The 69,986-nt window shown below is 44.0% G+C and overlaps 5 protein-coding genes across 6 annotated transcripts; 2 read left to right on the top strand and 3 right to left on the bottom strand.

Annotated features, from left to right (window-relative positions):
- Positions 1-16,085: 16,085 nt before the first annotated feature.
- Positions 16,086-30,815, top strand: tmod4 (tropomodulin 4 (muscle)). Its single transcript, XM_070965573.1, has 10 exons — positions 16,086-16,291; positions 22,799-22,977; positions 23,643-23,799; positions 24,930-25,049; positions 28,702-28,794; positions 29,321-29,451; positions 29,630-29,737; positions 30,030-30,173; positions 30,327-30,471; positions 30,727-30,815. The coding sequence occupies exons 2-10, from the start codon at positions 22,876-22,878 to the stop codon at positions 30,747-30,749; spliced, it is 1,023 nt and encodes a 340-aa protein (XP_070821674.1). The 5' UTR covers positions 16,086-16,291; positions 22,799-22,875; the 3' UTR covers positions 30,750-30,815.
- A 61-nt stretch (positions 30,816-30,876) lies between these two features.
- On the bottom strand, positions 30,877-35,573 carry scnm1 (sodium channel modifier 1). Its single transcript, XM_070965582.1, has 8 exons — positions 35,417-35,573; positions 35,173-35,243; positions 34,984-35,072; positions 34,473-34,567; positions 33,984-34,084; positions 33,740-33,888; positions 33,545-33,656; positions 30,877-32,971 (listed from the first exon to the last, which is right to left on the bottom strand). The coding sequence occupies exons 1-8, from the start codon at positions 35,465-35,467 to the stop codon at positions 32,869-32,871; spliced, it is 771 nt and encodes a 256-aa protein (XP_070821683.1). The 5' UTR covers positions 35,468-35,573; the 3' UTR covers positions 30,877-32,868.
- A 267-nt stretch (positions 35,574-35,840) lies between these two features.
- lysmd1 (LysM, putative peptidoglycan-binding, domain containing 1) lies at positions 35,841-39,160 on the top strand. Its single transcript, XM_070965586.1, has 3 exons — positions 35,841-36,410; positions 36,813-37,120; positions 37,734-39,160. The coding sequence occupies exons 1-3, from the start codon at positions 36,231-36,233 to the stop codon at positions 37,915-37,917; spliced, it is 672 nt and encodes a 223-aa protein (XP_070821687.1). The 5' UTR covers positions 35,841-36,230; the 3' UTR covers positions 37,918-39,160.
- Positions 39,086-46,362, bottom strand: tnfaip8l2b (tumor necrosis factor, alpha-induced protein 8-like 2b). The gene is made up of 3 exons (XM_070965591.1): positions 45,929-46,362; positions 40,740-41,063; positions 39,086-40,466 (listed from the first exon to the last, which is right to left on the bottom strand). The coding sequence occupies exons 2-3, from the start codon at positions 41,055-41,057 to the stop codon at positions 40,224-40,226; spliced, it is 561 nt and encodes a 186-aa protein (XP_070821692.1). The 5' UTR covers positions 41,058-41,063; positions 45,929-46,362; the 3' UTR covers positions 39,086-40,223.
- Positions 46,363-48,408: 2,046 nt separating this feature from the next.
- LOC139333733 (soluble guanylate cyclase 88E-like) lies at positions 48,409-61,411 on the bottom strand. 2 transcript variants are annotated; one of them, XM_070966358.1, is made up of 17 exons: positions 61,183-61,411; positions 60,444-60,620; positions 59,934-60,066; positions 59,032-59,206; positions 57,681-57,772; positions 56,423-56,680; positions 56,170-56,314; positions 55,447-55,572; positions 55,085-55,205; positions 53,772-53,901; positions 53,208-53,354; positions 52,924-53,070; positions 52,501-52,657; positions 51,408-51,517; positions 50,846-50,935; positions 50,396-50,514; positions 48,409-49,647 (listed from the first exon to the last, which is right to left on the bottom strand). In XM_070966358.1, exons 2-17 carry the CDS (start codon positions 60,569-60,571, stop codon positions 49,284-49,286), a joined length of 2,442 nt encoding a protein of 813 aa, XP_070822459.1. In that variant the 5' UTR covers positions 60,572-60,620; positions 61,183-61,411; the 3' UTR covers positions 48,409-49,283. The 2 variants fall into 2 exon arrangements, with proteins under 2 accessions (XP_070822459.1, XP_070822461.1); XM_070966360.1 differs by lacking the exon at positions 61,183-61,411 and adding an exon at positions 60,852-60,884.
- Positions 61,412-69,986: the final 8,575 nt, after the last annotated feature.

The raw sequence follows: 69,986 nt of genomic DNA, 5'->3' as shown, positions 1-69,986 counted from the left end.
AGATCCTCTGAGGTCCCTGCCGGTCTACCAGGCGCGAGGTGGAGGCTCCGCAGAGGCACTTGAGGAATGCCGTGGTCATCCGTGGAGCGCGTCAGGACTGGGTGAGGACGCTGTGTCTCATCACTGTGTAATTCATGGGAACGCTGTGTCTCGAACAGGACAATGTGTATCTGAGTCTGATTAGATCACAAAAGACAACACCCTGAAAACATTATGCTTCTATTTGAAGACGAAGACATCATCCTTCTTCTTTTGATGATTCACTCTGGTTGTCTGGAGTCGGTACAGGAGACTCTGCCCTTGCTTTATGTGATATCATTGTGTTCCTCTCAGGGTCTTTGATGTAGTTCTGTGAAGTGTGTTTTGATGACCTTCATCTATCTGTGTGCCTTATCTACACACTGTTTTTTTTCCTCCAGAAAACTCATATTTGTGTGTAAGAATCATAACAAGACGTGTTTGGCTTGTGCTTTGGTACAGCCCACAGCTTTGGTCTGAACTTGGATCAAGACCATTTTCCCCCCCAGCCCGTTACACTGGGTTTTGCCAGAAGCTGCGATTTGTTGTCTTTGAACAGTTCGGTCCTTTCGCTTTCACCCTCCCTCTCCGCTCTCGTTCTGAGTCAGTCTGCTGATTCGATCTGGCACGTACCATGTTTTATCCACAGGGAAAAGTCCCTTTCCCTCTATTTGTACTGCAGACAGATGATCGTCATCATTTCAGGCTTTTAAATTCTAAAGCAGTCGGTTTGTCTCGTGTGTTCGTGGCATTTTCAGTTTGTCTTTGCATGTAATTCACAAAAGACAAAGATCATGTGCTCACAGGATGTAATCTGCAGTATAATCACTTAATATACTGTGCAGAACTGTAACACTAAAGAGCATTTTAAAGCAAAAGTCGTCACCCCTCCATCCATTAGCTGTTCTTATCCATGACCCTTACCCTCGAGGGTCCTGGGGGACTGGAGCCAGTCCCAGCAGACACTGGGTGAGAGACCCTAGACAGACCACCTGTCAGTCACAGAGCCAATGAAGCAAAACTGGCTTCAATCACATCCGGCTTTTACACTTTTTGCATATAACTTGACTGTGCTGTGAATAAAATGACTGTTTTTCCTGAACAGCATGCTGAACTGTCTGAAGCCACACCCAACAGTGATGTCACAGCACGCCGACACACCCTGGAGGACATTATGTCATGAAACATCAAACAGCTGTTAGCTGTTAGCGGAGCTGAACCAGGAGATCATCAGGTGTCGACAGTGCGTTCATCAGTGACTGTTTGTGTGTAGTTTCTTCTCAGGTTTGCACAGTAAACACCTGAACACGTCATTTTCATCTGCTGTTTCACTGCCAGGACAGCTGCCTCGTCTTCAGCTCCTCTTCATCTTCACCCTCTATCATCTCTCGGCTGAAAACATCAGTAAAATCTGTCATATGAAGGTGCTTCTGTTGGCTTCACGTCTGTGTGCAGTGGTGGCGTCTTCCTGATCCTCAGCACGTTTATTTCAGACCGCAGCGGAAAGCTCAGCTGCGTTCGAGCGTCAGAAATGTTTGTGTAAACGTAGCTTTAACATGCTATTTGAGAAATGTAGCTACACCTGTAACGCAGGTACTTGTAGCGCCGCTACAGCCTAACACTGCGACCAGCCTAGCTTAGCCTAGACTAGCTTCCCCAGTGCTACAGCTAGCACAGAAGCTAGCATAGCAGTATGTCCAGGCTCACTGTTGTGTTCAACAGCTGGATAAGAGCACATGTGATGTGCAGTGAAAACTAGCACAGAGGTGGTCAGGATCGGACGTGGATGTTCGCATGATTAGCTGCGTCAGCCTGTAAAAAGCACAATGTACAATTAGTGGCAATAAAATAAAGAGAAATTAAAGTAAATATGATCTGAGTCTATGCTCTTTATGCCCCAATTCTATGACACCACCTGATTTGTTTGACTTGTTTGATCCCTCCTGCATGTTTGGAGGTGCTTGAACTGACAATCCCTGAGCCTTTACACTGTATTTACCAGCTTCCATCAGCATGAACGAGTGAAAAGAGAAAAGGACAAAGTCTGCTTCCTGAGTTTTCACTTGAAAAACTAGTATTTTGTCTTGCAGGATGAATCCTGGCAAGTTTCAGTTGAACCTGACGCTTTCCAGAACCACTGCATGTCAAAACGCCCCGACCTTACATTTAATCTGCTGCATATTTTGGCCCTTATCACCTCAAACCATGCGTTAAACTGCGTCCACCACACTGAAACCACCCGCAGGTTGATGGAGGGTCCGTGTTCTCGGCATGGCCTCCTCCCTGCCCCCTCGCTCGTCTCAGGCTGTGTGTGGCATGTGGTTTGGATTGCTGCCCAAGGACTATTCACTGTGGGAGAACAAGGCCTCCCAGTGTGCTCTGTTTTCCACATTCCTCAGCCCTGACATCAGCCCGGCTGCAGGAAGGACGCTGCCTCAATAGCGAAACGGCTGTGTGCGGGAAGAGGCCCCCCTGACCCGGCAGTCTGGCTGGCGGACCCCGGCGGGGTGGGGGCCCCCACCATCTCTGACAGCGCGAGCCCCGACAACAATGCAATCAAAGGGATGCTTTACATACCACATGTTGTTTTGCGGCATAAATTAGATGGCGATGCCCAGCGATCGTTAAGATGGATTATCCCCCCATAGACGGGCCATATGGAAATTTAGGTCACATGCTGAATGTAAATATTTTGCTTTGCAAAATTCCAGCGTGAAGGCGACTGAAGACTGATGGCTTGTTTAGTTCTGGTTTCAGGCCTGTTGCATTGTTGTCCTGCATAAACTTTGTGGTCACAGTGTTGCATATTAATATATGATGATGAAGGCTCAGCAGAACATTAATACTATATGAAGCTGTTTCTATCTTTGGTCTGCTGGTCATCTATAATACACAGGATTCAGTCTGTTGAGAGTTCTGATCAAAAACTCTTCATGAAGCATAATGTTTACCTTCACACGATACGTTGAGCTAAATGCTAACTAGGACAATGCTCACATAACAGCTGATCCATAACAGTTAGCATGCTAAGTTACGCTGTTAGCATAATGGCAGTGACACAGTTTTGCAGGAACTTGGTCTTTAACCATTAAAATTTTGGCCTGGCGATGAGTCAGATCACCAAAGTCTCAGGGTTCATCCTCTGGGAACCACAAACATTCGTACAAAATTTAATGAAAATCTGTCTGCTAGTTGATATTTCAGTCTGGACCATAGATCCAAGCTTTAGACTTTAGGCTTTAGAGATCTGTTTGAGATGTAACACTAAATACAACAACAACAGACATTATATTGATGGCTGAAGGAACCTTCCACACGAGCCCTGACCTAAAAGTCCCTGAAATTTGGACAACTTCATCTATAATGTGGGCACGTATTTAACTCTTTAACATCTAAATGAAGCCAAATGAACTGTTTTTATGTTTTGGTGGGTTTATTTAAATGCTTAGCGCGTCATCTTTTCAAGGATTCAGCTGTGTCGTTGTATCTGGATTTCTTTTAGGCAGGTTGTTCTTTTTGAAAATGACCACAATGGCCGAAAAGACGGTGGTTTAATGTACTGATGTGATAATGTATATGTTCATAGTCAAGTACCAGTATTAGAACCACATAGTGCTTGAATCGCGAGGGCCTTTTTTATGAAGATACTTCCCATGAACTCACAGAATGGCTCTGATGGCTGATCATGTGTGTACATTGGTTGTGTGTGAGCGGAGGCAGTCCGGAGCATCACCGCTAATGAACTAGCAACTAATTATAAGTAGGCAGTTTTACAGTTTCTTTTAATGTTCGTTGACCTTTTGAAACCAGCGATTCCCCTCTCGTTCACCGCGGGTTTGACGTTTGCTCTGAACTTCTTTTCCCTTTTAAGGAAATCTGTGTTTAGGTTTTCAGCCGCAGAGAGAATGACCTTCAGCTCAGCATTGCCAAACTTGGAAAAGGACTGGTTGGGGATTCAAGATTGTTTATTGTCATTCTTCAGTACGCTGAGAACAAAATGTTATTAACTCCAGCAGCACAGTGAATGCAGCAGGAAGCCATGGTCACAATGCACTCTGGGCCTTTTCATGGTGATATTCTGCAGAACTCTTAGTCGTTTGTACATGTTGCTTCCCTTTAAACACTTCTGCTTGAGTTAGAGACATTTTATATTGAGCAGAATGTTTTCAGTTCCCCTTCTGCTTCTTAAAGAAATACGTGTGGATATGAAGCTGAAAGGTCGTCAGTTTTACTTTCTATCTCACTGCCTCTTCATCCTGAATTTTTTCCACATGCAGTCATTCAGAGAGGTATTCACGGCCATGCATTCACCTCCAGATGCAGCCTTGTGTCGGGTTTCCCGCAAGCAGAAGGCAAGAACAAGTGTGTGTGTGCTGCGTGGGAGGGCGAGTGGGGTACGGCGGGGGGGTGAGGGCTGAAGAGAGGAGGCGTGGAAGCGTGGGAGGAGGAGACATCAAAGACGAGGGGAAATCGGATCCCCTCATGCAGACAAAGAAGGCCGTGGGGTTCAGAGACAAAAGAAACGCGATCCACCACATGACCGTGAACGCCACGCATGCCTCCCCCGTCTGGCTCCATTCAGCTTTTCACTCATTCAGCTTTATCAGGCCCAGCGCCACCAAAGCACTTGGACCTCACCGATACTGTCCTCTTTGGTTAAAGAAACGTGTTGCGGTGTGAGTGTTTGTTTTTAGTGTTTGAGAGTTATGATATTTTGTGGTTTTATGTTTTTAGTAGAGAGAGAAAGATCATGCAGCAGAAAAGTCACCTGAAAAAGTCCCATCTGCAGACTCGACAAACAGCAGCATGCACGCTGAAACAATAATCAGTCAGACTTCATGTTGATTCTATAATTCTGATGAACATGTGATCCAGCTCACGTTCCCATCTGAGCAGTTTATGTAATTATTGTCTGTGTGAAAGCTCAGAAAGCTCTCAGAGCTCAGCTGATAACTCAGAGTCATTAAGAAAGAGACATTCAAAGATGATTATTTGCCTCTTTTACAAAGATGGTGATTTCTGCTTCCCAAGAATCTGCAACACTGTTGAATGCTCCCTTTAAATTCACACTTTATGACAGTAGAACGGATACAATGCCTGATAAATTGGGCTTAGAACATTGCACTTTTTCTTGCATTGTGATCACGAAGATTGAAAAGTAAAAGTGTTATGACGAGTCCAACCAGGCGATCTTGACTTCAGTAACACTACAAATACTGCAATGTTAAAGTAATCTGTTACAAGTAAACGATTCAAAACTTTACTACTTAAGAACAAAAGTATTAGCATCAAAACGCCCTTTAAGTATCTAAAGTAAAAGTACTCGCGATGCAGAATGGCTCATTGTATTATCAGTGAGTTATGATTCTGATGCATGAATGTTTACTCCAAGTGGATGTTGCAGCTGATAAAGGTGTAGTTCATTTGAATTACTTAAGTAGTTGCTGCTGCAGATTCATCTGTAATAATACAACTTATTTCACTAGTTGATTATATTTTGTGTCAAAAATCTGAATCTGCAAAGTAACTTAAGCTTTAAAACGAATGCAGTGGAGTAAAAATAAAAGTGCCTCTGAACTGTAGTGGAGCAGCAGAAAATGGAAATATTCAGGTACATAACACAGTACATCAAAATGTACTTCAATTCAATTCAATTCAATTCAATTCAATTCAATTCAATTCAATTCAATTCAATTCAATTCAATTCAATATACCTTTATTAGTCCCACAAGGGGAAATTCCAAATTACAGCAGCATCAGTAAGAAAAAATAGACGAGGTAGACAATCAGTAAGTATATACGAGTATAAATAAAAAAAGTGTGATAGAAATAAGTGTCTCTAAATTATAAATTGTGTTTGCAGACTGTTATATACAGGATGTATTGTACAGATTATTGCCCCAGTAAAATTTTGCTCAGGTTCTTGAACAGATAATTTACAAATAAATACTACTACTAATAATAAATACTGTACTGTACTTCAGTACAGTACTTGAGTAAATGTACTTAGTTACTTCTCATCGCTGCAACCTTGTTTGTCTGAAGGCATCATTTTAACTGCTCTGTAAGGTTCATCACATTGATAAATATTTAACTCTATTGTCAATTGACATTAACAATTATTATTATTGTTGTTATTATTAATAATATTAGTTTTCTGGAAGCGGCTGTCAAGAAACATGTAGCTCTTGTTGGTGAAGTCTGCAGCTGCAGTGCGATGAGCAGTTTTCTCTACACATCTGTTCAAGCTGAAAAGGGATTTCCACCTTTTTTTTTTTTGGCATAAAACATCAGAAACCAGCTGATCTGGTAAACATGTTTGTGCTTGTGCCGGTCAGCCGTTAAAGCCACGTCACATGAGTTCTTATATTGGTAGCACTTCCTGCCTGCGTCCAGCTGGTTCCACCAATCTGCAAATTTGACAAGACAGCTGTGAAGTCCGGTCACATGAGCGTTTGACACAGTGAGATTTTGTGATTGAATCAGTTCATTTCAGTGGAATCGCTGCCATCAGTGGTTTGTTCACAGGGTGCGATCAATCCACGCTAACCTTTGCGTTGAGTTCAACTTTGGTGAACTTTGCCACACAAATCTGAGCTGTTGACCAACAACCTTCAGTCTCAACACTGCTGACCTCTGAAGGGACAGTGAGCCGGAGAGTCCAAAATAGAGGAGGCTATCGTTGTAGCTGCAGCATCTGTTTAAGCCTTCTCTGTCTGAGTACAAACAGGCATGGAGTGCAGACAGTCACACAGAAGCTAATGGTACAAAAATGTCTTTAGAATAAACTGTATGAATTTATTGCAGTGTTAGCACAGCAGCTAATGAAGGTAGCTAGGTCTGACAGCTTTCCCCGTCCTTAATAACTCTTAACTGAATGAAATGCAGAGACAACAGAAAGAGCTCTACAAGCTACAGTGGCTGATTCAGCATTAGCATATCCCGGCTAGTTAACGTGTTAGCTGTTACTTCGCTAGCTGCAGTAGTTCATCAACTAACCCCGTGAGCGGTCACATGACACCAGGCCTTTTGCGCTGCCTTTTCCCCATTTCTGTTAATCATTATCTTCATCCCAGTGCTTCCTTTCGAGGTTTATTTGCGCAGAAGGTGCCATTTGATGGTTGTTTTTTTAGCGGACACGAGAGCGAACTTTGCTTTAATGGAGTTCTTTACTGTAAATATCTTAAAATGGATGAACGTGTCAGCACTCTGCAGCTCTTCTGCCGAACAAAGTCTGTTGCTTATTGTTTCACCATGTGACATCATGCACCACAGCGAGCCTTGACACATCACTCAGGCTCCTCAGTCATGCTGCAGAACACATACAGGCAGCGAGAAAGGTGACAAAGCAGAGCATCATCAAGAGCATTCTTTGTCTCAACATGTCTGAGGTGTCCTTCTCATCAGCTGAGTGTGAAACTCCTTGAAACTCCTCACCTTTTGATATCAGGCCCACGCCCTCTCCGCAGGGTCCACTGTTTACAGGTGCTTGAGTAATGCAAGAATTTCTTCCCCATCACCAAATGTCTGGAAGCGTCTGCGTGGAAACAGTCATTGTTTTCAACTTTCCATCCAAAACAACCTGAAGACAAAAGGGTCGCTTAAATACTAAAGCGTGATTTTAAATATTTCAGGTAACGTAAGTTAAGTAAGTTTAATGACCTTTCCACCACGCCAATTAATTAAGTGAGGAGTGTCAGCCTTCAACAGGACGCCGGCTGTCCTCAGCTTGAATTCATGGCATCCCAAAAATGATGGTAACGAAAGCATCCGAAACAAACCTCTCAAACCAGCCCGGCAGCATAATTTCCCGTCTCCACCAGTATGATCAGAATGTCCCACTTTGACCTGTTTGTCTATTTTTTCTATTCTATATCCTCCTGACCCCTCTGTGCTGCTGTTTCCGGTGGTAAAGCTTTCCAGAGCGTTTTCCTGAAAAAGAGGACTGACCCCAGCTTGTTTTGTATCTTGGATCTCTACAGTTACCGCTTGCTGTGAATCATGTCCTGTATCTCCAGCAATCTCCAGATTCAACCCAAACATGGGCGACTCTGAAGCGATGTGTCAGAGATCGCTCACCGCCACGACCTTCAAAACACCAAACGAGGGAATAACCTCACACGAATGGACAAGCGGGATCAGTGGCAAGGAGCAGTGGACCAACATTTACTGAACATCCTGACTCATATTGGTCAAGGCTGCCACTCCACAGAGAGATGTCACTGCTAGGTGTGATCACAGGTGTAGCGCAAGGATGACACGTAAGTCATGGTGATGCTGGGTGTCATCAGATCAGGCAGTAAACTTCAAACCAGGTCACTGCAACTGTGCTGCTCTATTTTATTTATTTTTTTTTTTTTATTTATTTATTTTATTTATGGCTGCAGATCAGCTTTGCATTCAAGAAGTGTTTCTAACAACAGTGGTGAAAGGTCGGTGAGAACATCCAATCAAGCGCCGTGCTTCAACACAGCTCTGACATACTTGCTCTTTGAGTATTTCTACTCAACAAATGCTGTACTTCCGCCAAGTCCCAAAGAAGGTGTGAAAGGTTTGGTTGACTAAGTTTTATGTCCTTGTACCCTATAGTTCGGTACAGACTTATATAGAATTTCCGGGGTGTAAACTGCAGTTATCGGTCTTATATGGGATAATAGAAGTCAATCACTCACAGTGATTTATTACTCTATTACCTCTGGAGGAGGTAGAGTGATAAACGTCAGATGACCTCGACCCACTGCAATGTAAAAACTGTCGTGTCAAAATCCCTCGTATCAAAAGTCAAAAGGCATAATCCTCCAAAAAAGGGTCAATCTGCATAATGAGTGCTTTAGTTTTTCTTGATGATGCTCCTGTGCTTCTTTTCTGTGTACATTTCCATGCACTGCTTTTATGTTTATACATCCTACTTTCACTTAAAGCTGCAGTCATTGATTTGTCTGACCAGTGGGGGGCAGTGCAGCACGCCGTGAACAAAAAGCTCATTGGTGAACGTGTTAGTGGCCGAAGACGAAGACATTAGCGTTCATTTGGAAAGCGGCAGAAGACGCATTAAGACATTCCCAGCAGATGAGTTTGCTGTGGACAGCGGAAAGCAGCATGGAGGAGGAGGAGGAGCTCTGTCCTTCACACTCAACGCCGACTGACCCAATCAGATCAGGAGGGGCGCTCTTGCCTCGCTGTCTTGTCACTGTTGCATCTTGCATGATATATGCAACAAAATCACTGCTGCATGTCGCGTCACGGTAGGAAAGGGGTGAAAAATGAACCTGTCCATCGTGGTTTCATGTTCCACTGCTGAATGGAGCTGATAAATATGACTGCAGTCATTTTACGTAGGAATGAATGCTGATTGTCATCTTTCCCTCTGAAGACAAAAGCCAGATGTTGGTGGGTTTTTATGTCCTGTGAGCTTATATTCACTCTCCTTTTAGCTCAGTTTTCCTCTCCACCATCATATGTAGCATCTAGCTCTGCAGCTGCTAAATGCTCCTCTGTATTCACGAGCGAGTCGACGTTATAGTTGATGCACACTGTCTTTCACGTCACATATAGCCGTTTGATCCGTTGTAAATAGGAGGCTTTCTTGCACTGCAATCATGATGTAAGCACTAGTTCTGCCTCCCCAAGACCTTTGACCTTTGTCATGAACTGTACATGCCAATACTCATATCTTATCATCACCTAGCCTTAAAGTTTAACCTTTGCTGCATAATTATTTTATAGCCGCCTATCCTAAAGCCTGTGACACAGCAGAAACACGCCGCTCTATGAAAACTTCTTTCACATTGAAATGCACACATTTTTATCAGTCTAATTGCAGGTGAGTAAGCAGCACGCCTCCTCATGCAGGTGACAGAGCAGCAGCGCTGCCTGTTGTACATTCAGACTCTTTGTTTTGTGTTTGCTGCCAGACACAACGAGGGCCAACACCTTGTGAGACTCACCGCAGGGAATACAGCGCTCCGACGGGCAGGTTCAGGCCAGTTTTGAGGTTGAATTAGTCTTAGCGCAGTCTGACACAGTGGAATGTTTCTCATGTGGTTTGTTGGATATGCGCTCAGTGTTTGGTGCCAAGCGGCATGAAAACTTCTCCGCTGGGAACATCACAAAGTCAAAGCCAGCCAAGGACAGGGCTCGTGTTTGCGGTCAACACAAGAAAATGTACTCCTGCTGTGATCACGTAGTACTCGTATCACACACACACACACACACACACACACACACACACACACACACACACACACACACACACACACATACACACACACACACACATACGCACACACAAAGGAGAAGCAGCAGAATGGGCTGTATTGTGGGACAAAGGCCTTTTGTCTGGTTCTCTGGAAAATGTCACTCGAAACATGTCGTCTGCTCCCTCTAGTGGTGGAAAGCACACACAATGAACTGAAGAATTCCAGTAATGTATTTCCCCGTTTCAGTGAATGAGGAAGCAGGTACGTCTCACTTTAACGTCCGGTTTCCAGTCTGTGGGTGTCTGTGAGAGGAAGCAAAGAGGACCAGGAGAAGCAGCGATTCGTGGTCATTTATCAGAGAGAGAGCAAAGTGCTGTTGTTGATTTGGTTTCGTCCCCAGAGACTCCTGCGTTTGAATACGAAGGGGGAGCCCCGCAGACTTCCGGCTGAACTGGGAGAACCCCACCTTGCCGCCTCCTCCTCATTCTGATTTCAATTTGCTTGTTTGTTGTGGCCGTAAAACACAAATACAGTATTTCCAAAGTGGGTTTTTGACATTTAAAATATAACAATGTAGCAAAATGTCTCGCTTTGGTCTTTTATTGTGAAGCACTTTGTGACATCTGCTCTACAAAGGTGCTGCAAATAAAGTTTTCCTTAGTATTTCAACAAGTTGTCAGCACTACACTAATATGCAGTACACACAGTACACAATAAAAAAACACATACAGTGCAGTGAAAACCTATTAATTAAAGTAACAAATGAGATGGTTTAAAGGTATAGTTTGACATTTTGGGAGACAAACTTTCTCACTTTCTTACACACAGATGAGCTGTGTGTTAAATGTAAGGCTACAGCTAGCAGTTAGCATAGCTTAGCATAAAGACTATAGAGAGGGGGGAACAGCTATACTGGCGTTGTCTGAATGTTAAAAACTAAGCCAAACTCCAAAGCTTTTTTTTCTGTCTGCTGTTGTTTCTCCTCTTTGTTTGTTGTGCAGATTAAACAAACAAGTTGTAACATGTTAATTAGTGACATTGTTAACTAGCTAGCTAGCTGTTTCCCCCTGTTTCCAGTCTTTGTGCTAAGCTAAGTTAACTGGCAGCTGCTGGTAGCCTCATATTTATCGTATATATGTGACAAGAAAGAGAAATAGCGTATTTCCAAAATGTTGAGCGAGCTGCTCCTTGAATCTAACAGTGAAAACAAGAGTCTGACGCTGAAAGAGCTCAGTTCACTGTTGTTCCAAGGGTTTTCCCTCAGGCTGTCACATTTCTTCTTCCCAAGTAAACACTGAATTTTGTTTTGGTCTGCGAGCGTGTCTGACTCGTGGTATTTCAGTTTTATTTTTGTCGAAAGCTCGGTCAATATTTCTCTCGACGGGCTGCAGCGCAGCAGGAAGTCGCTCTACATCAGCACAAAGGTTGTTTTCTGGGCTGCCACATGTTGTTTTGGCCGTCATAAAGGCTGCATTGTGGTTCCTCACACTGTATTCAGTTCATGTGTTCATCAGGTTCAGGTCACTCAGATAATCTGCAGTGCTGAGTAACACTGCGGTTTCTCCGAGTTTTAGCCAACGATGCACAATGGCTTCTTTTCTTCTTCTCTTCCTGCAGGCTGGTTGGTCCAGGCTGCGTCAGGCCTGCGCTGACCCTCAGGATCCTCCACATCTGTCCATCGACAGCTCTCCCTCCATCTTACCCAACGTTTGCCTCAGATCACAAAGCCTGTTCATGCTTCCCCCTCCCCATATGGTGAGTCATTAACTGGAAACACCCACGCACAGCATGCACGAAAACCACACACACACACACACACACACACACACACACACACACACACACACACACACACACAGAGTACAAAAATTCCGGTGGTCTGAAAGTGATTTTCTTATGGATGAACTGTGAAGAGGTGAGAAAACATATTAGATCCAGGATTTTTTTAAAACTTGAAAACTGAAGATGAGAGGAAGAGGAAGCTGACCGTGAAGGGGAACCATTTTTCATCACAATATCACTTTTATCACATGGTTGCTATAAAACAATGTGGATTATACTGACTTTATTGACAATAAAGTTCAAAACATTTCAGCTTTTATTGTAGATGTCCTCACAAAATGTGAGACTGTGAAACGTTGTGACTCACTGACGCTTTCGTCCATCTTAAATGCTGCACATTGCTTACATGACTTCTGTGGATTCCACAGCTTGCATGTAAAAGTGATTGACATGTGAATGAATATAAAATGACTTGATGTCGTTTGATGTCACGCTGCAGTCATGACAATGTATCATCTTTGGTTTTAATGTTTCGCTCAGGACAAACATGATTTAGCTAAAATGAGGCGTTGCGTCAAGCTGATGCAGAAATATTGTTGTTACACAGTTTCATAAAAGTAAAGAGGAAATTTAAGGGGGAATTAAGAGTTTAAAAGGTCATTTAACTCAAATGACTCATACAGAAACTTTGTTTACCACCTACGCCCACCGGTGTCAAGAAGTTTCAGCTTCATGTCATGTTTTGAGACATTTTCTGCCTGTGGATCAACACATCTGAGGGGGGCGGAGGGTTATTTGTGTGGCTCAAAGGGAAATTTTAAGAAACTTATCCCAAAAAAGGGACTATTTCTTTAGTAGAAAGTAGTTCCAGCACAAAATGTCCAGCGTGAGGTGAGGGGATTACCACAATAACATTGTTTTGGGACACGTTGCTTTTGATATATTTTTCTTGAAATCCATTTTGTAGTATTATGAGCAGCACAAACTTTATTCCATTCACCTCGATTGTGTTGGTGTTGAGGCAAAGATGATAAGTGAGAATATTGAAGGAGGCCACGGCATCGGATTCACATCCTTTTAAGACCTTTTCTGACCAGGAAGCATCTGCATCTGTCGAGTTTCTCCTCCCAGTTTTTCCACGAACTTACCCTTTAAGAAAGCGCTCGACATCCACATGCAAAGGCTGCAGGTGCAACAGATCTCATCAGGATGTTGGAAAGGAATGTGCAGACTTGCAAAAACAGAGACGCTGAACACATAAAGTAACTGCTTATATGACAAAAAGCAGGTGTGAGAACTCAGGTGTTCTTCCATTCACACTCATATCGGGTTGAGCGGCTCAGAGCTGCCAGATGAAAACGGATGAATGGCGAACACGCCTTTGTTTGTTGTTATCAGTGCTATCTCTATGGCACTGGAGGGTACATGGAGGGAACAGAATGCAGTCTTACAGCATTCATGTGATGCTGCAGCTACGATGTACGTGAGGAAAAGGTGGATGGTATTTAGTGTTCAGGGTTTGAACAGGGTGTAAACAAAGCAGTCTGCAACCAAGAGCACAGTTTATTTCCTGAATACACACCTGTCACTCACACACTTGAACAAGTTCAAAATGGTTTGCTGATTTGTGCCACTTTGGAAATCACCAATACAATAACAATATTAATAAAAGGATTTATTCCCTCGATAATGAGCTCACTGTTGCTCAGTGCACGTCTTGTTTTTCCTCATGCAGCCTTTTGGCTCCTTCATGGCCCAAGTGCCAAACACTGGAGGGCATTGTACAGTGAGAACACAGGGTTGCCTGTTTCAGGGCAATGATTTCATAAGAACTCCAGAGCTGCTGTGTTTACACAGTCGATCTGCTGCCATCTAGTGGTGGTGGAGGAGGCGGAGGAGTGGGTGGTGTAAGCGCAGTGTGGTTCAAAAAGCGTTTATAAAGGGCAGAAAATGATTCAAACATATGTGGTCTGGAAATTTAAAATGGTGTGTTTGGAAGAATTTATTGAAACTTTACGGAATAAAGTCCAAAACAAACTGCTGAAGAAGTTTCTCTCTGTGTGTGCAGTTACTCTGGTTTATTCAGGGATTACAGGGGAATTACAGAGGAGGTTTTTCTGAAGTAATCAATCATTTTGCCTTCATGGGGACTTTATAATGCTGTGCTTCTTCTGAAATGACAAACCTGGGAGTTACTGTAAGTGCTGGTCTGAAAATAAATTCAAAACAATGTGAGGAATAAAAGACTTGATGAGGGGAAAGCAGACGCACATGTACCGATGATAACTGAAGCAGAGGCTTCAATTCAAAACTGAAATAACCAGAAGAGAAATAAGAGAAGTTTTGAAAGCAGGTTGTTGCGTTTAATGTTTCAGCAACGCTGCTGAAATGTTAAATGAGAGGACGTTTCCAAGAAAGACAAAGAGAGCGATGAAAACGAAAAGAGAGATGAAACCTCAGAGAGGGAAGGAGGCGAAAAAGAGCAAAAACAGGTGTAAGAGGATAAAGAAAGAGGAGCGCAGCAGCCCTTTCAGATGACCAGCTGCTCATGAATCCATCACTGAGTGTGTGACTGCTGCAGTTCATGTTTCAAACAAGTGACAAGAGCCAAACATTAATCCTCCATGATGAGTGGACAATATACCATTATGCTAACCAGACAGGCGCCTTTTGTCATTTAGCATTTGTGCAGCTATGTTTACCCGGAGCCATTTAAAATCTTCCTGTTTCCACTTTAAACACATAATAAGCTGAATTTCACTCAAGCATCAGATCGGACGCGTCGGCCATCTTTGTTTTCCTCTTCAATCAAAACAAACATTAGTTTTAGTGATTCTGTGATCTCGGCTGAGTCACACCTGGCAGGTACTGGGTGTAAATATTTAGCAAGAACTGATCTCTCCAGCTAGTTATTTATAGTGCAACTTGTTTTAATCAAGTGTGAATGCAAATCTCCACATGCAGCAGCGTGATAGGCTTGAAGCTGCTGCAGCCAGTTTGTTATCATCAACAGGATTTTAATGCAAGTCGTCTGTCTGCTTCGCACAAATCTACTGAAAACACGGCTGAACTCTTCATCAACGAGAGCAGCCAGTTCTTAGGAAAACATCCTGCAGGCTGTTTGCTCACTGCCTTCAGAAAACAACCTCACAGTAAGACAAAACTTCCAGCGTCACTCAGAGGCTGGGACATGCTGTGGTTTTGAACAGGATCATTGTGTCTCCATAAGCTGAACTCCACAACAAGCTGACCAGCACACGTGGCTCGTGTTAGCAAACAGCTGCTAATTCACACATGGAGCAGACACAGAGCAGCATTCATCTGGAGTCATGTTTGTGTTCGCCTGATCAATGTGCAGCCAGTGTTCAGCCTCTGAGCAGCTCTGCTTTGGTCTCCACTTCTGAGGACTCTGCAGCTGCTCGCTTAACCAGCAAGCTGCTAACTTGTTTACAGAAAACAGCTGCTGGAAAAACAGAGAATTAACAATACTGTAAATGTGCTGTAAAACTAAGAGCTAGAAGATGCCAAAGAGCTGCCAGTTCATTGAATTAATCAACCAAACCCTCTCACATTATATAGATATAGGTAGAGAGAGAGAGTGAGAGGAACTTTCAAATTAAAATTCCTCTTATGCATGCAGTACATGATAACACTACTACTTGCGATACACAGTAAAAGGTTAACGTAAACATTGTGCATTAATGTTTGAAGACCTCTGCAAGCCTTGAATATAATGAAAAATAATGATATAATACTGTAAAAATAATGAGTCTATTAAACTTGGTTTCTGCTGCACAATTCATGTATAAAATGCACCCTGAAGTGCTTTAACATAAAAGACCAAAATAATAATAATAATAATTAAAATAAAGCCACTTTAAGGGAAACGGCCAGTCCTGCAGTTTGAGAAAGAGGTGTTGCATTTCAGAGGTTCAACCACTAGATGTCAGCCTTTCTCCTTCTGTCTGCCTGCGCTACAGTTTTAATTGAATGACTAATGAGCATGAGTTCATGGCCCACTTCTCTCTCTCTCCCCCCTCTCTCCCTATGACTCTCTGTCACCCCCTCCTCTCTCACAGCCAAAATAATAAAATGCTGACTTCTCAAAGTGCCATCCATCAGTATGCCTGTCTCAGCATAGCAGCCCCGACACATTAGAGAGAGGGGGGGTTAGAGAGAGAGAGAGGGAGAGAGAGAGAGAGGAGGGGGAGAAAAAAGAGAAAGTACCCTCTCTGGTTTCTAACTGCAGGCTCTGCCTTGCCGAGGGGCTTCAGCATTGAGCTTCTGTGAAGGTAGGTGTGAGGCTGCTTCCCTCTGTCTCTGTTGCTTCATCTGTGTGTGTTTTCTAGGGGGGGGGTCCTGCAGGCATGTTGGGGTGATCCACACTTTAATCTCTCTCTCTGGGTTGCCTGTTTGGGAAGTCTCCACTTCCTTTGCCCAGAGCTTCATGTGTGAGGCTGTGGATTGTGTCTGGAGTGGGATGAATGGATCAGATGTTTCTGTGCAGAGGTTTGGTGACTTAATGCTCAGCTGGGTTTTCTCCACTTCGTGTCACTCTGTGGGAGGTTTGTGCAGAGGGTCGGCTGAAGCACTGCCGCTCAAATGAAGCTATCAGCGCGGTATGTGGAGGGGTTAAGCCGTCCAATAGCTGTCCATCGCTGTGCAGTTCATTCGTCACAGGGGATTTGGAGATGTTGTCTCAGGGGGGCTGCAGAGTTTGAAACCAGGAGGGAGGGTTAAGTTTGCCCTCCATCTGCATTTCCCCTCCACTTAGATCCATTGGTGTCTGACATTTGTGTGTCTGTCACTGGATTGAATCGTCTTTTGGGGACAGAAGCCTCATTAGCGGTAAAGTCGATATAACCCGACTGCAGATTCACCTTTAGAGACACACCTGCAAACATGAAAAGCAGCTCCACCTGTCGCTGCTTCACATCTGCACCAGCGCTGTGCAGCGATCCCCAACTTTGCATTGCAGCCAAACTGTTCTCCGGGCCTCAAAATGGTGCTCTGATACAGTCTGAAGGAGCAACCCAAGCCGGGGAGGATTCACACGGCTGGAAGTAGCTGACTTGTGAAGCTAAAATTAAGCTGAGGGCAGATTTGGAATGTTACACTTGGGCGGTAAGACGCGGAGGAGTCGACCTGCCGATGGTGACAAATCTTCTGAGCCGCCGGTGGCAGAACGGCAACTTGCGGCCGAGTCGTCTAAAAAAGAAAAACCTTTCCGCTTCTGCTACAGTACCAACACGCGAAAAATAGATCCACCAGCGATAAAACAGAGAGCAATGACTGCAAAGTTTATTTTCTGTCCTGGCACAGGAGCGAGTGTAAATCATTTTGCAGCATTTATGAGTGTATAACCTTTGTCACTGTGAAATATAAACCCCCGTAATGGTCTTTGACTTATAAAACACACAGAAACTCCTCACTTCAGACATGGAGCTCCGTAATGGATGAGGACAATAAGAAACTGTAGGCGCTCACACGCCGTGAATCATGGTTTTACTGCGTGCGTCTTCAAAGTAAGTGCCGTTTTTCCCAGAGTTCATCTCGTCTGAGCCACTAAATGAAGAGGCCGCAGTCAGTGTGTTCTTCAGGGATCATTTATGAAGCCGCAGAGAAGTGCAGGCTGGGAAATCTCTCGATGCTTTAACTGTAGAAACATAACAGACGGTCATGTGTTTCCTGTTTGATCTCCACAGACTGCTCTCACTCTCACAGGAAGTTTACAGTCAGCCGTCAATGTGTTTTTATGACCCACGTGAGAAACGTTCCTTCCTTTTGAAGACTAATGCGACCTTTAATGTGACCTTTAAAGGCCCTGCAAACCTAACCTGCACAGGTGTGGTCGTCTATGACAGGCAAAGCATTCTGGGAGTGTACTTTCTTTACTCCATTGTAGGAGTTTTTAGGGCACTTCTGTACATAGTGTAGACATTTTACACTGATTTTATGAATACAATGGCAGAGAGTGAATTACACACAAGTTTAAGTTGCTTCAGATGATCATCGATAGTCTGCAAATACCTGAGAGCTAATTATTCCTCAGTGAGGGAGTGTGTGCCAGAGCCTTTAATGCATATTTAAGAAGTTAATTTTGTTCATTCATCTCAGTTTTTGATCCATTTCCATGTTGGTAAAATGAGTGAATGAAGTGACTCAAATATCTGATTGTTTATCTATATTATGTGAATATATTAACCATTAATTCCAGCTCTAACATTTAGCACCAGGTCATGCATCAGGTGGATTTGATAGAAATTGTGATTTGGCGACATGCTGCCAAACTGCCAAAGGTCACAGAGAGACTGGAGACCTCCATTTTCCTCATTTCGCCAAACTGTCCCAACATGACCGACAGTGTTCACACGGAGATTCACATAGTCTCTATTTCTGTACATGCAAAACTCCCTCTCACCTCACCGCTGGATGAAACACGAGCCTTCAGCATTAATTTCACCCAACTCGATGTTTTAAACACATTTTCGTCGCAGATTGAGCCCTAAGGCTTCCCATGAAGCGAGGCTCCTCATTAAATCTGACTGCGTGTCTCCAATCAAGGCATTTGTCTCAGGAGAACGCTGAAATCATTTACTTACTGTTGCGCTAATGACGACAAATTCTGCTCAGACTCGTTAATTAGACTCACATGCAGGCAACGCGTCTCTGGATGTTAACATGAGCAGCTTGTTCCAGGTCAGAACTCCACAAGCGTTTTCTGCTGTTGAGCTGTTAGAGCTGTGTCACATAGGCGGGAAAATTCAGACCTGGCGCACTTTCAGATGACGTTTGAGTATTTAAAGATAATGAACAGAAGCCGTCTTTAATCAAACCCCAATAAAACAGAGACATACGTTTACAACCAGGCTCAGCTCGTGTCACCACTCTCTTGGAGGCGGCAGCTCCAGGTGCAGGTCAGGAGACGGCTGAGATCTACACTGGAAAAAGAAACGTCCGGAGCCAGCTGGCAGCAGCAGGTGACGGCCACCACTCCCAATTTGTTTTGGTGCGTATAGAAATCCTGCTGGGACCGCCGGGGACAGATGCACATTCACAAACGTCCAGCCGCTTCACAGTGAGGCTTCCTGGCATGTGGAACGTGCCAAATTAAATGTCAAAACAAATGAAAACACGGCTGTCCGTCCACTTAACTGAGAGACATCTTCTGTCCTCCCATTGTTGAAATAACTTCACTACTTTATGTTTCACTGCTGATGACAAATATTCCCCCAGCATCATGAAACACTGACCCTAATCCAGGCTCAGTCAGGTGTGTTTCTGTGTAGAACTAAGATGTTCTTCACCTCCTTAACTGGCAGGCCGCTAGTACGCAGCTGAGCCCTCACTCTTAGCTCAAGTGTCAGAAAACAGCCGTGCATTTAGCTCAACAATAAGCGAGGCTCAAAGGCTTGACTGCAGGCAAATCACATGAGCCTCGTCTGGATGGAGCCCTGCGCCGCATTGGCCTCGAGTCACACGCTGCTCTCTGCGTTAAATACAGCGAGAAACACCCGAAACGCACAAAACGTCTCAGATCTGAGATGCAATACTGCCTGAAAACTGAGATTTCGCTCTGCAAAGGACAGAGTTAAGACAATAAAATCTCATATCAGGTTTTCAAACTCCACCGTCCTGACAGTGAACGCTACTGATTGGTTGACATCTAGTGATTTACACAACAGCCTGTGGCCATGAAGCCCAAAAAAGGTTGAACGAACCCATTTTAGAAATCATAGCACGGCAAACACCCATAAAAACAAAGTATTTTCATATAAATTAAGTCATTTGATGCTTTACTATAACACAGAACAGACATCAACTGATGTAATTTAATGAATAATAAATAAAATAAAAGAGTAAAATCCTTTTTTGCTGCCTTCCATCATGGGAAGGTCAAAAGTCAAACATAAAACAGCCAACTGATTTCTCCTCACTACTAACTACATCATAAACCCGCTTAAAATACCCATATTACACAGCTAGTGCACCATCAGATGGTATTCTTATACTGATGAAGGCTACAAAAAGAGACTTAGAGTGTTTTAGGCTTGAAGGCTGCTGTCGTAAAACCTGTTATCCCAGATAAAAAGACATTCTGGATAGATTCATCCTCCACCTGGTCCTCTGAGCTGCAGCCTCCTTCCTGTCATCCTCTAAATCTCCTCCATCTTCCGCAGCACTCGGCTGTGTGATCCGCTGTTTGTGTCATTGGCTTTACGCATTAGAGCTGCACAGCGTCACCGAGGAGCTGCCAGCCGTGCAGGAGCTCGTCTCAACAGGTGCTTCCATAGTTTTACTTGTCAAAAGGAGAGTTTGCAGAGCTTGCACGCCCTCGTCGTATCTGTACCGGACTTTGCATTGGTCATGGTTTACAGTGTATAAGGTGTTCTGCTGATTCGAGTTAAGGTGCTTAATTTAGACACTGGTCAAACTTCACTGAATCAGAGTGTTTTCGGTCAATATTCTAATCTAAATTGCTGTTTTCACCTTATTTATGGGGACAAAATGCAGGTCCCCATAAAGTAAATCATTAAATCTTAGGGTAAAGACTTGGTTTAAGGTCAGGGCAAGTCTCCAGGAAATGAATGGAAGTCTATGTAATGTCTCCAGAAGTGATGGAAACATAACTGTGTGAGTGTGAGTGTGTGTGTGTCCTCTCTAATGAAGTGTAATCTGATCAGTGACTCCCACCAAGCAGCCGTTACCTTGAGACGATCAAGGTTACGGTAGTTTGTGCGTCACTGAAGCAAAGTCACGCTGGTCGTTACTCATCCTGGACTTGATGCTCCACTGTGTGAGTCCTGGACTCTGTTACAGTTAAATCAGGTGAATGGATCATTCACCACAACACACAAACAGACGGCGGTAAACTAAAGAAGAAGCAAACAATAAAGCAGCAGCTTCCACCTGAGAACAGAATGAAGGTAACGCAGCAGAAATGCGCACTGTTTCCATCAGTTTGCCGGTTAATCAGCTTGTTAGCTGAAGAGCTGCAGCACTCATCATAAAACATACCTGCAAATGTCAGCAGGGCTTAGTTTAAATGCTAAAGTGGTGGTCCTGTTTCTTTTACCGTCACTGCTAATAAAACACAGCCTGTCCTTCGCTCACAGGCTACAGCTACCAGGCCGGCCTTGTTTACATTGTGCCAGCTAACCTGTCAATCAAACACGTGCACACATTCAGAGGCTTGAAGGAGGATTTCTGATATGCGTAATTCCAAAGACCTTTTCTTTCCTCCTTTCAATAATAAAGACAAGATAATAAATAATTCAAAATCATAATTTCGACTGCAAAACTAATGATGACTGCGTGATATCAGCTGGACTTCAGGACGTCAGTGTAACATTTCATGAGACACCGCAGGGCTTTTTGTCTGCTGGTGGGGGTGAAACACTTGTATGTAGCTGGAGAGGTTGTGCTGATGTAAATCCTACTGAAAAATAAAAAATAATACACTTAATTTAACGAGTCCCTGAGTCTAAATGTGACGCTGTACCTCCTGCCAGCTCAGACCTTAATGCTTCCTGACATACAGGCAGACTACATGAAACCGCATTCTGCGACCTGATTGGTTTTCTGCTCTGGCCAAGTTGGGATGAAATTTGGACTGAAAAAGAAAACATCTGACCTCATGAACCTGATAGCTGCATTACTCATACTTTGACCCAGCTGTGGTATTTCCTCGTTTGAGGGCTCTGCTGTGTGGTTTGAAGTTGCGGCTCGTTGCTGTGTCACACACAGTTCGTCCTTGTGTGTGTGTGTTTTATTCATCGGTGGGTGCAGATATGTTGCGGGTGTGTTCTCCGCTGTATGAACGAGTGTCCGTCACTGATAAATCAGGGATTGCACTTTCCGCCCTCTCCTCTCTGCATTCTGCTATTCTTAGTCGCCGTGTGGTGAGCTCAGGGTTTAGAGTTACAAAGACTTCGCTCGCTCTCTTTCCCGTTCTTCACTTCTCTACCTCGCTCCACCGCTTCAGTGGGTGGTTATCCACCTCTTGTGTGTTTTAAGGTGAAAAGGAAGCTTATGTAAGCGTGTGACCTGGAGGCCCCTGCAGCAGATTTATACAGACTCTGCGGTCCTGAGTATTGCAGATGTATTATTGGAAATGCGTCTATTATTATCATCATGGCGTTATTGAAGCGCTCTGGATGGAGCAGCTGATAAGCTCAATGAAGATCATGAAACATCATGTTTGGCAAGGACAGTGGTTCCCAAAATGCAGAGCAGGAGACCCCCTGTGGTCCTTGACAGGGCTCCAGGGGGTTCCCAGGTAAAATAAGGACAGAGTGATTTAGATTTTCAACACATAGTTCAAACACCTTTGGGTGCCCTGATGTTCTACAGACGACAACGAGCTGAAATGTTCCCTTTTTAGTTTTTTCTCCTAAATGTTGCCTGTTCAATAAAAGAATAAAATGCCCAAAATAAGATTATTCTGAATCTGATGCAGCAACACATTTCAAACAAGTTGGGACAGGAGCAACAAAAGACTGTTGGAATGCTCCAAAACACCTGTGTGGATCATTCCACAGGTAAACAGGCTCATTGGTAACAGGTGAGAGGATCATGGTTGTGTATAAAAGCAAGCATGGAGTGAGGTTCACCACTTTGTGAAACACTCTACTGTACTGCAATAAATACAAACAGTGTGATCATGAAGAGTGCTTTGCATGGATGAGGGCTTGGGTGCAGCTTCAGTTCAGTCCTCCAGCTGTTAATGAGCGCAGATGTTTTCCACATCACACCAAGGATTCCCCCTCATGTCTCTCCTCTCTCTTCCCTCCTCTCAGAGTGCCCTCTCGCCCAGGGGTGTGCAGCGGCGTGTATGAGTGAGTGTGTGTGTGCGTGAGCCGGAGCCTCAGGAGCCATGTCGGACCCCAGGGACATCGACGAGGACGCCATCCTCAAGGGCCTCAGCGCCGAGGAGCTGGACCAGCTCGAGTATGAGCTGCAGGAGATGGACCCCGAGGTACTGGGAAGCTGGATTTGTCTAAACCCACCAAGTGATTGGCTTCTGATCACTTTCTCCAAAGCCACGAGGCCTCGGTGGTCAGTTCTGGTGCCTGAGATTCACAAGTCCTGCAGGTTTTTGTTCCTCCAGGTGGTCTATCTGACACCAGAGGTAGCTTCACAGCTGTGAGACAAACTAAAACCTGCAGGTTACAAAAGATTAAAGACGAGAGGTGCAATCCATTCCACTTAACTGCAATGTTTTTCCTTCCTTTCCTTCCTTCCACCAGTGATTAGATTTGTTAAATACAAGCAGAGAGCAGCATGAGAGCAAGGCCAAGCGATCAATTGAAGTAGCAATTGAAATATTCCTAAATGAAGATAAGATGAAGATTTTGCAGGCAAGGTTAATGCACAGTGCAGCTGACTTATGAATGCTGGAAGGAAGGAAAATCAGGGAGGAACTACACTTTCGTTCATGCATTGTGGCAAATTAAAGTTACAGTAATCAAAGAATGAAAACGTTGCACTTTGACCTTCACCAGCAGACCATTTGTCTGAAACTTTGAGGATTCCTCCACTTATTCAGTCCATCTAGGCACTGAAACAACAGTAACTCCATTCTCTCATGTTCTCTGGTTTTGATGTCACATCAACATAACACCTGACCTCTTGTTCTCCCAGAATGCCATGCTGCCTGCTGGCTTACGGCAGCGTGACCAGACGAAGAAGAGCCCAACAGGTCCATTTGACCGCGAAGCCCTGCAGCAGCACTTGGAGAAGCTGGCCCTGGAGCACGAGGACAAGGAGGACCTGGTGCCCTTCACTGGGGAGAAGAAAGGTGGGGGGCAGGCGTCCTTTGTGAGCAATTCTGATGGATCCACAAAGTATTCAATTTAAGACGTCTATTTTTCATGCAAGACAGAAATAATAAAAATATCTCATAATTATAAAGCATAAATTGGAAATTGAAGGTGAAATCAAACTTTTATTCAGAGTAATTCTGTAAACCTGTACGCAGGGCTGCAGAATAAAGTTTCTGATTGCACAGTTACGCATGTGAAACACAGTAAAAGCTGCTGTATGTGTCCCCATCACACAACCCTGTCCTGGGAAGACGAGTTTGTCCCCTCCACTGTTTTTTGCAGAGACGGCACTCTGTGGAAACCTTCAGCAGAAGTTACATAAATTACCGTAGATTCTGGATATAAATAGCTCTTTATGCAAAGACTTAAATCTCCATAGACCTTTTTCCTTGTCCCTCAGACAGCTGTGCAGTGTTGTACTCTGCGATGCACCACTGCACAGCAGCCCAGGCTCTTAGTTTCAGGTGTGTGTGGGGTTGTTGCAGCTCACTGAGCTTCGGGGCCATTTCCATCATGGTCCCACGGGCTGACATGTCCAGACCTACAGCATGAAATGATCCGGCTCAGAATATTTGTCCCTGTGCAGCTCCTCTAATAAAACCTGCAATGCAACAGGAATATCTCTGCTCTATCAAACTTTTTTTTTCTTTTTTTGTGATTCACAGCTGAAACTGTAAAGATCAACGAGAACGGCACAAAGAAAAAAGATAACAAAGCACAAACTAGGCTCCAGTGGAAAATTGAGTTTATTAGAGCCGGTCCACAAATCCGTGATAAGCCCTGGCTTACTCGTGTTTTGGGAAACATGATCCCAACAGAGCTTTTACCAAAACACAGACAAATTTACAGTTTAAAGCCTTCAGACTGAAGAAAACCCATCAAGATTTTATTTTTTTAAGTAAAAACTTTGAGAAATTTGGTTTGCAGACTGATGAATAAACACACACAAATCATGAGATAGGACCTCAAATGGACTCCTCATATTCATGTCTTTCCATTTGTCTTCTCCAACTTCACTTCTATTTTCCTCTTGCTCATCTTTAACTGTCCCTCTGGCTTTTTTTCTCCGCTTTCATCTCTTGTTTTTTCTTTCTTTTATCTCCAGGAAAGGTCTTTGTGGCCAAGAAAGCAGCAGAGCTCCCGCTGCACGAGCAGGTGACTCTGGAGCCGGAGCTGGAGGAGGCTCTGAAAAACGCCACGGACGCAGAGATGTGCGATATTGCAGGTTGGACAGACTTTATTACGATTGATTAACAGCAGCACTGTGTTTCAACGTAAGCCTTTGTCACAGCAGACAGCACAGGTGCAACGTAACGAACTGCTGATTTGCACTGAGTTGAGTGCTGAAGTCATTATTAAGGTCGTTATTTCCACCTGAGCTTTTCCTGCAACGACAAGTCAACATGTGTGGCAGCATGTGGCTTTGATGCTCTCAGGTTAGCAGATTCTCATCAAGCACAAACATTAGAGATTGTGTCAGTATAGCAGGAGAAATTGTGTTTTCATGGAAAGAAATCTCACAGTTTGAGCAAAGTTTAACAACCTTTTTCATTCGCATAACGGAAATCTTTACTTTATAATGTTGTTAAGTGATTTCAGCATTTGGCTGCTTTTGTTAGGTCCTGTTACACGGTGATGAAACTGAAATTGTCGAAATCGTAACCAGGGATGGAACAGTAACGTCCAGCTTCACTGTGACACTTTGATTTTATCGACTATGACCTTTTCACTGCAGACATTTTGACTTATCCATGCAGAAAACACACATTTGGAACTAATTTTCGTTAGCGAAGGCTCAGCGCCATCAAGCGTTCCCGTGCCAGCGAGCCAGCATGCCCGAAACCCTGAAACTGAGAGCTCATCTAAATGGAATGCAGCTGCTCTTAATGTTATCAGTTACACCTGCGGGTTTCCTGTCATGACATGCAAACGCATCTGCTGTGAAAAAGGTCTATTCCTCCTATGATGTCATCTGTTTGTCCTCATGCTGTCTCCCAGCAGCAGGTCCTGACATACACAGCACAGCGTGACCTCAGTGTTTCATCACGGTGCCTCTGACCCACATAGTTCTATGAGACAGACCCAGAAATGGCAAACAATATGAAACTAACAGCAGGTTTCATATTGTTTGCCTCAACACTGAGACGGCTCAGTGGTCCCAGGTCAACGGAGAGGGCCAGACATGCGATGGGGTCCAATTCACCACGCTCAGCAACACAAAAATAAATAAGCCTGGCCCCGGGCCACCAGAGGAAGGGTGGAGTAGACATGGGGATGGTGGGGGCAAAGATACTGTATCTTGCTAAACCAGACCAGTGGGAAGCTACTGTGTTCACAGATAGAAAAGCCAGTTTTTCTGTTTCCTGAAGCTCAGAATCATTTAACTAAAGCTTCAACAGTGTGATGTGGGGAAGTATTTTGGGAGTCCTCATTAAAATATGACATATTTTAAGATTTGTACCCTGGACATTTTATTAATGTACTGCAGGTGATGAGTAACTTAATACTGGCTATAGTATTATTCTTTGATCACCAACATTATTCGTTAACAAACAATAGAAAGGGTAACCGTGCTGACTGGACTGCAGATGGACAACAAGCTGCTTTCTAACGGACGACCAAAGATTACCATGAGGACCATATTTGAGCGTCCCTGAGGCCTGTCCCTACCAGCTGCTGTTGCTGTGTCTGAGTGGCATTTACTCAGTGTTCTTCGTTAAAACAGTGGTTGCTTTCAGACAAATGTAGACTCAAGATTTTGCCATCTGAATTGTTAACAGCTGCTGGCAAATTTTAGCAGTTGTAGATACAGATAACAAGCTAGTTAAGCTAGCGTTAGCCTAACGATTGCTCCATGACTTTGCTGAATAGGCACTTGATAGCTACATGCTGACATCAGGCTAAAGGGACTGAGGCTAAAGCTACATGTACCCGTTTGGGTTATTGAAACAGTCTGTTTTTATTTTGAACATTTGAGGAAAAAGGACTAATGAGGACTAACGTATTTGCCAAATGCTACACTATCTCGGCTAACATTCATTGGGGTTGCTAGAGTGTTAACTTTCCAGCTAAGAGCAGGACAGCTGCTAACATTAGCTTAACTCTGCTAGCATTGAGAACCAGCTTTCACACAGTGACAAAATACTACACAATGGATGTGCCAGCATGCAGCACAGGCGTTTTCATGTGGATGGAGGACAGTTTTTTCAGCTTTAGCACGCCTACTGAGGACACCTTTAAAGCACCACCCCACTAGCCTTTCACTCTTAAGCTAGCGCCAGTCTTGACAATGCACATTGAGGTAACGGAATAATGAAGAGGTCAACAAGATAAACATCGAAATAAACGCTGAAAACAAGCATAACATGCTAATTATTATTTTAATTGTGGTGGAAACCAGGACAATCCTGAACAAACTGGGGCATCTGGTTACTGCAGCTTGTTGTAAACTGAGCTTTGTTTTAACCCCACAAACTACGTAACTCGTTAGTTAATAGAAGGCTCTTGGTACTTGAAAGTCGGACTCGTTTACTACTGTAGATGCTGCTTTAGACATGCTAACAACTGTCTGTTTCCGACAGGCCTGCTGAATAAATGTGAGGTGATTTTAGAAATTAGGCTAAATGAAATCATTAAACGTGTTTTCTTTGTTGAGTTTGATGATTCGAACACTCTGAAAACCCCCGCCACACTCCTCTGACAGGCCAAACAGACGGGCAGGCATCCGGAAAGACAGAGCAGGGGAGCCTGTTTGTCCGGAGAGACCGTGGTTTTAACCCTGGATGGCGTCCAGATGAGGATTAAACCTCAGTTAGCCTCTGTCAGTCTTTTGTGTGGGCCTTTTGGCAAACACACTAAAAGGGGATGAATAGCTTGGCCGACCCGCTTCGTGAGCTCAGAGGGAGAATGGTCCAACAAGTCACCCTGGTGACTTCATTTTCACGTTTTATTTATATTAACACGCTGCTATATTGAGCTTTTTAGTTATCTGCAGTCTAGTTTGTGCTGCAAAGCTACCGTGGGTTATTCTCAGGGGCAAACCGGATGATGAGGGGGTGTTTATGGTTGGTGACGCCCCCCCCCCCCCCCCCCCCCCCCCCCCCCCAGCAGCTGTCTCCCTGGCCTCCCTCTCCTCACAAGGCCCTTCCCATGGTTCCCCACACCGGGTCAGGAGGCTGGTGGGTGGGAAGGTGGAGTGAGGGTGGAGGGGAGGGGTGAGGCGGGGGTTGCTGTCACAGCAGTTGGTGTGTGACACAGTTTGGTTACAACTAGAGCAAGAGAGGCAGCAGCAGGTCTGCCCCCTGCTGGTCAAAGAAGCAACAACAGGTCATCAGTTATCTGCTGGGTGGAGGCGTTGAGTGAAAATGATGTTTTACATACTGTGTTCAATACAGCCTGCTGCAGAAACTACAGTAGATACACGTTAAAATACATTACTGACTGCAGATTATTTGTTTGTAAAGTAACAAAGTACATTTATCCAAGTACTGTACATTTGTACAATTCTGATGTGCTTGTACTTTGCTTGAGTTTTGTCAGTTTGTGTCAGAAAGTTAAAGGCCACCCGCTCACCCTGAAACTTTCCTCGGCATCCCTGGAAAGTGTGAGATTATAACCAGTGCGGAGTTTCCTGCTGTAGTCTGAGACAACAATGTCTTAATCTCGTCAAACAGACACACAAGAGACGAGGGAACGCCTAGCCGGGTCTCAGAATCAGAAATCTTTTATCTTTACGTGCAGCAATGCACATGGAGTCGTCTTGGGGGACGTCAGTGTAGAACCGTGACAAAAGCACAGTCCAGGATGATATGATCTCATTCACATATCGCAGACGTCTTTATCTTCTTTTCAGAGTGACTGTTTTCTTGTACTTGCAGCGATCCTGGGAATGTACACGCTGATGAGCAATAAGCAGTACTATGATGCTCTGGGCACCACGGGCACGATCGCCAACACAGAGGGCATCAACAGTACGTACGACATCACTTCATACACGTTTTTATCTTTTTTATTGAGAAATGTGTTTTTGAAACTAATCTTGAAAGTCGTAAGAAGATAAATTGAAAAGGACAGATTCTTGACTCTTAATTTCTTAATTTCATTCAGAATTTTGTAGTTTATTTAAGCTACACTCCTGCACAAACTGCACGTTGAACATTATCTTCATATTCCTCAAGGAGGAATCATTAGTACAGGATTTGCATCATATTGGCACCGATAGAAAACATTTCAAGTGTGTGTGCTGAACAGGAACTGAGGGGAAGTTGCTGTATATAGACTGCATGAAGGGAAAATACAAAAACCCAAAGGCACTCGGTCTTGATAGAGCTCTTTTTGCAGCCTGAGGAGATGTGGAGGCTTTTCTTATTTCTGGCGCTGTGTATGTGGCATTTAATGCAGGAAGCTTCAAAGAGGATATTTTCTTTTTCCAGTCTGAACATCGTCTGATACTGCAGGCACTCTGTAGCCTAAGCTGCAACGTTGTGTCTCCTGCAGGTGTCGTGAAACCAGATCCATTCAAGATCTTCCCCGATGAGCTGCCCAACCCCACCAACGTGGAGGAAACCCTGGAGAGAATCCACAACAACGACAGCAGCCTGACTGAAGTCAACCTCAACAACATCAAGGTCAGTGAGCGCGAGAAGCGAGTGACGTTAAGCAGAAGCAGCACCACAGATTCAAATATCAGCGTCTGCATCAAGACAACACACCAGCTATGGTGCTGCTGTATTCATCGGTTGGAGTGTGACCCTTCAGAAGTAAGGACCACAGCTCGTAAAGGTGACGTCTGTGTCTGTGCTGCAGGACATTCCCATCCCAACACTGAAAGAGATCTTTGAGGCGATGAAGGGAAACTCTCACGTGGAGTTTCTGAGCATCGCTGCGACCCGAAGCAACGACCCTGTGGCCTACGTGAGTACAATATGAACGACGACTTTTTTTTGGTTTTCATTTCTTTGGTATGGAAACACGCAGTGTATTCTTAGAGCCACTGATGTCACACATAGGTATTCAAACCTTGCAGACAGATGCTTTTCTGCACCTCTATCATTAATGGCTATCATTCGCTTAGAAGTTTTTAAACCTGTGCAGAGAAGCAGCTGAATCCAGCTGCTCGAGCTTCAAGGTTTTCACTGAAAAATGAAAATGTCCTCAGGAAGTTAAGCAATAAATAATCCCAGTTTGTGTGTTTGTGTTGTACCAGGCATGTGCTGAGATGCTGCAGGAGAACACCAGCTTGCAGAGTCTTAATATCGAGTCAAACTTCATCACCGCAGACGGCATGATGGCCATCATCAAAGCGATGGCCAACAACGCCACACTGGTGGAGCTCAAGATTGACAACCAGGTCTGAAACACAGAACTGAGGCTACAGCTGTGCAGTGGCACATCAGTAATAAACAGTCAGATTTAATGTGTTATCTCATCAGACTCAGTGTCACGCTCCAGAAACGGTTCAGATCTCTGTTTTAACGAGCTGTTCCTCTTCTCTCTGGCACAGAGGCAGAAGTTGGGAGACTCGGTTGAGATGGAGATCGCCTCCATGTTGGAGAACAACTCCAGCATCCTCAGATTCGGCTACCACTTCAGCCAGCAGGGTCCCCGCGCCAGAGCCGCCATGGCCATCACACGAAACAACGACATGAGTGAGAGCCGCTCTGACTGCACGCTCACTAAATCTTTAAATTTAGGTTTCTGGAAGGAGTAAATATTTAAGATGCACTGGGCAGGATTAATGCGTAAAGAGCCGCTGATGTGAGGAGATTTAAATGTGGGGTCCAATTTTGGGGTTTAATTTTAAGGTAAATAAATGTATCGTGAATGTATTGAGCCACCATCTTTTTTACTGATTACTTATTCTGTGTCATATTTCTCTTTAATCTCTTTTTTTCTTGCTGCAGTTCGCCAGCAGAGATTAAGATGAAAGCAACAAGGAGCAAACAGAAGAACAACACTTCAGCCCCCCGGAGCCTGCAGACAGACCGCCACCCAAGTCAAGCCGGCTCGTCGTGCATGGTGCAACCCACCTAACATCCAATCATTTCATTTCATTTCCTGCAGCCAGCTTTTTGTAGACTGCTGAATTCATCATAAAGGCATGTATAGGTCACGAGCAAAATGTGAAGTGTCTTTTTTTTTGTGCTTTTAGTTTAGCGCATCGCCGACATCATCCCACACAAAAGATTAACTCCTTTCATTCATGAAAACTTTTCCAATGTGGTGCTATCTGTGGGAAGACAACAAACTGTAAATACTTTAAATAAACATATCTATTCAAGTATTTTTCTGTAAATTTTTGGCAAGTTTAATTTGATTGTTTCCACACTTTATCTGGACATCAGTAATTCATGTTGGATATGACTATTCTCAACAAATCTGGGTTTAAATGCATCAAATCAGCACATGCTTTGGTGCATTTAAGTATCTACAGCTGAAGAAGCTCAAATGAACATTTAATTGCGTCACATGAATCTGTATTTGATCCAGTGACACTGGAAATGCAGGATTTCAACCCAAAATGAGTTGCTTTACTGACTGTCAAGTGATAATATGACCCCAAGGCTGACATACACGGCGTCATTTAAGGATGAATCCTTCATGCAAAGAATCACAGCGCTTTAATCCCTCAAAGTCTCTCCTGATCCTCTGACTTCCCTCAAGCACCTGTGCTATTTTTAACCCCCCAAACCCTGATGGGAAACATAACCTGGTCCACTGGGCTTGAGTTACCTTGTTCCAAATATAAGAAGCAAATTTAAGAGGGGTGCACCCGTGAGCACCCAGAGATTTATGAACAGAAACAGCTGCTAACCTCTGAGGAGCGTGACAGCATTCCTACACGACCTCCCCTCGTTCCTTTAACCCATTTCCTCATTTCTTTAAAGGGCTCTGACTTTATGTCGAGTTGGACGAGACCACGAAGCAAGAAGAAGAAAACTAATGTTTAGTTTTCTCAAAGGTCACTTTTTTACAGCCACACCGGCTTCACTGACGTTTGCCATCTTACAATGATTTAAAGTCAACGTTGCCTTGACACAGTCTATTCTGAGGGTTTGTCCTCCCTTTGATCGCCGTTTCACAGTAAAACAGGTGTATTTTTGGACTGTCATGCTGGGTGCCACGAATGCCGTGACAGACGTGTTTACCATATTGTGTTTCGTTTGTTTTTGTTTTTTTTACGTCACAGGGCGACAAGCTGTGATGCTGAAAGGACAGACACGATTTTAAAGGTATCAGAATTTAAATATCCAAACATTTGTTTGCAGAAGCGATTTCCAAGTGTTTACATGTCACACAGCCAAGTCTCCACAACAACCGAGAGCTATCGTCAACATGCTAAATGCCTCCTCATGTGGCGGTGACGCTGAGCTCCCAAATAATGAAGTGAGCGTGCTTTCGACACATATTAGTGGTGTCATCAGAAACTAACCCATGCTAAGACCCTCCGCCCTCTCCCACTGACCCTGACGGTGTTATCCAATTTATACCAACAGTGCTGAACGAACACATTGTGAAGAACGCTAACCGGTGGCTTCACTACCCAGATTAGCACCAATACAGCCTATCTGCTGCTGATTTATAGTAGAGCTGACTGAGGATTAGTGCAACCAGAGCGGAGACAGGGCTCAACTGAAAGGAGCAAAATAGACAACAAAGCGTGATGGAAAATTGTCTCACGCATTCTGTACGTTACAATGTTTGTTCAGCTTTTGGTGCTGCAGTCTGATCCTGAAGGCTCCATGAATGAGGCTGATGTTTTTGGACTAATGTGGGTGAAAATTACATTTTTCATTTAGCTTTTCCAGGCAAAAACAGCAGCAGCTGACGATCATCAGTGAGCAGAAATCCCATTTTACAAATAAGACGCGAGCTCCAAGATAATGCTGGTGCTGCTTAGGGAAACCACGGAATTCAATGGAAGGTCGATCTGTTTAAGAGAGTCGCTGCACGTGAAGCTCCGGCTGTTTCAAACAGCACCATGGCTCCTGAACGTACCACTGTGGTACAAGCTAGCCTGTGCTTTCCCACAGTTCTTTGTCCTCTCAGTGACTCGTAGGCAGCGAAGGAGGCTCCTCCTCATCGGAATCAAACTCCACATTCTCGTCCTTCACCCACTGGCCGCTCCGGTCTTGCAACCACCCCTGACTGAGACAATGACAAAGAAAGAAAGATGAAATGCACTGAAAATCATGAGGCGGACACAAATATACTGAACTGACATCTAGTAGTTAAAATGTGCAACTTCAGTCATGTTTAGCCTCAGTTTAAAAGCCAAAACAAAACAAACAACAGCTCAGTGAGCAGTGATGATGGTGGTGCCTGGAGAAGTGGGTATACTCAAAACACATGCCCTGGTGTTTGCCCCTCACCCTAAAAGCACCAGTGTAGCATCATGAGATCATTTGTGATTCTGAAACAAATTTTTATTTCAGCAGTTTGCTTCATCTTTAATATTAATTTCATGAATTCAGTACTTGAAAATCCAAGAGTTAAAACAAAAGCGCAGGAAGGCTGCACATCTGTTTTATTCCTAGGATGATGAAGGCAACACCCTGGCCTACTGATATTCTTACTCTAACCAATCATCACTCCTCATGCCTAAACCTAACCAACCAACCAACCAACCAAGGTAATGAGTACCAGCCAATCAGAGGCAGAGTGGGGCGGGTCATGCCTTTGCAATCCTATGTATACCCAGCACTCCACCACTGTTCGTACCTTTTCAGTTGGAGGTAGTGCTCCAGCTCGCTCCTCCTCTGGGCATTTATTGGCTCTGCTTCCTGTGTCACTGCAGCCTGAGACCCGTTTCTGTCTTCTGATGGATGTGACCCTTTATTAAAACATGTCCACAGTTAAAGGACAATCCTGGCTGCGTTTTCTATGATTAGTAAGGTTTTCTATGACAGACTTTACCTGCTGTGCAGCTGCCTGAGCTGCTTTGTGTTAAATTATGTGACGCTTCACTTTTTGGACGTGCTTTTTCGTGTTCTGATGCCGTTTTGCTGGAAGTGGTGTCCCTGGGATCGGAGCCGATGGACAGTGGTCCCTTTTCAGATTTTGTACTAAAACATAATGACAGATTTATGTTTAAAACTGTGTTCTTCCTCAATGCTTTAAAAATATTTGTGGGGATATTAAAAAAAAACATTTCACTCACCTGGTTTTTCTATGGCAGCTGTTGTACGGTACAGTCTTCAATAAAGCGTGATGCGTAAGCTTCCGTGTTTGTGCGAGTAAAGGCGCTGAACAGGAGGGTTCCTAAAAACACAACAAAACACAGCATGGAGAACTGTACAAGGGTCTCAAACACCACTGAGATCTCACCCAGAAGTCAAGTGTTGTTTATCTTTTCCACAACAGGCAACAACTTTAAACTGGTAGGCAGAATGTCATTTGTCAGGGACATGTGGTCGTCACAGGGTCTCACAACGACTCTGACACGAAACAACAACATGGATCAACAGTCTGAGCCAGTTAAACAAAGACGTCAGCTCATGTCTTTATCTCCAGTGATGTTTCATTGACCTTCTGCTTGTCCAGTGATCAGACTGACTCCTCTCTCCAAAAACAACTTTTCCTTCCTATGGAAGGTTTGCTTTAGCAAACACAGCTTATGTTCACAGCTGTATAAGATAAAGTTACCAACCTGTCTTTTGTCTTCCGTCTGGACGTAGTTCTCATGTTGTCTTTTTGTTATTTCGTTCTTTAACTGTGCTTTCTTGCCGTAGAATGCTTTTAATCCTGTAGAAGTACAACATAAAGCCATTTAGTCAATTTAAGGTGTGGATATTGAAGGTTGGAGGACATGAGGATACATACCATGAGACAACATGAATTTCATTTTTACCATTGTGCTGTAGCTATTCCTTCAATATCTCTTGTTGTATGATGAGCTGCATGACTTTATTACAATATTGGATTCTTACTTTATTTATGCATCATTGCAACAACAGACTCTTAATTGACAACAGCAACAAAAATCATATTTTGGTGTCTGACAGTGTAAAATGGACTGGTTTAATTCCTGGAGCTTCCATTTAAGAAACTCTGAATACAAGACAGGCTGTCTGAGAGAGGTGGGACAGATAATCATTACCTAAACACTTTACCACAAAATAACTCATATAATGATCTACTGTTTGCATGAAATGTCTCACCTTCTAGATGCCTTTTCCCCTTTCTGTGGACTGTCAGCATTTCAACTGTATCGAACACAGGCCGGTAGGAGCACATAAGGCAGGTGTATCTAGAAATCAAATGAACAGGTTGAATGTCAGATTCATGTCACCTGCTGCTAGCTATACATGAACAGCCTTTAACAACACCAAGTTACAAGTTAACTTCACCTTCCATTTTTCAGAAGAGCTGCTTCATCCTCTGGAATAAAATTAGACAAAAGATCTGCTACACGCCGTTTCTGAAACCAGGAATGGTATGGTGGTTAATTAATCGTTTTTCAGTGATTTAAGAAGCTTCGTTTTACACTACAGATGGATACAGGTAGCTAACGGGATGCTAACCATAACAACCTAGCATCTCAGCTGAAGTCTCTTCTAGAAAAGAAAAATATATGAATAGATACATTCTCACCTTTAGGATGTTCAGTTGACTCTTGTCATTACCTTCCCTTTTAAATGACATAATTATTACGATTATTAATCTTAAAACAGGTGCCAGAAACCGGTTAGCTAACTAGCTACTTCACGACAACAAGCTAAACCCTAACAGCAATGTGGAGTTCCCGGTCAACAGATGGAATGGGAAATACGAATTCCCGTTAGAATAACGTTCCGCTCAGTTTTTACGCGGTAAGTTATTTTTTGCTCAAAATGATTTTGACTCGTTTGTCTTAAATTTGAGAATTCACACACCACTACAACGCCATGACTATGCATATGAAAAGGATAAATTCTGTTTCAAACCGTCGGCTGTATGTTAAAATTTCATTTTGTCTAATTTTCTGTAATTGCCCTGAATGCAGCGCTTGTGACGAATCATGGGACTGGTCACGCAACACGGCAGTCATGGCAACATGGCAGCAGACAGATGACTCCCGGAAACATGACAACATTCACAACTTTATCAGCAACTTTTCAAGAATTTGTTTGAGATACAAGGTAGGTTAAACTTGTAGTCAAGTATTTTAAGTCACTGTCATTAGCTTTGGCAGAAGTTCGACGGGGGACTTTAGCAAGATACAGTCACAGTTTGACACTCGAAAAAAAGACGTGTGTCAAGTGTCAACGTTAATTAGCTAACGTTAGCTAAGTGATGCTAGGAGGCTAACTAAGCTGCTACTCGGTGTAAGCTGTATTTTCATGATGTGAACAACATTGACGTTTGCCGGAAACCGTATACCGTTGGCTCGGTTGCCAACTCAACTTTAGCTAAGTGGTTCACGACCATGTCCGGGGAGCGGGCGCCTTTACCAACCGGGGGCAACGGCCTCCTCCGCGGCAGCCGTACGAGGTCTTACGGCAGTTTGGTCCGGTCTCCGCTCTCTCCGGTCCGCCAGAGACGCATTGAGCACAAAATTCAACCTGGAGAAACACTACAAGGCCTGGCCCTGAAATATGGAGTGTCTGTAAGTATAACTTACTCCTGAAACTACTTTAATTGTAATTATATTCCTGCATTGTTCCCTCAGCCATTCATTTGAACACGATAATGAAAACATATGATATTGTGATGTTATGCTACTGTTTGAAATATTTGGATATCTGAACTTGTGTAATGCTATTTCATATAAATACTATATGTACAGTATATACGTTTTTCTCATTTTTTTTCTTGGCTACTGCATCTTTTGTACAATTTTGAACTATTAACCTTCATGGCCCATGTATGTATGTATGAATGAATGAATGAATGAATGAATGAACATGCATCTGTCCTGTTCATGACGTTAGTAAAATAAAGCAAAAAGTGTATAGAATCAATTACTTTTACATTTTCAAAAGGCTGACGAGGTAATCTTCTCTTACAGATGGAGCAAATCAAAAGAGCAAACAGGATGTACACCAATGACTCGATATTCCTGAAGAAGTCCTTGTCAATCCCTGTGCTGTCAGACTTGGACCACAGTAGCAACGGAGTGGACTTGGTTTTAGAGGACAGCGACGAAGACAATGCTGGCAGTGTTGGGCCCACGGGGAGCTCCTCTGAGGAGAGGCAAGATGGTGGCAGAGAAAGAGCGTCAGACCTCACCCCAGTGGATTTTTTGAAAAGGCTGGATGGTTTGATAAGTTTGTCCAAGCAGGCTGCTGTCAGAGGATACCAGGAGTCAGAGGAGAGGTACGTCCACATGGCTCTCACTGCTTTGCTTGTTTGTACTGTTCAGACAGACAGCGACTTCAATGTTGTCATTCAAGTGAGTCTTTGCTGTCAGTCTTAATATCCTGAAAGTATACTGTATACAGTTTCCTACACACATCAACCCTTTTAGATTTTGTGTTTTCTTTCTTATCTTACGGCATGGCCAAATATATAAATATCAATATAGGATTATCGTATGTGAATTTTGATGCTGACTTCTGGTATGAGACACTACATGAACCTTGGTCCACAAGTCCAACACTTAGTACATCCATCCGTCTCCCTGACCTCCTTAGTCTTATGAACCACTTCCTGCTTTGAGGGGAATCCTCAAAAGGCTCAGTCATTCACAAGCACTTTCTGAAACACATGATTGCATAAAGGATATTACTACATGGGCTCAGAAACATTTCCTAAAACTGTTGTAAGTAAACATAGTTTGTTTGTACTTGCATTCAGTTTTTATTTATGTCCCAGCGTCCTTGGAATTGGGATTGTATCACTGAAGGCGGCCAAACATGAATGCGGGCTGCTTGTGGGAATCATATCAGTCACCAGACTCTGCATGTTTTCTCGTGTTTGTTCTTCAAAGGGTTGCTGCCCTGGAAGCAGCTTGCACCAGCAGGACATCAGAGTGGCGGCCCCTCACAAGATCGCAGAGTGTCATTGCGTCTTCCAGAACGCAGCAGCAGGGAGCACATGGAGCGGTGCCCCTAACTATCACCAAACTCACCAAGAAACTGAGAGACAGGGAAGATGAGATCTTTCAGCTGTGACGTGTTTCTGCGGTTTCACCCTGATCATTAAAGGAAGTCTCCCAGAGAGCCCTGCCACAGGGTTTGGCCTCCAGGATAATAACGAAAAATAAAGGAATAGATCTAGGCCTGGGTACCAAACTTTGATGCTTTTATGGCACTGACTGCTTCAGTATTATCAGGTATCATAAAATGTGTTGTCAGTCAGCGCCTTGAGTAAAGTTCACCAGCATCATTGAGCCAGTAAACATACAAGATGCTTGAACCAGGATCTCATAATGCGAGTGATCCGCTGTTTGCTGTTAGAGATGCAGGGAAACACAAAGTTAGACCAGAGACTGGGCTGTTTTTTTTCCTTTCTAACCACTATTTGCTTACCTGCACAGGTGACTAAATAAACTTTGTGCTACTTGTTAGCTAGCTAGTGCTGCTCACCTCTTGAACGTGGTGTTGCTTACATACCGGCAGATAACACAAGACAAATAATCATGTTGACACAGTGGATGATTGTCAGTCACAGGCTGGCTGCTCTTTAGCACAGACAAAAAGTAAGAGGTCTCACTCTCACTAGTTCCCAATACCACCAAGGTCACATTGGGTTTGCAGGACTGGACGCTACAGTGGAATATTGCTGCACTCGACTGTATTATTCATGTTCCCTTTGACATTCATTTTCTATTTTTAATCAAGTTCAATCGTCTGGTTTCTCCAGCTGCTCAAAGGTCTCTTCACATCTCCTTTTGAGATACACGGGAAGCAGCACTATTTTTTAACAGGTTATTGTACTCGTGGAGTCTTTTTGTTTATGTGTTGAGACACACTGTAGATGATGAAAAGCTCAATATTCCCACATAGCTGTGTGTGTTGTTTTCACATGCAGGATGTAAGAGCGTGAAATGTTAAGAATGAGAGTTTCGCAGTCACATGTTGGTTCAGTCATGCGACTCAACAAGTGGTTTATGTGTAATGCTACCTCACATCATGCTAATATAAAGTTAGCCAAGTTTTGTGACTCAGTGCTTCAGCCATAGTTTATAAAGCATATAGATCATGTTCACTGTAACACTGAGAGATTTACGTTGCTCATATATTGTTCTGTCTGTCCCTGCTGAAGAATTGAAACTGTAAATTAGCCAAAGTTTAAAAAGAGAGACATGTCTTAGAATATATTTTGAGAGGAATCTTTTTATTGTTTATTGTTTTTTATTCATGAGTTTTGTATTGTTCGTTTTAGTATATTAGAATAAATGTTTAAATTCATGAGATTTCGATCTGTATGTTTAAATGTGTGTGTGTGTGTGCGTGTGCGTGTACACAGACATGATGTTTGTCCACACTTGTTTTACAAGCTTGAGTCCTCTTGACCTTAAAAAAGCACCACCTCCACAAACTGCTGACTCTCATTAGCACTCAGTCTTTGTCCACAGCATTCTGTCATTTAATCATTTTTCTTCACATTGTTTACACAAAGAACAGAATATTGTAGCAGTTAAATGCTAAATTGCAATATTTGGCTATTATATATGATGGTTTGTCCACTCTGGGCTTGATTTTTTTTGCCCCCTTGTCTGTTGATATTCGATGTCTTTGTAATGTAAAACCAAAGAATGACACCTGTGATCCAATCTCCAGAAAAACATGAATTATAGGATTAATGTTCAAGCTTGTGTAGTCAACACCGTTTAGGAGTTAGTCTTTTTGATGCTCCTAAGCATGTTTTGAAGCTGAGACTACAAAGTGTTGGTGTAACTGTCCACTGTGGGGGTGTTTGCTTTATTACTGGCTGCATTGTCTTCCAGACGCCTCAGGAAATACAGCACACTGAGCTGCTGATGCATCATGTTGACCACCAGATGGCAGTGTGATATTACAGTGGCATCATGCCCTGCCTGTTTATGCAATCTGTCCAGCTGTTATAACTCGTCCTCTCCAGAATACATAACATCAGTAGTCCGGCATTTAAAGGTCTTAATTATTAAACATTGGATGTAATTTCATAGTCTAGTAAAACAGCTGATATAGTATAAAACAGTTTGTATTCAAGTTTGGTTTCTGAGAACTTTGTCTGAGTAGACAGGTATTTATCACAATTATAATGGTATGTATTACCTCTAAACATCAAAGACTTGAGGAATGACTCAGCCAACTTTATTTTTATCCCACATATTCTTTGAGAACAATGGGGCAGCAGTTTTGTTCTCAAAGCGCTTGTCGTACGTTGCCGGTCCTCAGCAGCAGTAAGACCAATTTTGTCCAACAGTTCTGAGTCTCAAGTGAGTCTTCCTGTAGATCTCCCAGTGTCTGACTGACATTTCATTGGTTCCGTGTCATATTGTCCCGTCCTCCACCAGTTTATTGAGTCCTTTGCAGACCTTGGTGAGGTTGGGTCGGAAGGGGCCGCTGGGGTCGTACAGTTTGGTCAGGAGCTCTGGGTCGGAGTAATGGTTGAAGACGTGGTTGATGCGACCGTGGGATTTAGTGGTTAGGTGGTTGTTGACCAGCTTCAGCAACAGATCCCTGCAGCTGGTCAGGAGCTCCTCCATCACTGCCCTGTCAAAGGTGAAGTCCACCTGCCCCAGCGTGGGGAAATACAGAATGTTATTACTGTGACGGTTCTTCTCTAATATCCACAATCAACAGAAGACATCAACTCATAGGGGATTTATGACTGTGAGCAGAACATGAGCTTTATATATGGTACCAAACTCAAATATTATGAATGAATCCAGTCCTTTTTCAGGATATCTACTCAACCTTAAGCCTAACCCTAACCCTTAATCTAAAGAAGTACCTAAATGCTAGTACATACAGTTTTTCATTAAGGATAATGTGTGGAAATGTACCTCATAGAAGCTGATAGCCGTCATGGCCCCCTGGTGCAGCTTCTTCTTAAAATCTTGGGCCACTCCGAGCTCTTCTGTGCTAAAACGGTTGTTCCTGAACAGCACGCCAATCTTCACGGCAATCTTGATCAGGTTTTTGATCACCTTCTGGGCCTCTGTTTTGTTGCCCGTGAACTCTTTGGAGATGCGGTACAGTTCATCCAGGATCTCGCTGGTGGTGTCATCGATGAACATTTGGACAGAGCTTTTGGAGGCCATGGTGCTGAGGATCTTCTTCTGCGCCCTCAAGGCCATGTCCTTTGAGCTGAAGGCATCCATGGTTGCCTGAGTTGTCAGGGAGAAGGAAGAAGCATTTTACATTTTAATGATAATGTTGATGACTGACAATGTTGCTTCCCTATTAAGGATTCAGGGTTACTTTAGTGATTAAAACTGCAGCAGTAATTGGTGCAAATTAGTCGTTTCCAACATTGCTTAGACAGTTGTACATTAAGACTTCATCCAGAATCAGTGAACTGCACGTAATACTCCAGTTACAGAGGCAAAAATATGGAACATTTAAGTCCAGCTTTCTCTGAGTGGATTGATTGTTCATTTGCGTGTGCGTGAGACAGTTATGTTTCATACAAGAAGTCCATGTCTCTGTCCATACCACACCAGATTAAGACTAATTATGACTGTTTTATGCTTTCACATCGCTTGAATAACTAATACAGGATAATGCAGGCCTCCACCAAGACCCATAGTCAGCTCTTCTACAATATGCAAATGTGTATTTCTGTAGCCACACCTTAGTTTGAGAAAAACTGTGGTTACAGGTTTGGCGATGTTACAGTTGTACCAGTTTTCTCATGAAACCGCCGTCCCCAAGTCCTCCATTACGACTGCTTCCTGTGTGAAGTTTGAGCAGCTACATGTGTAGACACCCCAGAAAATAACTGTGAGAGTGGACTGTGATACGGAGCCATGGTATCTCTACATTTGGCTGCGTTTTGTCACCATTGAACTTTACTACCATCTATTAGATTTTAAGATACGTGGCATTTATTCTGCCGTGGCCCAGAGCTCCATCTCGCAAAGTTAACAAAAGTGAAAACTAGTTTGTGTGTCCACCCTGTGATTCGGATCTGCTCCAGAATTTAATGGGTTCTTCCTTGGCTCGCGCTACACCTTTCCACCAAGTTTCAAGAAACGAGTAGTTTTTTTCTGTAATCCTGCTGACAAACAGACAAACAGAACCTCCTCAGCGGAGGTAAAAATATAAGAGCAAAATGTACGAGGAGAGCCTGATCTACCCAAAATAATGAAGGTATTTATAGAACAGCATTTTCACACCTGGCTGCTGCTCGGCACAACTTCAGGCTTTTACTGCCAGACAATGAGCAGCTTCAGTGGAGTCGTTGGAGGTTAAGTGCCATGTTTAAGGGCCAACTGTTTGTTGTTATGGAGGCTGGGGAGGGCAACACATGTTCGCTTCCCTTATCCAAAGTTCCCAGATGATCTGGGGATTTAAGCTGGCGACCCTCCAGTCATTGCTTTCACTCTCTAAACTTCAGATTGCCACCTAGCCACACACTCCTTCGCACACATCGCTGAAGTACATTTCAATGACACCGTTTTTAGCAAATGTTTGTTGATAAAAAGTTAATTGATATCCCGACAGTGCTAAATGAACAGATACGGAAAATAAAGTGTCACGTTTGAAGCCCTGCTGTTACTTTCAGTGTTTGTTTTTGTATCTAACGCGCAAATTATGCCAAAAGGGAAAAGTACCATGGAAGAGGCTCCACTGTGGCTTTTAATTTCCCCACTGAGAGTTTAACCACACCTAGCATCCATCACAGAGAACCCCCCCAGGGATGTCATCAGCATGCATGCAGCATGCTATGGCACAACTACAAAATCCACTGTTTATCTTTGATTTGTCAACACAGTTTGAATTAATTCCCTTTTAATTACGTCTCATTTTCCCATAATCTCTAACATGAAAACAGGTAGATTTGGAGTGAATCATACACAGAGGAAAACTCCATTTTATTTAGCTGACATTCTTATTAGAGAAGTGTACAAAGATTGGGCAAGCGAAATAAGGTCAAATTCCCACAGCAATAAAACAAAGGCTGAAAGGATCAGAGCAACATGACACAATAGATGAATCCTTGTGGAATACTTGATCCTGATGCTTGATGGCTAAATCCAAGTTGTATCTCCAATCCCACATCCCCAAACACACACATAGAGAACAACTGAAGTTTTATTTAAATGCTTAACACCCACTTCACCTTAATCCAAAGTGTTTGCGATCAGTCGGCGAGTCGGCGAAGACATACAGTATCTGCTGCATGCGTCAGTGCCTCTGAGACTGCCGCGTATCCTCGCCTACTTCCTGTGCTCCATTTGGCCTTATATTTACACATTTATACACCCAGAGAGGTGTGATCAGGCCTGCAAGAGTTACTGAGCCTCTTTGGGTGTAAATTTCCACACTAAAGCCGACTTCTGGCCTGTGTGGACAAGTATTTGAGAGGAACAGGTAGGCTGCATAGCTGAGGCAGGTCCATGCCTGCTGTTTCCAGATTGCATCAATGATGGAGCAAGACCAGAAAGTGAGCTCCCTGAATGCAGTGGTGACCTTAATTACCGGCCTGAGGTCTGCCTTTGGGTAAAACAACAACAGCTGATGTGTCACTGAAACATGTGCAACATGTTGCCTGAAAGCTGTCAGTTAATTGACTTCCCGATGGCTGCTTTCATGTTCCATGTTTGTGCATAGTAGGCCGCGTTATTCAGATGATGACATTGTCCGACTCCAGTGATGCACAGTCAGCAAACAGCTCCGCATCTTGCTAATGAACGAAAGAGTGATCCAGTCACATTAACGATCATATCATGCAAATAGGCAGCGCTGACTCTCTGTCCCTGGGGTGCACCCAATCCGGGCTGCAGCATCCATAATAAGCAAACAGTCACTTTTATAGGATATTTGACTGGGTGCCATAATACATGCACAGCCATTCATTTTGAACAAGTGTCACATTTCTAATAGCTCGCTTTGTTACAAAAGCTTTGGGTTCCCTGTGGGGAATTAAAGAACATTCATTAGATTAATTTCCCTGAACGGTGATAATGGAAGTGGAGCAGCGTGATAGCTATTTCAAATTCATGCTTCAATCTCATTTATTTGCTAAAAAGACTACAGGGATTTGAGGGACGTGCGCAGTGCATAGTCATCAGCCAGTTTTCCACATAGTGAAATGTGAGTCCGCAGCTGGAGACTGCTCGCTGCTTGGCTTTCTGTGCATCTGCATTGTTTATTTTATGTGGATCTATCAGGAAGTCGTAGCCGTTTGGAGAGTGTTGAAACACTGCCATGAAACCGCATTTCTGTAATGGACGTCGTTCAGTCCGTCACCTCGAGGACGCTTTGAACGTTGAGCATCAATTTTCTGGTGTAGATGGACTGAAGAGGGCTTTTAAGCACTGGTCTGGTGTTGACATCCACCAGAGAGTGACTGCATTACATGTTCAAGTGTTTGTTTCCATCGCAAATGCCCGCCTGGATCGACGAGCACCTGTGCACCGAGCGAGATCTGCCGCTGTCAGAGGTACAGAACGAAAAGGAACAGAGCAGAGGTGGAACTGTTGCTGCAGAGATGGTCGCACTTGTTGCCAGAGTAACTGTAACCGCCAGGCGGCGAGGAATCCTCAAGCGTTGGGTTAATGGACAGTCAAAGAGAGAGCGCTGATTGGTGCAGCCATCCAGGCAGGCAGGAGAGGTAAATATTTAGCATTCCTCAGATGACTGCAGCCTCAGTGTTTGTGTTCAAGTATGAGCTTGTGCGCACGTGGATGCGCATTTTTGAGTAAAAGTGGTTTCCGGTTGTTTTTGCTTTGAGGTGTTTTTGCGAATAAAAGAATTTTTACGTGTGTTTGTGTGCTTGTTTCCCTCCGTGTGGAAGTATGAAGATGAATCCTCTCGCAGGGCTCAGAGGGGGACTCACGAAGCCCCTTTTGACTCACAGTGAGCCTTGTTCTGTTGTTGGAGTGCAGCAGGGCCTCGTTACGACGAGCTCCACAGATTGACACTCATTGGCTTTCAGCGCCAGGCTGGGGGCCGGGTGGACTGAGTTGTAGCTGATGAGACCGAGAGGAGGGGGTGAGGTCTCTCTCAGCCGCCCGCAGCCTTTGATCAGGTTGAACAATGAGAATGTTCCAGAAAAAAACATAGAAAAGCCATATCACTCAATCAGATGAAAACAAGGAGGCTATTACTGAAAGGCCATCGCTGAGCTACAAAGGTGGTTCTATTGAACTGGTCGAAACCTTTATTTTCTCCTGGTGATGAACCCGGAGAGGATTAAAAGATAATAGTAAAACTGCAGGATCTGTCTGTCCGTCTACAGCAGCTTTCTGTGCAAGAGGAGTTTTGTGCCAGGATGAAGCGTCACTTCCGTTTTGAAACGGGGCTCAAGGTTGAGATGCGCGTCTTGTTTTTAGCTTCTTGAGAAGCTTGTAACTCATCATGTTTCCTCACTTCATTGGCATGTTGAATTCTTTATGCGAGATTAGAAGCAGAAGAAAAGGAAGCATTTTGAAATCCTCAAAAAGCACATATTGCAGTTTCTCTGTCAACATTGCACAACGCTTCTGAATCATCGTTGCTCAACCCCAGCACCCGTGTACAATGCCTCAAAAGGGAAGCGAAACAGACAGCAGTTGGTGAAACGGCACAGCGCGGCGTCATCAGCAGAGGCCCGCGGGGTCGTATGTGCAGCTGGCATCTGCGCCTCAACACGAGTGACATCTTTCCCTGCATGTGCCTCTCACCTAACGCGCTTCAGATCAAAGTAGGCCAGCGACGGAGGGAAAGTCCACTGCCTCGAGATTTGAGTTGAGCAACTCCCAGCATGCGCAAACAAAAGTGCGAGCTCTACATCTGTGCATGTCGCTGTACTTGTTCCAGCATGACTGCGAGCGCACACGCATATCTCCCAACCCGCGCTCGAGATGGGGAAGTGCAGAGAAGTCACACAATTTGTTCCAGTCATCCCTCGACTCGGCCCGTCTCTTCTGGGTGCCGGCCATGAACGCGCTTAATTTTTCCAAGAACAAACAGCACAGACACTAATCTTGGCCCAGAGGATTTTTTTTTGTGTTACTGCTACATGAACAAGGCAGAAGTGTCTTACCTGTGTCTTTTCTGAGTCCCCCTCCCTCCTGGTCTGTGTCAGATACCTCTCCCTCTGCTCTGTGTCTCAGGTTGACAGCACAGGTCAGTTGATTTAATGAGATCCCTTCATTTTCACCTCGAGCAGAGCCAAACCCCCCAGAAACAGCCCTCCTGCAGCACCTCTGTCAGTGCTGCCACCCTATCTTAAGATAATGTTGAGTTGCACTTCCTTGAGGAACTAAATTGCTATGACACACCCCTCAGCGTGAGTGTCTCTCTCTCTCTCTCTCTCTCTCTCTCTCTCTCTCTCTCTCTCTCTCTCTCACTGTTCTCCAGCTTGTTTCCCTCTGAAATTCAAAGTCAGACTCTTCAAACTGCTGTATTCCTCTCTTGCCCTGGCTCATCACACCTTGGCACTCTCCCTGAATGCGTCTCTCTCTGCTCGTCCCTGTATTGCTGATGTTGTGCCTCTGCTTGTACTGACAAGTGAAAACCCCAGAAAGAATTTAGCAATAATCCAGTGATGCAGCCAGTTGAAAAGGGAGTGGCTTAACCCCCCTTTTTGTGTTCACCTTGGCTGGAATGCGGCTCCTGTCAGTGCCGCTGAGCGCCGTGTCCCTCCCCGTGGGTCTCTTGTTCAAGGTACAATCAAAACAATGAGTAGCCGGGAGCGTGTCTGAACACACACGTGCACGCAGTCACACCTTACTGAATGTGCTGAAGCGAAACACTTTTACCAACCTGCGGCTCTTTTGATATAAAGTTTATGAACACGGTGCACTTCCAGCGTGATACAAAATGCTCTCATCCTGCTTCGTGCATGTGTCGCTCAGGCTGTTCGGCTGTGTGTCATCTACATTTTGATGCTTCTCAGCTTGGTCCTGAAGGGATTTTAACTTAACTTCAGCTTTGACATCACGATAATGTGAGTGCACTTTGTCCCTGATAATTAGTCGCGGTGAAAAATACCCTTCATAAAGTAATTCCCCTTGAGAGCGGTGAGTTTCACTGTGGCCACAAGCACGGGCTGATAAAAACTGAAGGCCGGTGTCTTATAAATGAAGCTTTGTTTGTTGAGCTGGCCGTCATAAAACTTGTCGACCTTCTGAAGTTTGATTTCAATGAGTGAAATGTAAATATGGTTGAGGGTAACATAGGATATAATCCAGAATAAACCAACATTGAGGCTGCTATTGTTCACAACAGAGCAATCAGTGTCCGCAAACATGTCCAACATGAATTCAGCAATTCATTTAGAATCAGGAAGTGTCCCCTGATCCTCAAACTGTTTGTGTATCTGTAGGTTTATCTGAATGGCAACCAGCTGTGCTGAAGGGCTGCTGGCTGAGGCTCGGGCCTTTCAAAAAGAATCGTCCAATGAGCCCTCGCTAATGCTAATTGTTGTCAGATGTTGGGGTTAAAGGTGACGCTGAGACCCAGCTGGACTAAGGGGAGTGCCTGGACGGGTTAGCGGCCCACCAGCGTGCGGCGAAGGGCCGAACACACCTGCCTCTTTGTTTTGCCTCCCACTCGGCCCTTCTGCAAGAAATTAAGTCGAGTAAAGTCACGGTAAACTTTGCAACTGCAGAATGAGGTCTGTCACCATGGCAACAGACAGGAAGTAGTGCTTAAGCGGTTTCCTGATGGCTTCCTCTTTATCATGTAATGACATCTCACAAGGAAACATCGGCAGGGAGCACTCAGCTGAATATCTGTGTGTGTGAGTGTGCACGCTCGCATGTGTTTGTGTGTACTGGTGTGTGTGTGAAGGAACGGGCTCTTACCTGTTTCACCCTCATACTGTACACAGCTTACACACTTGCCTCTTTTGGTTATGAGATAATAAGAGGAACTTCAATTATGTCACTTATGTTTCATTAAAAGCTCACGTGGACCTTCAGCTTCCAACTGTGCGCACACACACAAACACACAGTCGCTCGCATAATGGCAGTGTGTTATCACCAGATGACTAAGACAGGAATAACTGACCTCATAACCACTGAGGTCAGGGAATTGCGCCTGAAGATTTGGAGCCTGAATTGGAGGGAGGATTTGGTGAGCTTAGGCGCGTTCTGCACTCGTGCTGTATTTCCACTTACAGCCTTATAACACAGACGGTGAGCACGGCTCGAGATGGACAGATTCTGTTCAGGAGAGGCCGGAGATTTCATGTGATCAGTTTGCAGCTAACGGGGATTCACTTCCCCGGAGGGAACCAGAAGAAAGATCCCTCGTTATTCCCAGTCCCCTGATTTATTATTATTATTATTATTGATTATTCATGGGCATGTGGTTACCACATCACCTCGCAGTGCCTATTCAGAGACCTGACAGCGACTACAGATGACGCTGAACGAGGTTTGGTCACTTTGCACACCTGCGACAGGCAGGTGCAACTAAATGTTATCGACCTTTTTTGAGAATGTCAACCGCTTCAACCAGCAGATGAGTATGAGTGTCATGACCTAATTGTGAAAAAAATGAAAACATGAGAGTTTTAGTGGCTGTACATACAGTTTTATATAAATAAACACTATCATACAGTGAAACAAATGCAGTTACATACAGAAAGAAGAGCCGGAGCTCTTTAAGACAATGCTATGAAAGACTAGCGAAGCAACTACTGAATTACCATACGCCTAATTTAAACAAAACACCATACAACCTCTGATGATGTCTACGCTCCGTGAATTAAATGAGGCATCCATACAGTTAGTTTTTCTGTGGAAGCTCCCGCCCCCGTCAGGCTCACTTTAATTTCCCCAAAACATCCTGTAATTTGTTGTCGGCATACGTTTCAAGATGATTTCTGTAGCAGTAATGGCACTGACTTCATGAATGGCTTATTAGCTGTAAAATCACACAGCAAATAGCATAAAGGAAATCAGAAACAAACGCATTGCCATGGCTGCCGTTAGCCGTGGTACGATTTTAAAGCTGTCTGTGCGTGAGCTGTTTGTGTGTCGGGGACATCGCACTTCCTTTTTTTTAAAACATGCAACATAAGGAAGGCGTGTTGTGAAACCTGTGAATTCTATTCGTGGTGTCCAGGGTGTTGATGTAACTGATCTTAAAAACACATCAAGGCACATCTTCTGATGCATGAATACAATGCAAGTGTACCTTAGTGGGAAATGTGTCAAAGTGTTGGTCTCCAGTTTAAGTAACTTTAATGTAACTCAAAAAGTCGCAAAAGCCTAAAACCCTGTGGGATGACATTTGCAACGTGTTCAGATCGTCGGTAACCATACATGCTGAAAACGATGAAATGCCTGCGTTGTCTTGCCTCTGATTAAGCCTCGGTGATGTTTTCGGCATCACACCCTTGTTGCAGGTTGGAGTTGTCTTGTAATCTCACGCTCCGACCATCTGCTCACAGGATGGAGCAGGCGGCGCTGCGCATGGGCAGGTTGGCGGGCAGCTTGGCGTACTGCTGCCTGAAGCTGTTCCTCTTGCTGTTGAGTAAAGGACCCGGGTTCTCCAGCCCGTCAGCGATCGGCAAGGACTCCAGCATTACCTGGGGCACCTCCAACTTGGCCCCCTTGTTGTTCTTAGTCTTTTTGGCTTTGTCCCTCTCCTGTGGCTCGGTTGAAATGGCGCGGGGATCGTTAGCGGCCTCTGGTGGGGGCAGGGTGTCCAGGGGGAGATCGCTGGGGCTCGGCTTACCTTCGGCTTGCTCCTCACTGCTCTGGATGTGGAGGTTGGAGGCCATGCGCTTGGCGTTGGTGCTCGTGGAGCTAAAGCAGTCACACATTATTAGAGTTTGATTCAGAGAAGATGTGAAAAAAAATTGTCTTAAGTATATCTGTAATCACGCTGTCAGAAATCCAACATTTTTACATTTGGCTTCAGGGATGATAGTTGTAAAAACACTCATTTCTCCGATCCGAGATGTTCCTGCCAGAAGCTTCTCTCACACACTGCAGAAATATCCTGAACAAATCATTTGGCCTAGCATTTGGTCCTACAATCATATTTCCTTTAAACGAGCAAATAAATCTGTCCGCAGAATGATGTTATTTCAGCCGCTTTCCGTCAAATCGATGTCGGAAAATTTCCCTCATTTCCAAACCCCAATGTTTACAGGTATGCCAGTGCACTTATTTGCCCTTTTCTGCTTTGTTTCAAGATACTGACACATCTTTTCCAAAGAACTCTTCAAACAAAGGAAACTGCACTGAACAAGCAGCTGTTAAAAGGGTTGCTTTTTGTAGTGCCGTGTTGCCTGTTTTGTCTCGTTTTTTGTTGTGCTTCAATAACCCAAGGGTTGCACTGCCCCATCTGAGTGAAAATTTTGTTTTTGCTGGACAGCGTGACTTCTTCCAACGGACAAAAGCACCTAAACCAGCCTGTCAGCATGCTTGCTGTCTGGTGCTACAGGGGGCAATGAGCTCAGCTCTGACTGAATCAACAGGGGGCATCCTGAGTCCACTGCAGAAGAAAAGTGATTCTTTGGTGCGGACTGCTCGCCTTTTGTCTACTCACCCATTAGAGCTCTTGTCCTCAGAGTCTTTCTGTTCGCTGCTGTAACGCAGCTCTGCCGGGGTCTTGAAAGATAGATCTTTCTTTCCTTTCAGCCAGTAGGTCTTCATGTAGCCTTTACCCTGGAAGATGTTAGGATAAATAAAGTTTTCCGGTCACAGATGCTTCGTATACATGTTGGAAAGAACATTTCGTCTAAAATTGATGAATCAGTATTAAAACATTTTGACCTCATGTCCAAAATATCTCCAAACTGGCTGAAGACAGCGAATGTTTCAGTCAATAGTCTCCCAGCAGAGGTAGGTCCCATTTTTCAAATTACAAACCTCATATTGGATTTAAGTGATTCTAGTATTGAAGCTATAAGACTGGCAAGACCTGACATGTAAAGCATCAATCATAATGTCCGTCTCAATCAGTGGATGGTGGATAAGGTTGATGTGAAGCACTCACCTTGACAAAGATTTTACCCCTCTCTTCGATGATATAGGGCTCATGTTCCAGGTGGTCTTTGGTGGTCTGACTGATGTGTATCTGCATGCCCTGCTCAGACAGACGTACATACAAAAAATCACTGCTAAAGCTGAGTATTAAGCTGCCAGCTCCATCTGTACTGAAAGCTATCAAGGGGAAGTGAAAACATTTGGCTTTCCGGGATCCAAACTTAGAGTTCAGTCAGAGTTTTCTTCCTTTGTGGGAGTGTGTAAGGAGGAAATTAAGCCTGCAAACTCCCTCCTTTTTAATTTTCTTTTCATCATAGAGCAGATTTCCCCAAAAAACATGACATTAGCTTATATTACTGTAAGCAATGGAAAGCAAATGAAGTGATTAGCCTGTCCCATTAACTAAAAAGCAGCATGCACAATGCCGTCATTAGACAGAAAGTGGTTTCTGTACTAATCTACGGGAATTTGAGGGAACTCATGAACGTCACTTCTGTTATTTATACTTTCGCCATGGGTTATTTAGCACATTTTGCTGGGCGATGGGTTGTTAAATATGTTATTGTAGTCACCACTCCGTTGCTCTCCATCCTTGAGGCTGTGTTCACAGTGTCACCAAACAGACAGTAGCGAGGCATCTTCAGACCCACCACACCAGCCACCACCATACCAGAGTGAATACCTAAAAGACGAAAAACTGTTTATGTGCACTGCGTGAAAAGAGGAAATGTTTCCAATGAACATCACTTAACCAGCGTTTATCCAGGCCCCTTAAAGTCAGAGGCTGTCTTTATAAGCACCCAGTAGTGACACCAGAGATTGGTGTTGAACAGTTGTTTATATGGGTCGATATTTAACCTCAAATGTGGAACAGTTCTGCAATTGGGGAAATGGTACTGAGAAAAAGCAAGATTTTCTTCAGGTGTTTGGCATCGAGATTGGTGACCTCTCACCTTTTAGCCCACTGCATGACCCTGACAGAGCGAGCAGTATGCAGAATAGATGGATGAATGGATGTTAAGTGCAGTTTACCACCTCGCTTTGTGTGTCCATCAGATCCACACTCGACTTTCCTCGGCTGTAATGCAGTGTTGTGATTTATTTCTGTGAGTTATAGACAGTAATACCACTGTGTTTGCCACAAATAATGATAATTTCCAGTTGTGAATGAAAAGTGAAAGAATATTTCATGTTTTTGTTTTTTTTTTTGTTTTTTTTTTAAATTCATAGTATTTTGTCAGTTCCAGCTCGTCTCAGTTAGAATTTTTCTAAATCTTCAGCACCTTTAGGAACATACAGATGATAAAAACCCTCTCCAAAGATCTCAGTGGTTTGGGCTGAAGTCAGAACAGTGACCCCTTGTGACAATAAGGAATCAGTGTCTTGATCTGTGGACTCAACCTGGATCCTCTGGTTGAGGAAAAATCTCTGTTACACCCCGAGCTCCTGAGATTATATTTTTGGGTCAGAGAGTTCGAGTGGATAAAAAACCCAACCTGGAAATGTCTGAAGGACAAGGATCAAGTCACTGAATCTCTGCCAGTTCAAAGGCAGTGATGTGTGGCTGACCCTGAGCCATGACCTCCTGATGGCCATCAACAGGCAACACCCAAAACAGCAAAGTAATCTGAGGTCTCTATCACGGCTGACAGTTGTCCCACTCACCGACTCTGATCTGGATGTTATCTCCGGTGGAGGGGTCTTTAAGGTGGTCAATGGAGCTCAGCATGTCCAAGGCCATGTCGCAGATATGGTGCGCATGAAAGGTAGTTTTGTTGGGCACGCCCGCCACCACCATGTAGGCATCACGAATGGTCTCCACCTGGACAGAAAGGACAGTGACAACTTCTAGGTTGTCATAGAGTTACAAAGTTTGCATGCCCATCGTTTATAAGTCTTTCCAGCTTGGTAAGAAAATTCAGCCGGAACTTAATGCTCAGTAGAAAACAGTTAAATGTAAAGAAAATCATCAGCTGTCATTAAAAGCATATTAACAGGGAACAAAAACTGCCCCTCAACACTTCAGATGACAAAAGACTGTTGAAAGTAACGCAGATACTCGAGGCTGCACTGCTTTCAGGGTCTGACCTTGTAGACGTTGTGCTTCTCGCTGAGTGTGTCGAACACAATGTAGATCTCGTTGAGCATGTCCACCACCTGCATGGGTGTGATGTGGATGCAGATCTCGTTGAACTTGACCACGTCGCTGAACAGGATGGTCACATCTGGGAAGACCTGAGATACAAACAAAAATAAGCCAAAAGCATAAAAAAAACATCTATGGCCTCGATGTAGAATCGGTCAGAACCCGGCGCTTTGATATTTGGTGGTTTTCGAGAACCGCTATCCTTGTTAGCAGTGCTGTCTTGTACCTGGCACGTCTCCAGTGCAGTGATCCCCTTCCTGAGGCGGTCGGCCACTGCTTTCGGGATCATAGCGTACAGCAAAGAATCTCCTCTCTTCTTCTCTTCATCCAGCTTCTTGATGATTTCTTGCAGTTGCGCATATTTTTGTTGCTCCTAGGGGATCAGAAATGGGACACAGGAGTCTACAGTTACAGTCTCACCTCTGTTAAAGCTTAAAAATCCCTCTTTGGCTTCTCTAATCCTCTTAATCCACATCTCTCCTGCATGACTAAAGTGGATTTAATGGGTGAAATCAATAGGGGAGCAGAGCTTTCACCTGGGCTCACCTGGTCAGGCTGTCTCAGGGACAGAACTGGCAGCTCTTACATTTTGTGCACTCAGCATATCATATTATATGACTTCTACTTCGAGTCATACAAGTTTTATTACAGAACATTTTCTATGGTGACATGAACCCCCTCAACCTGCCCCCCGGTCTGTGATTTTGTACAATTGGGTTCCCCAGTTGAATACAAGTCTGCTTTGTTAGTATGATGCTCTTTATCTGGAGACTGAGGATTCAGTCCTCACCTGATCGAGGGCCAGCTGCAGCTCAGCCGATTGTTGAGTCCCGGCCAAAATCAACTCTCTGCTGGAGTCATGCAGGTTCAGATCATTCACGTACACACCCATTTTTATCATGTCCTCCACTGTCTCTATACTGCAAGAAAAAGCAGAAGAAACAGAGATACATAAACTGAACAAGGAAAGAAAAGCAAGAGAATGTAAATGAATTCACCAAATTAGCATACTGAACATAATCCAATTTCCAAAATTAGATGTGATTGGGGGGGCAACCACATTTTCTGTGGAACAATTTGTTATTGAATAAATATGGTGTCAAGATACACGAATGAAAGCAATGACAGAGGATTGCATGGGACACATTGATCAACCTGAGCACTGATCCAATTTACTTTAGATTATCTGCTGCCAGTATTCAAAAATCTCAAATAACGTGGGTTGTTCTCTGTGCAAAACAACTGAAGGTTTCCTCTAAATATAAGCTGGAGAAAATAGTGGAAACAGTAAATTTAGCATAATCCACCAATCCATTTCCACAGCATTAATCTCATCAGCGTGATGATATACAGGAGTCATGGCATACTCACCACTCTGTAACCCCGGAGTCTCTCTTTTCAGCAGTAATGTTTAGTTTATCTCTGATTATTAAACATCACTGTGGGTTCTCAATTAAGCTGATTTCAAACCTAACACGTGCTGTATTTCACAACAAAAGCCTGCAGAGAGTGGAATAGCTGAAAATGTTTGTGTGAAACAGATGGCTGAAGTGTTAAAGTGTTAATAGCAAACAACAGTAACAGCAAATTAAGGCAAAAGGACCAGATCAGAAAACAGAAAGGCTTCTCAGTGAAACAACAAATATACTTAGCAAACTTATCGAAGCAAAAATTAGAAATAACAGCATGTCTCAAATAAAAGCCTGGTTTTCTCTCCTATAAAACAACACTGAAGGTTAGACTCAATATATTTTTTTTCCCATTGTGTGCATGAAAGTATGCTGACAAAGTGAGCTGTAGAAAGCTATCCAAACCCAACAGGCATAAATTCATTTTCTAAAAAAGGCCCCTAATTCAAAAGGCACACAAAGGCACACAAAGGCAGTCAGCCGCTTTTTGAAACAGACCTCAGGATAATTAGACCACATCATGCAGTTGACTTAAACTAACCATACTCAGAGGAAATGGATCAAGTTGCCATTGACACATTATAATTTGGACCTGGTCTGGGGTCAAGTTCCAGTTGTTTGGATCCAAGTGGACGCATGAAGACCTCTAAGTAAACACCATCAAACATGGTCAGACTGTAGGCTCTGATCTTACATGGGCGTCCCCAGGAAGATGAGGGAGTCCCACTGGGGGACGTATTTCATCTGGCCCTTCAGATGGAGCGGTTTCTTTGGAGGCTCCCGCATGTCCTCAAAGATGGTCTCACTACACTTTCCTGAAAAGAACCATGAGATCAATAGGATTGTGGCAGTAAGAGACCTGCTAGCAAGAAGCGAAAATTGATTGGTAGAATTTAAGATGTGACATGCTGTTAGTGGGTAAGGTTTGTTTTAAACCAGTTGACCTTTTGCAAACATAAAATAACAGGTAAGAAAGATAGAAATGTAAGTTCAAGTTTTCAAAAGGCCAAACAAACAAATACAGTTAGCAAGCATTGAAGTGTAGATTGCTCTGACCGGTGACAGTCTGGAACGCCAGCAGTTCAATATCTTCCCCTCCGGAGTTCGCGGAGCTGTTGTATTGGGTGAGAGCGCTGCTGTACTCTTGGTCCGTGCCCTTCATCTCCTCCACCGCCTTCGGCTCTGACGGAGGGATGAGTGGCAGAAACAGCGAGAGGACGGATGATAGAAAGAGCGAGGGTGTGAGTTAAGCAAGTGAGTTAACGAGGGCAGCGAAGGTGTTGTGGTGAATTCTAATCGCAGTCAGGCAACGTTCAACGAGAGGCTGCACTGCAAATCCATCACCCTGGTATGAGGTCTGTTCTCGTGGGCTGCTGAGGGTTGTGTTCTGGGTTACGTACATTATGTTTCATTCTTACACATATCAATTAGCTTTGTTGGAGAAGTTTCCTCAGGCTGTCGGCTTCTTGTTTGCTCCTTATCAGACTTTTTGCTGCATTAATGTGCAATAAAAATATTAAATATTTTTGCACATGCTTTGAGGATGCAGTGCATTTAACTTTGTTGTTGAATGAAGAGCAGCGGTTTGATATTCACTTAGGCCTGGATATATTATAAATGTTTTACTTTGCTCTGGCTGGACACAATAACCTTGGCAGAAAAAGAGGAAGTGAAATGAAGGGATGGACATTTTGTGAACCCATCCATTTGAAATGAACCTCTTTTTTATACATTATGCATTTGAAATGAAGTAAATGATTGAAACGGAGGGACCGGCACCTCTTTCTTCTTCCCTCTTTGCTTTCTCGCTCTCTTCCTTCTCCTCCGGCTCCTCCTTGCTCAGTTTGGGGATGTTGACCTTCTGCTTGCTCTCCACCACCGCTTTAGACAGCAGCTCAAACACATTGTTCAAATGGGTGTAGATCTGATGAGAGTCGGCAGAAGGAGTTTCGTGTCTCAGTATGCCAGCGGTGCAACGGGAGCAGTTTTATATTTAGAAATATGACAGGACAAATTGGACGCCTGAACTCACGTTATCCCAGCTGAACTCCAGCATGGGTCTGACCAGAGTGAACTCCTCGTTGACCTTCTTGCCCTGGAGGTCTGAGAAGACCTCCTTGAGGCCGTCACCGATGCGGTACATGGTCATGTCCCGGCGGAAGATGACGCTGAAGGGGAACATGTCGAAAAAGATACCTCGCTTCATTGGCAGCTTCTCATAGCTCGGCGCTGTCTTCTGCTGGGGCATGCGGTGTTTGAAGGCGGCGTTGTCGAAGTTCATCTTATAAACCTGGAGGAGCAGAGAGACGTTAATTAAACCCTCGAAATACAAGCCAATTCGTGTAAATACCAGTGAAACTAATGGCTTGTTAGATGTAGAGTTATACTGAAGCTGCTAATTTTGGCTAATCAGAATGAATTAGTCCGCATTCGTTTCAGCTTGGTGGACCTAATAAACTGGCAGCTGTATACAGAAGGCAAAGAAAAGGTGCCGCTGTCTAATAAGACATGCTTTCTAAAAGGCTTTTAAGTTGTGACTATTGTGTTTTAATGGTTATAAAGCTTGATTTACTGATGCTTTATGGATCGATTGGTGAGGACAACTGTGGGGCTGTCGGGTCTCTGGAGAGGACCTCCACAGCATCCCAACCAAAATCTTTCTAATTACAATTTATTATTATTAGAATATTTAGATTTCCAGAACTGATGGATTATAATGGAAGAGCCTTTAAGTAATGATTTTCTCACCTTCTAATAAACCATCGAATATAACGTTATGCATTCCACATCCGGCCCTCACCCCAAATGTTGTTGCTATGAATAGCTTATTTCTGATCTATGAAGCATTTTTAACATCGATTAAGTGATTAGTTGATCTGATAAACTATGCCTCATTTAAAAAAATAAGAAATAAATGGATATGACTGGACAGCATCAGTTACTGACTGTTCCGGGAATCCAAACATTGACTTTCTGCTTGTGGGACAAACTGTAGAACAACAGGGGGTGACATTGATGTGACCTGAGCCCAGACAGTATGACAACAGGTACACGAGATAGAACACTTCAGATGCTATGTTCTGCTGTAAATTATGAATTTGCCCAGAGTCCCATCCCAATAAACACTTATCTCCATCCAATAAACACTTGCAGTCTGAGTGCAAACAAGAACTCCGCCTGGTGTCTCATCGAAGGCGATGGAATCATTTCCATGCTGATAGAAGTGACACAGGGTCAAGGTCACGCGCTCGACAGCTCGATGGATACTTGACCTGAGCCTGCTAACATACCACATACGTCATCTTCTCGGTTTCTTCTTTAGACAGGATTTCCACTTCGATATCTGTGCTGTAGAACTGGCGTCCCACTTGAGAGAGCTGCCCTGCAGGAGTCAATTACACACACTGGTCATGGACACGTAGAGGTCAGCTTACGCTTAGAAGGGATTCAGTCACAACGGGTTTGTTAAAGCGTAATTTCAGAACGAACTGAAGAGTTAGCGAGAGTCACCGGTTTATTCTGAGTCAATGACTTTGTCTGGATGGATGGACTCTGCCTGATGGTGTGACGGCTGGTTTGTCCCTGTGAACCGAGTCATTTATTTTACTTTAACACAGCACCCTGTACATAAAGGTCATCTCTTTTCAACACTTCACTAAAATACTAACAGTTTTTAGGAGAGAAGGAACCAAAGAGAAAAATGGGCTCTATTGCAGTCCAAAGACAAAAAGAGAAGGTCAAACTATCAATAATGTTAAACTGTTAACTGTTGTATTATTTATTTTCCTGATCCAAAACTATTTTCATTTAAGTTCTGAATTAAAACAGTTGCTCTGAACCTATGATTCATTAATTTTTTCACTGAATTTGCATTACAGCAGACTGTTTTTGACTGTTTTTCCAACCTTCCACCTGGTTTCAGTTCAGTTCAGCACAGAATGAAAATTAATGTGCCGAGACTGGAAATGAGCATGTTGTCCATCACATTGAACACAATTTTGCTTTCATGTCATCAAAGTTGAATTATCTTTTTCTGGTAATGCATCTGAGAGCGCCGATTATTTTAATTTGAAAAAACCAATGTTCACTATTCATTGTCTACCTCAAGCAATTTTCTCTGCATATTTTGACCTTTGTGCTGAAATAAATGTAGAGCTGTGGCTCCGTGGAAGGCAGGGAAATGTATTAAAACATCGAAAACACCTCAGCTGTTTCGAAAAGTGGTCTGCAGTAATGTACAACATGTGTAATTTGTAGTAAATGAGGTCAAACATGCAAAAATACTAATCTGGCCCTGTAATACTGTGTGTAGTGTCGTGTCCTGTGTTGAGAAGCAAAGCAATTCAGTCAGAACAACTTCTGTTCTGTGTGTTTATTCTGTGTGCTCTGAGGTTAATGGTCTGTACTGGTATCAGTTCCCTCATCTCATTGTTCAATCGTGTGTTTTTTACACTTTATTACGTTCAGCTTCATGAGGCTAGAGCCAATCACAGCACGCAATAGGCAGAAACCCACAGAGACACTGGGTGAAGGTGCAAACTCTGCACCGCAGGGAGGTCTGGGGTCGGGGATCAAACCCAGTTTCCTGTCACTGCGGTAAGGTGCGACACCCAGTGCTTCCCCCGCCGTGCGGCTCGTTACCTTTGACAAACTGAGTGAAGCCTTTGCGGGTGCTGCGATAGTGCAGCGTGAGGCTCGTCTCGCACTCCTCCTCCACGCAGAAGCTGGGCGGCTGCACTTTGGGGAAGGAGAAGCGGAAGTACTCGTGCAGGTTGTCCAGCTCGTTGATGAAGTCGCGCACATTTCGACCCAACACCTAAAAAAGTTTAGATTGAAATGATGCACAAACATGTGGTTTATATGTTGTGGATAATATGTCATTACAAAGGCTGCAACTTGAACTGCAGATTACGTCGGAAAATTGTGATAAATTCTCTCCACAATTTCCCAAAATGACGTCTTTTGTCGAAAACCCCCAAACTCTTCATTTATTATCATAAATGACAAAGAAAAGCAGCAAATCTTGACATTTGAGAAGCTGGAACCTGCACATGTTTGACCTTTCTGCTTGAAAAATGACTGAAACCATCAAAAGATGAGCAAACTAGATGCTGATTAATTTTCTTTCCACTGACTAATTGATTAATTGACCAATTGTTGCAGCTCTAGTGTCGTCTCTAGTAAATGAAAGTTATTTTTCACGTTGTCAGAATACACAGTGCTTCTAATCTGTTTTAATGTCACTTTCAAACCCACTACAGACTCAGATGTTTGTATTTTGAATGAATAAATTGGATCTTTATTGCCCATTAGCTAATATTAGATAAATATTTTGGAGGCGATGTCATTTCTCTGCTCAGCTATATTTAGCTATAAGCAGTCATGCTATCTACCCAATTTATTCTGAAATGTGAAACATACAGTATCACCTGCCAAACGTTCACCTACAGATCAGGTGAGCAGAGTGCTTTTAGTCACTGATGGAGTGTAGAAACAGGCAGAAAGACATGTATTTAATGCTGCTCTTGGCTAAAAAGCGTCACCTTTAGGATCCGCTCATATCCGTAGTTTCCAATCCTCTTGACCATATAGACCCCGAAGGCGTACATCAGCTCGTCGTGGGTCTTTCCCAGAACCTCGCCTGCTGCCTTTGCCAGCCGCAGGATCAGGTTGTCGCTGTGAAGAAGGAGGAAGGTTATTCCTTCATGTTTGTTTTGAGTTTTTCTTGCTTAGCTGCTATTTGTCCCAGTGAGACTTTAAAATCGGGGATGAGCACATCGTAGAATCTCTGCAGTCTTTAAGGCCAAAACAGTAATTGAACAATGCGATCTTTCAGCTGTTTGTGACATTCTGCATTCATAGTTCACCACGTCAACACTCACTGGCCAGCAGGTCAGCTGCAGACTGAAAGGCTGAGGCTCCTACATAAAGTTTGTCCCACCAAAGAAGAAAGATTTCCTGAATGGAAACTGAATTCTTCAGGTTTTAGAGTGCCGCACTTGAACTCACCACAGTGCAATGGGAAAACATGATTTAGGAAAACAGCCACCTACTTGTACATCTGATGCCTGACGAACTTGAGGTGGGGGATCTCTGCTCGGTTCTCGATCAGCCTCCACACGTCCTCTCCGTAGGATTCATTAATGTAATCGTTCACTGCTTCCAAATACAGGCCGTACATCTTCAGAGGGTTGGAAACCTCCAGAATGATGCCGAAGTCAACTGCTGAGCTGAGGAGAGACAACGACACCCTGATGTTCAGGTGGGAGTCCTCTTTGTTCCAGTCAGCAGTTAAGTATCACTGATGAGGAAAATCTCTTAAAATCCTCTCTTCCTTGAGAGGACGGACCTTTGAGATTAAAATAAGGCATTTTGCTTGTGTATGAAGCTTCATTGCATGGCTCAAAGATAATTTAAAGCCACCTGAAAGCATGGAAGGAAATACAGAAATACACTCATACCTCAGGTAACCTCCTCAGACACCAGCTACATCTAAGTACAGAGAAAATATTCTCAATAAGGAAAGTTTTTTCTAGCTGTGACTGTGCAAGTCTGCTGCTGCTGCTGCTGCTGCTGCTGCTGCTGCTGCTGCTGCTGCTGCTGCTGCTGCTGCTGCTGCTTTGTTTTACATTTACTGTAAAATGTCACCACTGTGGCAAATACAGCCTGCTGGAAAAGACATCAGAGGGAAATCATGCAGTGCATAATGCGCCATCCCACCAGTTAACTGCAGTAATACAGATAAAAACCAAAGAAAGGTTGAACAAAAGGTGAAAAGAGAAGCCCCCTTACCTGCAGTCCCTCAGTGCTGTGTTATCCTGGGCTCCAACTGAGGCAGCCGGCGCCACAGCATCGCTCCCTGCTGAGAGCTTCCACCTGCAGCTGACATGAGGCTCTCCCCCGACACTTGCCTGTCAGGTCAATAGGTGACCTGCGCCAAAATAGCAGCACCAAGGCATGTTTGTGGCAGGTGGCAAAGAAAAGGCAGTTTTCCAGGCTCCCAGCTGCATGGACTGGCAAACACACTGGCTCTAATTTGTAAGGTATTTGTATGGAGATTAAGCCTGTGGGTGGCTGTTGCTGTATATGGGAATCTCTTAAAAAACAGACGTTTAGTTCCTGTGTTATGTAAACCGGAGCGCACAATGTGAGGCTCATTATCCGAAATTAGCCTGTACTCTTTTGCATCAACTCATTAGGGTTACCAGGTTTCTTGGCTAATTACTTCAAATCTGCATAATTACGGTCAGGTGCACATTAAACTGACGGGCATTGTGTTGAGATTGGCGTTTGAAAGGTTTTCTATTGTTTGTTGCTCGGTGAAGTGAAGTTGAATAATCCTTTCAAAACATTCAGGCCTCCTGTTAAGGCTGCCATTATCTAAAGCTGATCAGCGAAGGTTGAAATGTGACAAACATTCGTGTTTTGACTCGCATCATGAGGTCTGTTTTGACCTGCAGAAACTCCTTTTACATCGGAAAATAATTTTTTAGCATCATAAAAGGAGGCATATGCGATAAATAAAAAGCTGCCAATCAGTGTGGCTGCTCACGGTGTCTTAGTGAGGTGACATACATGCAGAGCATCTACAAACTGAAGCTGCACCTTTCTCACAGTGTCCACTAGGGGGCACTGTTACAACACCCTTGCTTTATTACAGGTTTATTCAAGGCTCCTGCTGCAGGAAATGATCCTGAGAATTGGAAGAAATATGTGACTCTAGCCTTTCAGACAAAGAAGATCAGGTTTTCTGTTATTTTATGACATTTGTGGCCTTTTATATTTATCCTATTGCAAAATATACAGACCCGATTCCAAACATAATTTTCCTCCATAAAAGGACGGGATTTAGTCATGAAACAACAATGAACAATGAAAAATGACTCAGCTTTGATTTTTTTATTTATTTATTTTTTCATATTCAAATTCTGCCCTGGAAGGTTAGGAGTCCCACACCTATCATGTAGAGGTCTAATTAAGAAAACACTTTCAGCCAGAATGATTTTTCCAGCCACCACTTCCCTCCTCACACCTACTCTCCACTGGGGAACCAAAGGTGGGCTGACAGCTAGCTTGTAATACCCGCTCTGAGCGATAATGAGCCGCTCTCCTTTCCATTTCTTGTGTGGCTTTTGGCTTCCTTTTTCCTTCGTTTCCTCTGCCTCGCCAGTGCTCCCCTATTTGCCAGGTGCAGCTGCCTGTCTTTAATGGCCTCCAGGGTGAGTGTGCCGCACGCCGGCCTGGGAGGTCCGCCGCTGCCTCTTAGCCAGGGAACAGAGGGAGATAACAATGTGCTGATGGTGCCAACCACAACTCCACACAGATGCCGCGGGTGCTTTCATTAAAGACGGCATGACTCATCTTCTTTCGCTCCGCCAATATTACACCCCGCTTTCCTTCCTTCCCACAAAGAGAGAGGTGCCGCTGTTTCAGAAGGTGTCCATTCATGTCATTTTTCAAACACTAACAGGGAGCCAAGGAACACCTACCTCCCATTGTTTGATGTGAAGAGCACAAACACACACAGATCCACACTTGAACAAACGGACACAGCCCTGTTTTCCTCCACCACGCACATGGGTGGTGTCGTTTTCACTCTCGCTCGTATACGTTTCCGTCTGTCCCTGCTTGTTATCTGTTAAAGGAGTTATCAGCCTCAGCCAGGGATGATCCAATCTCTGGGGAGTATCGGGGTCACTGGAGGAAGCCATGCATTCAGCTCCGGCAAAAAGTGAGGGGTTGATATCATGTTTATATTGTCGAAGCGGGAAGAGCTCGCCATTCAAACGCGGCATGCTGATTACTGCATCAGCACCGAGCACAAACGGTTTACTGGAGCATTTCCACCGAGTCACACTGCGAAGTTATTGGGTGACAAACTCACACCATAAACTGCCTCTTATTGTTTACAACCGGCGGCCCCTCCAGATAAAATTGTAAATCCCTCGGTGTAGCAGGACTGTGACTGCACAAAAGCTGCAGGGATGAATCGTGGGATGTAGCAAAATGGAAATCTGTGCCTCTGTGGAGGAGCTGTAACTGCTGTGACCCCGTGGTTGAATACTTAATGGAAGTCTATCTGTATCCCAGCCATCTCTGCTCTCAGTGCCCCCCCCCCCCCCCCCCCTTTGCAAAAGAATGTGCCATATTTCTCCCGCACAATCCCATGATACCTCGCTCTCATTGGTTTTACTATAGACACAGCAGGAGCTCGGCTATAATGCTACGCTAGCTGAATGCTAACGACGTCAGGGCATCTTAGTGTGGGTTTATGCAGCAACCGAGGGCCTCTCTCTCGCTGTATTTATAGCTCCTCTGTGAGTTCTTCCCCATCCCCTGCCTCCCTGCTTCCTCCCCCTCTGTTTCCTTTCAGTCTCACCTGTCAGCATCCATCTTTCCTCCAGCATTCTACTTTTCTCTTTTCACTCTCTCAATGCAGACCTGCTCTCAGTCTCCAGCCCTGTAGAGTTTTTTAATGCACCGTTTTGCTGCTATCAGTGCAGCTTATTGTTATGGCTCGTCACATGCCCGTGCAGCTGTGTCATCCCTCCTTGTCCCTTCCTGCATTAGCATTAATTTGATCTTCCGCCGCTGTTTAAAAGGTGTGTGATGTGGGGTTGTCCGTTGTTCCTCCCTTTGCATTGATTTCTACGTGGCTCAGTGCAGTGAGGCTAATAGCACCTGACCGAAAGCTGCTCGCATTCACTCTGCCTCTGTTCATGCGCTCTCAGCTGCAGCCTATGGAAATACAGTGCTCTTGGAGGTGTAAAAATAGTGTCAAATCCTAACAAAGGCAATTCTAGAACGGGAGATAGGAGAAAGGGGGGAGGAGGAGGAGGAGGGTTGCACGCTGTTCGGAAAAGAAAGGAAATTCAGGGTTTCGCAGTCTGCATATAAATATTCCATTAACTTCAGCCGGCTCCATAACGGTATGGCAGCGCGGTTATGCATTCAGTGCCTGGAATTTGAAATGAAATTATAGTGGAGGTGGAGAGGGAGGCGGTGGCGGTGGTGAAATAGCCGTTTCTTTTCTTCCAATTTTCTCCTCTTCCCTCTTTCGCCCCTTCGCCTTATCACGGGTGACACTAATCCAATTTCAGCTCCGCTTGTGACAGCTCTAACGTGGTTTTGTGTACTGATTCCACCCCCCCCGTGTGCACTCACACACAAGTGATGCACACATACTCCAAAAGGTCACGTACAGTATCCGGACATGTGCAGGGTGTTCACTCCTACGGCCGTTTGTCCAGACGTGCACGGGGCAGTACATGCACACTGCAAGCGAACCTGAACGCGTCCGTGACTGCACTCAGTGGTGATCTGTGACTTTACCATCAAACCTGAAAGATAGATCTGCTAAGAACAGAGCCTAAAAGGTCCAATCAGCCAAACCATGTGTGCAGCCATGAAGATACTTCGGGGTTTTCTTTGCTTATTTTCAATGTTTTCACCACTCAGACTTCAGCCGCCACCCCGGTACAGTGGGGTAAAGTGAATCTTTTCAGAGAGAGTCTCACTGTAAACCTCATGCATTCGTGCCGTTTATCAGTGCTGAAACTTTCACTTTCATAACATCAGTAAATAGAACTGAAACATCTAATCGGCCACCCTGTTCTCAATGTAAAAACATCGTTAGAGCGGAGTTAGCTGAAAGCCCGGTGCCTCCCATACAGACGCTAAAAGGCATCTTGTGCGTCTGTAAGACGCCGACGACCATGACAAAGCATCAGCAGTGATGCCATGGAAATGAGATCAGGCTCAAATGGAGAAGTCCTGCTTGGAGTAAATCAGTAAATATGTTAGCTCGTGCATGAAGTCACCCTTTAAACGGCATCATTGAGCTGCGATCATTCCAAACTCAGGGTTCACTTACAGCTAAAAGCTTTTGAAATAGTTTAATAAGTGAAATATTTATCTGAAGGAGCTCCACACTCACGTTATTGTACTATTGTATTGTAGTATGAAATGACACCAGCTAAGGTTTCCCATTATGAATGTTCTCGTGCACCAAGTTTCTGACAACTTGCCTCATTACCAACAATGTATGAAGTGAAATACCTCAAACTCACATATTTTTATTTCTGGCCGTATGTTTCCGTCCTTCTCCCAACATGGCCGCACTGCTTTCAGTCTCCTGGGGCGACTGTTGTTGGAGAAATTAGTCTCGGCCTTCTGTGATGGATTTCTCTCTGTTTGATTATTGAACGTCGGTGCAGGATTGTGAGATTAGAAATAAACCCTTGGCTCTTTGATTGTGAGTGACTCACACCGAAGCCCGACGTTTGCATTGATGCTTTTAGAAATTCTATTGTAGCTGCTGGAAATGAGAAACCAAACATCAAATCTTGCCAGAAATGGAAGATATAACCAAAGGTAGCCATTTAAAGATGCAAAGCAAATGGAAACCGGCCACATGATCAAAGGCGTAACTGGCGTGACGCCGTCATGGAGCCTCTCAGCTTCATCAGGAGGCGCACAGAGTGGATGGATTAGTCAGCGAAAGAGTCGTATTCGTTTCCTGTTTCCCACCAACAGTCATCGTTATTGAACTCCTCAAAGATGTGAAAATACTCCATTCCATTCAAAACCTTAGTAAAAGTATGATATTATCAGCAACATTTAGTTACATTTACTACATTTGATAAGTATTAAGTAGTAGTAAAAGTACTCATTCTGCAGAGAAATGTTCCTTCAGGGTTTCACTATTATGATATTTTTGGATTTATATTTGTACTGCATTCTTGTGTATCTTACATTTTACTCTTCTGTAAGATCATCATATATTTGCAGTAGGTTAAGAAGCAGGTTTTCACTACACAGGAAGGGAATGAAAAAATTTAATCGTCTTTGTCTTTAAAAAGACGGAGACGGTGAAACCAGTCATCCATAAAGCACATACACATGAAACAAGGTCTGAAACAGATAACGTCCAAGCCATACAATAATCATAAAAGCAAAAAATGAATGGTTGAAAAGAAATCCAACACTCAGAAACACCGAAGCTAAAACAGCCCCTGCAGGGAATTTAGCAGCAACATCAAAAGACTCACTGAAGTGCTTAAAAACATCTGCCCTGTTGCACAATTTATTTAACCTGCCGGGCGGCCTGCAGTGCTATGTTTGAAGTGTTAAGGAGGCGGACTGCTTCAGGATGTGTGCTGTTCTGGAGCCGGGACGCTCTGCTCTTCATGCCTCGGTCTTTCATGAGAAGTAAGGAAATTTAAAAGGTCGTTAACTGGATGCGAATGATCTTTTAGAATTTTGAGACCCTTCTTTTGTGATCCATCGTAATGAACTTCCTGTTATGGTTTCCTGTTTTATTTTGAAAGTTACTCTCCTTGTGTGACATGCACAGACCGCATTAAACATGGCTGCTGTCTCTGTGGTGTCACCCTGCGCCTGACTCCACCAAGTCCAATCTTAAATGGACAAAGAGGTGGAGTGTGGGTGGAGCTGAGGCGAGCCGAACGAAGCCTGGAGGCTGTCAGTCAAAGCGGCCACACCCTTCATTTTGCATAACTTTAAGCCTTAATGTAATATAAATGAGGGAGTTACATATGAATTCACATCTGTACAGTTGTCATGAACCAGGAAATTAGCTTCAGAGACCAAAACTCTTTTTTCAAGCATGATTATTTCTGCTTATAGGGGTCTATGGGCTTGACTCGGTTTGGAACCAGGCCCAAGTGGCCTTTGGAGGAACTGCAGTTTTCGGCTCTTCTGCGTTGGCTTCGTCCTTCAGCCCTTGAGGCCGCCGTTCAGTGTCATCTTTTGTTTTTCCTCCACTCCGTGTGTTTTCCTGCCTTTGTGATTGTTGATTGGTTTCACCTGTCCCTCATTAGCCTTCCCTCCCCGGCGTATTTAAATCTGTGTTTTCCTCTCGCTCCTTGCTAGTTCGTCTTTGTGCGTCAGCCGCCGTCGATGTGTGTTTCCAGTGATTGTGGATTTTTGCCTCGTTTACCTGAACCTTGCCTGTTATTGGATCGTGATCCGTTCCTGCTCCCTCTTGGGTTTGTTTGTCTGCTTTGGATTCGACCTTTGCCCGCCTCGCAGCATTTTCTACTTTTGATTTTTCTGTTAATTAATTTATTGAACTGTCTCTTCCCAGCCTCGAGTGTCTGTGTTGGGTTTTATCTTTTGTACTGCTTGTTTCCCTGTATGCACATTTCAGTGCAGAGCAGGAGATTGCCATAATAATAGTGTAAATTCTGGATGCGGTACGCACCACTTGGTCCAGCTGAGTCCTGTCCTCAGCTGACATGGTGCCAAACCACAGTTACTGTGTAGGCTAGGATGCTCTCCATAAGGCTGCACCACACCATCCCTGGATAAACCAGTTTCCAGGTGTCTTAAATGAAAAGCCTCTGGTGTGCCGTCTTCCCTAAGGTGGTGTTATCCCCCGGGTGGAGGAGATTTGTCTCTCCAGGGAACTGGTAGCCGTCCACTTGAATTTCAGTGTTGTTGATGACCAAAAGAAGTTGGTCCCAACACTTCCTGTCAAAGTCCACAAGGCTCATATTTACCTCTGAGATGTAGCTCAAAGAAATATTAAGATGCATGAAATGGAGATGCCAAATCAAAGAAAAAGTATTTCTACTTCTAGTGCTGTTTTTGAGTAAATGTGCTTCGTAACGTAATCGTCTCCAACCTTTAATAACCAAGTCTGTAGCTTCTGTGCCTGAAAGTAATCAAACCCTAACCCTAACCTTCACAGTGGCAGATCAGAAAGTACTCCAATGGTCGATTGACCACTTTGTGAACACATGATTGCATGAAGGGTATTAGTACAAGGAGTCAGAAATACTTTACCATCATTCGTTTGTGAATGTGTAATTCTCTTTTTTACATTTTGAAAGGCAATAACAAGCAGTGTATTTTGTCATTTAGCTTGGGGAACATGGTACATATAGCTGGTATTTACACGGTGAAACACTGACAGATTCCGCCTTCAGCTGGATTTCACTGGATTTTTTGGAACAATGCATTGACGGCCACCTGATGAGGAATGTTTTCAGGCACTGAATCAACAAAACGAAAGTTGCCAAGGAAGCGTTTTCTTTCCAGTAAGGGCATTAGTTAAATGTGTTTATTGCTGGAGTCACTGGAGGCTGCTAACAGCTGCTACAGCTCTGTGTTGATTTCACACCTTGATCGCGTTATTAGCAGGCGGGAGACATCGCATTGCTGCAGTGGGTGAAGCAAGGACATCGAGGGCGGTCACATAAGTGATAAATGAATTGTAATAATGGCTATCGTGCTTTATTTATTTGCTCCCTTTGTCTGTTTGCTGTCTGTGGGTTTCAGAATTAACTGGCTTTTTATATGTAATTTACTGATCTGCCATCTGCCCACACTGATTTTTATGGGCCAAACAACCCACACTGGACTGAATGAAACAGCAGATAATTGTGCCCATTGTTCGTAATGCTGGCAACATTTCTGTTTTGACTTCAAGCTAAAACCAGGAAAACTTCAGAAGCAGTTTCATGAATGACAACCATTTGGCACCTTTCATATGAGATGATTCATATGAATCAAATTTGTAAATTCTCATCTTGGAGGCTCCAGAAGTGGCAGCAGACCTAGTTCTGGCCGTGGAAGCATTTCTGCTGATGTGAAGTGGCAGGGTGTGCACTGAGCGAGTCTCTGTGAAGTCAAGCAAAGTTCTTTGCATTTTATTTTAGTAACTTGAATAAGTGCTGAAGGAAGCAGTTCTCCAGCGGCTTCTTCTCCCAGCATGTGAATTTACAGTGTCCACGCAACACGAGAAGCCGCAAAGATGACAACAACATGATCCTCACGCCTCGGCTGCTCTTGCAGTGACTGCCTCTCACATGCAACGGCCAACACTCGCCGCGTGAACATCCTATTTCCCTGTTTTATTCCCGGCTTTCCGCTGGGAATCCTTCTACAATTCTAATTTTTTCCCCTCAGAGCGGGTCTTTGCACGGTCGGGTAGCGATGTCTAAATGGGAGGCAAGGTCACGGAGTCTTTGTCAGGATGCTCCGGAGAGGACGCGCAGAGAAAATAAATGGTGGTGAAACAAAAAGCCAACATCCCCCTCCACAGCGAGGGAGGTAATTGCATCAGAAAGTGGTAATTCAAAACAGGGTCGGGGCCAGGCTGTGGTAGGCCAGCTCCTGAGTGTGTGTGTGTGTGTGTGTGTGTGTGTGTGTGTGTGTGTGTGTGGCTGTGTGTGTGTGTCGTATTGTTCCAAAAACACAAGTCTCCAACGGTGAAGCCGTTCAGTCGGCAGTGTCTGTCGTAAATCACTCACACCGCAGTGCAGCTACGTCTCGGAGATCATGGCTGAAGTATTGTTTACACTGAAATGACGGCTGAACTTCACTCTCACGTTTAACCACATTCGTCACGAAACCCAAGAATCCTTACCAGCAGGTCGACGGTGGCGGTAATGAAATGCCTCGTGGGTAATAATGGGCTCCGCTCGGTCCGTAGCTGCTCTGTTATTATTTCAGAGATACCATCAGCAAAGTATTACAACATCTAAATTTAGCTTATTTACTCACGTCATTCAATAGTTTGTTGGAAAACTAGCACAACTGGAACTTTCCCGAGTCCATCAAAACTCAGT

The sequence above is a fragment of the Chaetodon trifascialis genome, chromosome 7 (genome assembly GCF_039877785.1).
Source record: "Chaetodon trifascialis isolate fChaTrf1 chromosome 7, fChaTrf1.hap1, whole genome shotgun sequence".
Classification (NCBI taxonomy): Eukaryota; Metazoa; Chordata; class Actinopteri; order Chaetodontiformes; family Chaetodontidae; genus Chaetodon; species Chaetodon trifascialis.
The sequence above is the reverse complement of the archived record's forward strand: the minus strand, read 5'-3'. Positions and strand labels throughout refer to the sequence as shown.

Bases quoted from the DNA above. Each gene is read 5' to 3' on its own strand.
- tmod4 (XM_070965573.1), top strand. From the start codon at position 22,876: ATGTCGGACCCCAGGGACATCGACGAGGACGCCATCCTCAAGGGCCTC. The intron at 28,795-29,320 runs GTACGTACGACA...TGTCTCCTGCAG, and splicing joins CAACACAGAGGGCATCAACA to GTGTCGTGAAACCAGATCCA. The intron at 29,452-29,629 runs GTCAGTGAGCGC...TCTGTGCTGCAG, and splicing joins TCAACCTCAACAACATCAAG to GACATTCCCATCCCAACACT.
- scnm1 (XM_070965582.1), bottom strand. From the start codon at position 35,467: ATGTCATTTAAAAGGGAAGGTAATGACAAGAGTCAACTGAACATCCTA. The intron at 35,244-35,416 runs GTGAGAATGTAT...TCCTGGTTTCAG, and splicing joins GTCAACTGAACATCCTAAAG to AAACGGCGTGTAGCAGATCT. The intron at 35,073-35,172 runs GTGAAGTTAACT...TTTGATTTCTAG, and splicing joins GCTCTTCTGAAAAATGGAAG to ATACACCTGCCTTATGTGCT.
- lysmd1 (XM_070965586.1), top strand. From the start codon at position 36,231: ATGTCCGGGGAGCGGGCGCCTTTACCAACCGGGGGCAACGGCCTCCTC. The intron at 36,411-36,812 runs GTAAGTATAACT...CTTCTCTTACAG, and splicing joins CCCTGAAATATGGAGTGTCT to ATGGAGCAAATCAAAAGAGC. The intron at 37,121-37,733 runs GTACGTCCACAT...TGTTCTTCAAAG, and splicing joins TACCAGGAGTCAGAGGAGAG to GGTTGCTGCCCTGGAAGCAG.
- tnfaip8l2b (XM_070965591.1), bottom strand. From the start codon at position 41,057: ATGGATGCCTTCAGCTCAAAGGACATGGCCTTGAGGGCGCAGAAGAAG. The intron at 40,467-40,739 runs GTACATTTCCAC...ACGCTGGGGCAG, and splicing joins CGGCTATCAGCTTCTATGAG to GTGGACTTCACCTTTGACAG.
- LOC139333733 (XM_070966358.1), bottom strand. From the start codon at position 60,571: ATGTACGGCCTGTATTTGGAAGCAGTGAACGATTACATTAATGAATCC. The intron at 60,067-60,443 runs GTAGGTGGCTGT...CCTTCTTCACAG, and splicing joins GTCAGGCATCAGATGTACAA to CGACAACCTGATCCTGCGGC. The intron at 50,515-50,845 runs GTGAGTGCTTCA...AACATCTTCCAG, and splicing joins GGGGTAAAATCTTTGTCAAG to GGTAAAGGCTACATGAAGAC.